Source organism: Daucus carota, chromosome 6 (assembly GCF_001625215.2).
Source record: "Daucus carota subsp. sativus chromosome 6, DH1 v3.0, whole genome shotgun sequence".
Classification (NCBI taxonomy): domain Eukaryota; kingdom Viridiplantae; phylum Streptophyta; class Magnoliopsida; order Apiales; family Apiaceae; genus Daucus; species Daucus carota.
The window spans coordinates 7,689,277-7,761,365 of NC_030386.2; the positions used below are offsets into that span (position 1 = coordinate 7,689,277).

The following is a 72,089-nucleotide window of genomic DNA, read 5'->3' on the forward strand; positions in this document are numbered from 1 at the left end:
TGAAACTGAGGATAAAAGAAGTTGAAGTTGAGCAATTCAAACAGTGGAGGATAGGCGCAAGCACGTGGGTTGGTTACGGGGAAGTGGAGTGAAAATAGGAATAGAGTAAAGGTGGGACTCTATGCTTGTGCTATATAAATAGGTTTCAGTGCTCAATAGAAAAACACACTATAAACACTTAGCTTTACCCTACTTTTACAAATTGTACGCACATCTAAGAGCTACTGTACTCAAACATTTACATAGTGAACATTTCATTTCGGCTGGGTATTAATCCCCACCCGCGGTTTTTACCCTCTTCGGGGTTTTCCGCGTCACCAAAATTGCCTGTGTTCTTGTCTCTTATTTTCTTTTCGATATTTTTTTCATTCGATCTTTTAATTATTCATACATAAAAACACATACTCCATTGTTATAGAAATTAAATAGGCTTGGCTTTTACCCCTGCAAATTTTGGTAAAAACAAGATTAACATCGTTTATACCATCAGAGAATCTGCCTTCAGATAATCATGTTTGACAACAATTAAAGATATACTTTCCTTGAAGCTTTCAAGAATGCTGGAAAAAAGCTGGGTTGAGTCCGTCAGGGCCACTAACTTTGTCCAGATGCATACTCTTGATTGCTTCTGTAAATTCCTCAAACAATAACTCCTTAGTTAACATTCATTTTGATGGTTTGTCACGTTTGCTTCACCATCTTGGTGAGGGTAATTACCTAAATTATCATCTGTAGCAAAAACGCTTGTATAATAAAGCTTTAGCAGGTCACTCATCTTGTCATGATCTGTCACCATCCTGCCATCTTTCGTTTTTAGCATTGAAAGGTGATTCTTTTTTTCCTGCTGGAAGTTGTAGCATGGAAAAATTTGGAGTTCCTGTCACCACCTTTCACCCAATTTTTTTTGCTCTTTGTTTCCGGTAAAACTCTTTGTGCAAAAACAGTTGGTTTAATTTTTCTTTCTCGTCAAAATACACCTGAATTCCATCATCATCTTCTCTATTTTAGAGAGAATTAATTCATTCTTATGATTTACGACTTTCTCACAGGACTTGTGAAAGAAATTTCTGCCCCACTTCGCCATGAATGACGATACTGAAATCAATTTAGGAAGTAAGTGACTCAGGGGAAAGATCTTTCCGGTAATTTGATACCTCTGCACGAAACTCGGCTTCTTTCAACCATGTATTTTCGAATTTAAACCGAATATTCTTTTTAGAGACAGAAGCATTTACCAACTCCAATTTAATAGCATCATGGTCTAAGGCAATAACATGAGACACTGACAACGAGTCAAGAGGAAATAAATGCCACCACGAATCAGTAGCAAAAGCTCTATCAAGCTTATCCATAACCCAATCCTGAGTCCCTTTACTTTTTTACCCAAGTGAAGCATCCACCATTCAAATTAGTTTCGACCAGTGAACAATTATCAATAGCGCTTCTAAAGCCTTCCACGAGCCTTTGAGGGTGAGGGTGCTTTTCTTTCTTGTCTGAGCTATACAGAAGATCATTATGGTCGCCAAAAACACATCATGGAAGTTGAGACTTAGAAGCAATTAAGCGAAGGAGATCCCAAGAAGTTTGATGTTTCGCCCTATGGATAGCCATATAAACAAGTTAATCACCAAGACATATTCTACCTTCAATGTGGTTTTGAGAAGAGTCCACTAAATGACATACCATATTATGCTTCCAAAAAACTGATAACCCACCACCTCTACCTTGCCTGTCAACTGAATTAAAATTAGCAAATCCTAACTTCGAAGATAAATCTTCAATTTTATTTCCTACAACAAGAGTTATAAATAAAAATAATAAATCAGCCTTTTGAGATTTAAAAATATCTTGCAGAGCACGAACTGTATGAGTATTACCCAATCCTTGACAATTCCAGCTTAAAGGATTCATTGCGACTGGCTAGCAAGCTTGGACGATAAATCATTTTCAGATGTTACCGAATCCCTAGTAGAATTGACAACTTCATTTTGTTTAAGGTGGTAACCTTGTGCTTCATTGTTTTGATTGTCCCCATCAATTTCCATAATTCTCGGATTGTTTGTGTCCCCTCTCTGTCTTATACGTTCGTCTATTTTCAAAGCATTATCCTCCTCATTTAAACCATATAACAGATTTGATGTGGTATTAAATCCTGCTAAACTTGCATTATGAGCTGATTTCAGGTCAATACTACTCTCTTGAGCTTTTTAAGCAACTGATTTCTTACAATCTCTCCCTACATGTATCTCCTTATCCTTTTTTGAATAATCTCCCCGAAATCCTAGACTCCCACATGGAATCTATTTCGCCCCTGAGCCATTTACTTTGCACATGGTTTGCCACCCTACACGGCGGAGCTCTTAGCCAACTTTCCCGGTCTTTCACAGTTTCTTCACCTCAATTATCGATATGTTTCCTGCAAAATCTCTGTGTATGAGTGACCATTCCACACAAAAGCAGAACTCTCCCAGCGTTTCATATTTGCATGTAATAGTAAACTCCTTTCCATCCTTCTTCACTATTTTCTTTTTACATTTAAGTGGCTTCCTAACATCCACTCTTTTTGATTCTCATACAATCTCTCTAGATAAAGGAGTTGTTCTTTGCATCATATTGGAGAAACTCCCCGAAAAAAAATTCCAAGTTGTTTCCCTACAGTTTCCAGCATAAAACCCAAATGAAGATCGTGAATTTGGATCCAAAAGTTCAGATGCCAGAGTTGAACTTTGAGAGGATCTTCACCCGCGACGATCGTTTCCAAGACCAACATTACATTGTCAAACATCTAAGGCCCTCCTTTTGTTACCCATTGCCGGCCCTCCTTGTGATGAAACTGAAACAAAAAAAAAACCCTGATCAATCTCTTTATGCTAATTCCAATAGAAGGCTTCCATACGTCGACAACTTTGGTTTTCATTGCTCCAATATTAATGTTCTTCTCCGTCAACAGCCTCCCAACAAGGCACAATTCATATCTACCAACCTCCTCCTCAATATCTCTGTAAAAAACAAAGCTCTCGTTCCCCTCCTCATCAATGTCGAGAACTGCCATCTATTTATTTATACCTCGATATTGCGTCATGAAAATTAATGAAATATACCACTCTTACACTATTTCTATGACCCTAGATGGATCACATATATGGACAGAACTCAAAATTTCTTACACATGATATGGAGAGAAACTCAATAAAATCCGAGTCTTCAATATTAGTAAACTTAATATCATATTTTTGGTATGTCAAATTTATTCACTAATTTAATTATAAATTTAATGTATTTAGGTGACTTTATAAAAAAATCATACCAGTATTTGTTTTGTTGTGATAAAGTTGTTGAACAATGTGTGTTAAAACCAAACAACAAAATTATTGTGTTTGTGTGTGTAATGCAAAACAATGAGTGAGACAAATCAAAAGATCAAGAGACAATAACAAGTATAACAAAACTCGAGTACAGTATAACAAAATCTGAGTACTGTGCGTGACTGTCACGATCGCTTCCCAGTATAAAACGGATTACAATGTCGTTGTAGTAGAGCGGCATCACCAGCGAGTTAGAAATCGAGTAAGAGAATTATCATCAAAGGAGAGAGAACAGAGAAAAATGTGACGATCAAGCATTTTTTTATGATTATTACACCAACAATTCATAGAAATATATATAGATGCAGAGAGACTTGTATGCTACTATTTTCTATAATTAAATATCATTAATCATGAAATGGGCGTAAAACTTGAAAGTCAGTAATAATCAGAAACACACTGAGATAATAATGCTAAAAATATGATTTGCCTAAACTTCAAACCCATATTTGTACGACAATAGTTTTCTAGCTCGTCATCTATACGTGTAGTCTCGACTGATGAAGAATTCAAATACAAAATCGGCGGCATTGAGCGCCTTAAGTCAGTGTTCAGCAACCAATCCCAACCTCACAAGCTTGTTTACGAAATACGTAGACAAAACAAGTGTTTCATCTTGGAACTCTGTCATTGCTGACTTGGCTCGCAACGGGGACTCGCTTGAAGCTCTTCGAGCTTTCTCTTCTATGCGAAAGCTTTCTCTTGTCCCAAACCGGTCCACCTTTCCATGTGCTATTAAATCTTGCTCTGCACTTTTTGATTTACACTCGGGCAGGCAAGCTCACCAACAGGCTTTCGTATTTGGCTTACAATCAGACCTTTTTGTTTCTTCTGCTCTCATTGATATGTACTCAAAATGTGGCTACTTGGTGGACGCAAGAACATTGTTTGATGAAATTCCTCAAAGAAATGTGGTTTCTTGGACTATTATGTTTACTGGGTATGTCCAAAATGGACTTTCGCATGATGCCCTAATACTTTTTAAGGACTTCTTGAAGGAAGAAAGTGAAACTGAGGGAGAAAAAGAGGCGGGTATTGATTCGGTTGCCTTGGTATCAGTTCTGTCTGCTTGTTCTCGTGTTTCGGGGAAGGGTATAACAGAAGGACTTCATGGTTTTATAGTAAAAAGGGGATTTCAAGGGGATACACGCGTTGGTAACACTTTGATGGATGCGTATGCCAAGTGCGGGGAGGTTGGTGCCTCTAGAAAAGTGTTTGATGAGATGGATGAGAAGGATGTTATATCTTGGAATTCCATGATTGCTGTGTATGCTCAAGTTGGAAAGTCAGCCGAGGCAATGGAATTGTTCTTTGCCCTTGTTAGGGATAAGAATGTTCACTATAATAGTGTAACTTTATCTGCTGTATTATTGGCTTGTGCACATTCTGGAGCTCTGCAAGTTGGAAAGTGTTTGCATAATCAGGTACCATCTTCATGTGTGGTTGTGTACTATATGTAATAGTAATAATGATTTTATGATTGATCTATTTGATTCATGATGTCGGAAATTGTTTATGCGTTATTAAGCTTATATTGTTACAACTGTGCCCTAACGTTGTGAAACCTGAAACCTGAACTTGGTAACTTTTACCTATAAAATAACTTTTAAACTATTTTTGCATGCTCTTTCAATGTAGGCCATGAAGATGGGTCTTCAGGAAACTGTATATATAGGTACTTCAGTCGTTGACATGTATTGTAAATGTGGTAGAATTGAAGCAGCAAAGAGGGCATTTAATCAAATGAAAGAAAAGAACGTGAAGTCTTGGAGTGCCATGGTTGCTGGTTATGGAGCAAATGGTCTTGCGAAAGAAGCTTTGGATGTATTTTGCTGTATGAATAGTTCTGGGGTAAAACCAAACTACATAACCTTTGTGTCAGTCCTGGCAGCTTGTAGTCATGCTGGCATGTTGGATGAAGGAAAGTATTGGTTCAGTGCCATGGAGAATAGATTTGGTATTGAACCGGGGGTGGAGCATTACGGTTGCATGATTGATCTTCTTGGTCGTGCTGGTAGACTTGGGGAGGCTTATAATCTGATAAAGAAAATGAAGGTAAAGCCTGATTTTGTGATATGGGGTTCTCTATTAGCTGCGTGCAGAATGCACAGAAATGTGGAGCTCGGGGAGATCTCTGCAAGGAAATTGTTTGAACTAGATCCAAAAAATTGTGGATATTATGTATTGCTTTCAAACATATATGCGGATGCTGGAAGGTGGGATGATGTGGAAAGAATGAGATTACTTATGAAAAATCGCGGGCTAATGAAGCCTCCGGGATTTAGTCTGGTTGAAATCAAAGGAAGGGTTCATGTGTTTTTGGTTGGAGACATGGAGCATCCTGAACATGAGAGGATTCATGCATATATGGAGAAATTATATGTGGAGCTTGAGGAAGCAGGTTACATGCCCAATATGACATCAGTTCTTCATGACGTGAATGAGGAAGAGAAGGGAATGTCAATTAGAGTTCACAGTGAAAAGTTGGCAGTGGCATTTGGTCTTATGAACTCAGTCCCTGGAGCAGCAATTCAGGTAATTAAGAATCTTCGTATTTGTGGTGATTGTCATACAATGATAAAACTCATTTCCAAGATTCGAAAACGAGAAATTGTGGTGAGAGATTCCAAAAGATTTCACCACTTTAAAGATGGCTGCTGTTCTTGTAAGGATTATTGGTGATCAGTATTGAAAACGAGAAAGGCATTTTGTTACTACATCCCTAGCACCCCCACTCTGAATTATTTGAACTAAAGAATTACATCTTCTGCAAGAATGGAAAGAGTTTGTAAGTTGATCTCTTAAATCTATGTTTTATGCTATGACTATTGTGCATGGATAGCTCTTTGTCAATTATGTCTTGAGGCTTGACTTACTAGGGAAGTTGAGTTGAATGCTGTATTTGTCTGCTGAAATATTCCACCTATATAATTACTGTACATCATTCCGTTTTGTCCACAAAGTGATTCAGTTTTAAAGTATTTCCTTAAGGCTGTATTTTTTTTTTTTTTTGAAGATGAGGATAAATCTCACAAATAAGAATCGGCAATTCACCGTGATAATTCTTTCATTCAAGAAAACTTAGTATCTAACCGTCGGACATGTAAGATGACCGGGGAAATTTAGACAATAAAACTTTAATGTCCGAAAAGAAAACCGGTCTTCTTCCAAGAATCCTGAAAATAAAACAAAGGAAACAAGAAAAATATAAGACGATATATATTAGATTACATAAATTATAAAAATATATCCAATAATTAATTATTAATAATATCACGTGTAAATGCATGTGCTCATCAAAAAATTTACACAATTATGATAACTCGTAATTGAGACAATTAAGCTCTTAATTAAGACATAATTAATAAAATATTAACGCCCTTAATTAAGACACATTAACGCCCTTTAAAAAGGCACAATTAACATCCTCAATTATGAGGCACGGTTTACGCCCTCAATTATGAGGCCCATAACGCCCTCAATTATGAGGCACAAATAGCGCCTTCAATTAAGGCACAATTAACGCTTTCCTTTCAGAAGGCGGATCTGCCGTCGCCGCAACTCTCAGCCACCGCCTCCACCACTGCTACGCTATCTCCCTCGCACACGACCGCAAAACCATAACCTCATATTGTCAACCGATTACTCAGCAGGCACAAATCAAACAAAAAGTTTAATTAAAATCAAACAAATCACTATAATCAACAGCAATTAATCATAATTTAATCAAACAAAAAAAAGTTCATTCAACTGGAAAATAATTGAACGAAAGACGCGTACGTTTTGAAAACCGTTACTTTATTCACCGGCTGATAAAAGACGGGGAGAACTCCGGCGCAGAGACGATCGTCGGAGTAGTAGACTTGTACGGAGATTTTCTTCTCGTAGTAGATTCCGATTTTGTCGTTCGGATTGTTCGCGCTGATACTGACGTCGAACTCCGGTGAGATAGGGCGAGATGAAGAGAGATTGAAGCCGGTGATTGCGTCGAATTGACGGTGTACTTCGGCGATTCCGGCTTGTAGACGAAGTGAAACACCGCGGCGGCGATTCCGAGAAGGATAAGGAGGAGAATCGCGGCGGCGAGAGTGTAGCCGAGGCACATTGATATATGTGTGTGTTTTTGTGTGTGAAAGAAGAGAAGATCGAAGAGGGAGAAGGCTGGAGGAGGTGTAGCTTTCATTCTGGTTTTCTTTGTATTAATATCAATATTCCTTAAGGCTGTATTTGTTTGTTTCTTTGAAGCATAAGACCCGGCTGGTAGTCCCATTTGAAATGTACTGCAATAATACCACATTTTTTAGTAAGGCGTGGGATATCCTTATCTATTAAGATTGCTTTGGCTTATCCTCATGGCTAGACCTGGTTATTGTGTCGTGATTAACTACCAAAGCGAAGAAAGGCTGGATCAATAACAATAAAAGGGGGTCTTTCATGTATATTTACCTAAGTACGACACGAATTTATTACATGTGCTTCACTACCCAAAATGAACACGCCATGTTCCTCTGGCTTTTTGTGCATACACGAAATTGTTCATGTACTTTAGTGTACACGTGATGAAATGACACGAACATACAAGATACACGAAAGTGTACCAAAATGACAAAAAGGTACGTAGAAACACTAATATTATACACAAAAACAAAATTTTATGCAAAAACATTAACTTTCTAAATATCGTAATATGAGGTTTAATTATGAAGTTACACTGTTTTTCGAATATAAATTTGTGTTTTAAGAAGTGTAATAAATGTATTCAAAACTATATTTTAGTAACTTAGTAACTAATTTTGTGTAGTTACGTCTTGTGTCTTACCGGAAACCCACACACCGGTAAATATATTCATGTTTTTTCATTTTTCGTGTACCAAAAGTCCAAATCCAAATTCTTAATTTTTGTGTCTAAAGTCGGGTACTCCATGACTTAAGGTTCAGGCAGATGGGACTGAACTAACTGGTCATTGTCTTAACTAATTTTCTTCTTTCAGCTTCACCCTTGCCAAATTCTGTTTATCTGAGCTTGGTAGAATCTAATTTCAGAATTACTGCTTTTAATCCATGAATGTGGGGTAGCTTGTTTAAGATTTTAATTTGGGAGTGCTATTTTATTTTATGTAATTGCCTTTAATTATAATTTTGTGAATTCTATTTTACCTGCTGATGTTCTGCTTCCCCTGTGTTATAAAACGATTTGGCAATTACTTTATCCTTTTGATTCTTATAACTACTGGTTTAGAAATCTATTTCACATTCACTATTAATTTCTTTCATATATCAAGTAGTATTTAGCTATGTGATCAATATTGTTGAAACTTGAATCCCACTGAAGTCTCTAGTGCTTAATTCATGTTTCAATTTTTTTAAGCCAATAAAAGTGTTGACCATGTTAGCTGAACAATTTTGGATTTTAGATGCAACTTTGTAGATGATGAGGTTGAACATATGTAGAGAGATGCTGAATTGCTGATCATGCTACTAATGATGCTTCTGTAAATCCTGAAGTATTTATTACCATTCTAAAATTGTTTATTATATTTGTTTCTGCAAGATATCTGTTTACTCCGTATCTTTTAGGATGGTACTTCTCCAGATTCCAGGAAACTTAAATTTTTTTTTTTTTTTTTTTGATTCTGTTTATATGTGCTATGGTGTAATTGGGCTCAGATTTCATCTTACTCAACCTTGTCGGAATTTTAATGTCTGGATTCTTCTCGCTATACGTTTCTTGCAAAAAGATCCATTCACGGGTGAACAAGATCTTGATTTACCACCATCCAGAAATTCTACTCAAACAGCTTATGAAACACCATTTAGATTTTTCAGTGTCTTTCCGTCCCCAAACAGATTAGAGGAGGTTGCTCCTTTCAAGCAGAACAAGTTCCAAACTACAGAATCCTGTTAGCATGGTTGCTCAACTATACAACAGAAATGTAGAGACAACCCAACCACTAGGGCAATCTTGGAGATACCAGAGATACCGGAAACAGCCATAACTGAGGTTTTTAAGAACAGTTCTGTAGAACCATCTTGATCTGCCTCTGTTAGTGATGCAATGAACGCTAAGTACTGACTACTGAGGTATCAAGAAATTAATATGCCTAACAATCTTCCTGGAGGAGTAAAAATAGATCAAACTTTTGTTGCTATTGCATCACATGAGATGAATTCTTTACTCTTTTCACCAGATTCAGAATTGCTTAGGTCTTCAGCAGAGATACACCGCAACACAGAACTTCTAGTATGACCTCGGAACCTCGAAACATTGGGTGTCTAAAAGGAGTAATCTCCTACAGATACAATAAAGCTTCTAGTAAATAAATTAAGGCATTGAAAACCACCAAGGAGAACTATAGCTGAAAGCAGATTTTGCTTTCTGTCATCTCCTTTAAAATCATCTTCACTCTTCAGTCATCTTAATTGTCGAGCTTCCCACCGAAGGACCAGTTATAGAATCTGTACTGTGCCATGTCAACAAAGGAACACCATTTTGACCGGGGAGTTGGAGGCCTCGAGCAACAGAGGGTCTAAGTTGTGACCATGTAATTTATGATTGTATACTATGTCTAACAGTTTTTCGGTTTAGAGAACAGAGTAGTCGACAGTACAGAGTAGAATGATGACTAATTCATGTCCTGATTTCTTTTTGTTGTAGGGTGTATAAAGTGTCAGTTTGTGCTACACGAGGTTTTCTTGCATTGCATATCTCTTAACATCGTCTGAATTTCACAATAGTTTTGTATGTTATTGGTCACTGCAAAGTGCAAAGTGCAAACTGCTTATATCGTGCATTTATTCAGTGGGAGTGAACTGGATGAAATGGTGGAGGGAGCTGGTTGTCAAAATTTCTCTCATACTCCCTGGAAAATGTGAAGCACACAATAAAAAAATCGCCGCTCTGATAGACAAGGTTAGCTCATTGAAGAAGTAATGACCTTCCATGGAGTTCCGAAAGGTGACTTTCAAAATAGGAATACCATTATATAACAAGTTCAAGTATTCAGCTTGTGCTGCATCTTGTATGCCTCATGTGGATGTAGCAAGAAACTTTTTGTTTTAAATTTGGTTGTATGTGATCTCCATTTGGAGCTAAACATGAGGTGCCGACTTAAGGATCTTCGTTGAAGATCCATGGGATGCAATGTGCAAATTTGTATAGTGGTATTGCGTTGAAAAGTACCAAATATAAACGGGATCATCTCACAACTCTGCAAGGGCGTCCAACGGTCATGTTTAGTATGGTCGAGAAGGCATTATATCAGGAATGTAGATAATTTACTGTATAAATGTGACCTTGATGGGAAGGAGTTGGTGATCCATGTATCCATGTCTTCTTCTGGTGAAATTTAACACTAGAATCGGAGCACGAAGCATATCTCACAACTCTGCAAGGGCATCCAACGGTCATGTTTAGTATGGTCGAGAAGGCATTATATCAGGAATGTAGATAATTTACTGTATAAATGTGACCTTGATGGGAAGGAGTTGGTGATCCATGTATCCATGTCTTCTTCTGGTGAAATTTAACACTAGAATCGGAGCAAGAAGCATCTATCTGCATCAATGTTTGATGGCATAGATCATGGTTCCGTCGTATTCCCTTCTGCAGTATAGAATGCTGGGACATACATGTTGCTTCTATATATATATACATGAAACCTCGCAGCATAGCTTCAAAGAGCTTAGTTACAAGATGGTTGTCAATGAGGTCATGATCTGTATTTGGGTTGATCAGAAGGCAGTCCAGTTATGCAGCAGTTCTCGGAATTATAGTTGATCATCTAGCTCGGGTTCGACTGGTCATGAACTTATAACTGTTTTACATGTTTAGCTTTACAGATGCGCAAAGCCATACTATATGAGAATCAAAAATACCTTGCATAAACAAACACAGCTATTATCACACAGATACAGCGTGTGCATATCCTTTGGGCCTTGAATATGGTCAGCCATGTATGGTGGTGGGTTTTTTTTTTTTTTTTTTTTTTTTTATAAATCTTGTGGATTATATATATTGATTCCATTTGTTTAAATTTGGCCACATAAATTTTAGTCTTTTCACACAACAGGTGTGGATCTTGATTATACTTGTTTAGTAGACATTGGACATTAGTTCTTGCAATTTGTGTAGGTTATGATGCATAACTGAGTTCAGGCATCCAGCTGAGGCATTCTCCTGTGACGATTGATGTTTAGCGAACTTTGCAAGAATCCAGACGTTTATGTTCTTGAGGTGCGTCTCATTTACATGTTTGTGAAATCGACATATTTCTCTGAAAAATCATACGTAAGAGATCTGTATTTTAGTAGATATCAGTATGCCATGGTTGTATAATCTGCAATTCTCTCATGCAAATCTGACCTGGACCTGGTATTTTGTTTCTTCCTCCTGATCATCATAAGTAGTGTCCCCCTCTCAAATTAATATAAGTATTTTTGACGAATACAAAAGAATTGATATTATTTGACACCACTTATTCAAATTATAGTATTTAGTCCTTTTTCATGATATGCAATATAATGAATCTACAGCTAGCTAGGGACACAGCTTTATCTATCATGCTCCAGAATCTCATGATTAGATTACAGACCCTGGAGTTTCTTAGATATGCAAAGGAATCAAGCTTTCTGCTGGTGCCATATTGCAGTATACTACTATTTTTACTGTGTCACTGGCTAATCAGTAGTACAAACCAGGGTGCAATGATAACTAATATAATTGCACTCATCATTTAGTCTTAAAAACCAGATAGTCAACTTGTATTTTCAGAGTAATAGCTTATAGTCTTTTGTTAATAACCGGTAACATCTTCTTCTGTGACTAACAAGAGTCGGAAAATTCGGGTTCTTGGTAAGGACCCCAGTCCTCAGGACAAAAACTCAGAATCAAAGGAAAAAATCGGGTTCTTGACAAAGATACCAGCATTAGAGCATCTTGAATGACGTTGGTCATAAAGGTTGGCTAAATTGGATATGTAATTTATTATGTAAAATTTGTTGAACAAGTAAGACATTGTCCAATGACATTGGTTATAAAGGTCGGCTGAATTGGATTTTAACTCATTAGGTAAAATTTTGCTGACATGTAAGAATATTCTGCTTTGATAATATGACTATCTTGGTTGATTATAATTTAAAAAAATATATTATTAATATTTTATATTATTATAAATAAAACATATCACTTCAATATGATAACAAATGATGTGTGATATTACTAAAGATTTCTTACATACATGTAGAGGTTGGAGTGTGATATTTTCAACAAATTATTTGTGTTTTTTATTTTTATATGTCAACTCACATTTTAACTAAAGATTTTTTTACGGACGACGTTGTTATTAGAATTTACCGTAACCATGAAAAAACTAAAAATCAAATTAACGATGCTTAAGAAACTAAGCAATCGTGAAGTTGATTAGATGTGGATGGAAAAGTGATTTGATTTTGAAGCAAGCAAGAGGAAAGAAGAGTGAGTCTATGTATAGTGGTGGTAAACATTGAAGAGACGGAATGGTCACAAATGTGCAGCATGTGTCGATTTCTATGTTTTGCTTAATTGTGCACGGGTTTTACGACGTTGAGACGTCGAGATAGATGGTAAGTTGCTGGCCCCCGAACAACCGGCATGCATGGGTCCACATAACTTATTTTGTTAGTGCTCATTTAGTGGGTGTTTGTTAAGGACTTATAAGTCCAGCTTCAGGATTATAAGTTATGAGTACTTATTCGTACCGTTTGTGTAATAAGTCAAGAAATACTTATAAAAAGCTAGGACTGTTAGCTTTTGTTTCAGAGTTTCTGCTTATTTCCCAAACCTCTTAATCTTATTTTGTTTCTGACTTCTATTTCACTTATTTATTTTAAGCAAGAAGTATTTATTTTAAGTCCACCCAAACGGCCCCTTATTTTTCCTTTGGTCAGCTCATTTTGTACGTCAATCAAAATTATTCAACTTTAATTTAGTTTTCGATCGCATTAGTTGCGGTGTCTCCCTGATCTCTCTCGTCTTGTGAGATTTATACTCCCTCCGTCTCAATTTATAGGTCCATTTTGGAATAAACACACATATTAAGAAAAAAGTTGGTTAGATAGAATCTTATCTCATGTATCATTAATTAGTGCATTGAAAAGTGAGAATATAGTTGAGTTTCAAAAAAATCACAATAAATATAGGGATTTAGTGCATTGAGAAGTGAGAATAATGTTGAGTTTCAAAAAAGTCACAATTAATATGTAGATAAATTTGTATTGGAAAAAGAGAGGGACAAGTATTTTGGGACAAATTTTTTTTCCAAAGTGGACCTATAAATTGAGACGGAGGGAGTAAATTATACCCAACAAAAGGGTATATCCATCAACAACATTACAGCTTTTTATATTATGGTATAAATATATTGTTATTCTTGTTTCGTTTGGAAGTAGAATTACTTGGATGGTTCGATTTGTATCAGAAATTTTGCTTTTTCGGACATTTTGAGTAACCAAATCACATAAAAGCGAACAATTGAAGAAAGCAAAGTAAATGATTTGTTATTTTTTCGCTAAAAATGTAAAATGTTAATTACATGGACAGTAATAAGAATGAATATATGTGAATTTGTTACATGTATATTTTGGATACTAGCTTATAATTAGAATGAATACATTTTAAGATACATCTATTAAAGCAAGTAAGGAATAAAATTTTTATATAGTTTCAGTAGTTGAATGATAAGATAAAATTGTTTGATTATATAGATTTTTAAGGTATCATCTTTATTATTTTTGCTATATTCCAGGTTATATAAGTTGTATAAGTCGGATTATGATTATGATTTAACAATTACCATAATTCAATTCCAACAAGACGGAAAGCAAAGAAAAAGTTTAATTTCAAGTTAATTTAGAAAATCAGAATATATTTTTCAGTAATAGGTTATATCTGCAAATCAGAATTAAACACTCAGTAAATATTTATTTTGGAAAATATATATCAAGTTTTTTGTAAATATAAATTTCTTGATTTGATAAAATTAAGCTTAGCGAAGTGGAGAGGATACAAGTCCTTTTCGTTTCGGTTCGTTTGTCCCCGTTTTTCTCAATATAGTGAAGACCATTTAAATAGTTTGGTAAAGTTGTTCAAACCGTAAATTTTATTAAATCACACAATTTTTGTAAAAACGACGAAAAGGATATAGAAGTAAGGAGAGAATCTGCTGTCGGGTAAAAGTCAAATAATAAATAGAACGAAAAAGAGAAGAATGATGAAAAACCGAATGTGGCCGACACGACTATTGCTGTGAATTATAAATCTCAGCGTACACTCTTTTATTTTGTGCGAACAAGAAGAAGAAAGGGTTTGTCGAGTGTGTGACTATGGGCACATGCTAAGCACCAAATTTTATAAGAATGATGGATTTTAATTGGTGTGGTTGGTGAATTTGCAGGAGGGTCCACAATTATAAAATAGTGAGAACCAATTAAAATCCATCATTTTTATAGAATTTAGTGCTTAGCATGTGCATCTCAAAATGCTCTCCCAATTCCGGGGCACACACTAGAAAAACCGAAGAAGAAAAATACTCTATGAAGCCAATGTGTGTGTAGTGGGGTGAAGTATGATTGAGTATTGGCAAAGCTGATGACTAAACTCACCGAGCTGATTAAGCCTCGGAATACACGGTCCCACCTGATTCCCACTCTTATAATATTCAATTCAATTCATCATATATAACTTCCAATCCTTAGCTTATTAGCATGCCCAACAAACTATACAACTTCTGCATGCTGTCTCTCCTTCCCATATTACTTGTCGTTTTTTCATTTCCCATACTAATTATAAATTTCGGTTTTACTTGTCGTCTCAACAATCTCCTGCTTCACACATCGGGTTTACGAGATTTTTGGTAATCAGGCACACTGGCTTTCTTCCTCTGCAGCAGCTTTGCTTTCTCTAATAGTCTCTAAGGGTACTCGATCCTTTTTTCTTTTGCCTCCGGGTGTTATATATGTATGTGTATCAGTATATGTATATATATTGGCTTGTGTGAGAACAAGTCAGGAACATGATTGCATGCATAAAAGAAAACAAATGTTGATGTTCATGCTTCCTTGTTATTTTACACTGCCGACACCAACGCATGCAAACACATATCTCCATATGAATCAAATATGAATTCGTGTCGGACAATTGATACTCGGATATGAGTATTGACACTCCGATACTTATTATTTTACATCACACTCGGATTGTCCGTATTCATGTTAGACAGTTTTAACGGAGTCCAGATAACATAGCTTTATAATCGATACTCGGACACGTATCCATGTTAGGCCTTTTGATATGAACGGGTGAGGTTCACGTTCACCCAGTGATCCTCTATCAGTTTGAGAGAGACTTAAAGACATGATTACTTTTCAGTTAGCAGTATGTACAAGGTAATGTGATGGCCACATTACAATTTCCGAATCATCAAATTTCATTGTAAGCCCGATTTGATATAGACATCTATGGTAACTATTGATCAACATGTTCTATACATACCACGCATAAATGTGGTAATGGAATGTAGCTATTGAATCCACTATCCAAAAAAGTGTGTCTGCAAGATTCTCTGCTTTCTCACTTAACATTTACATGGAAATATTGTTTCAGTTTTTCCTTTCAACAGTTGGATTCTAAAGTAGTTGATACTGTACCATATTTGGACAATACCTAAATGTCACAAACACATATGTCCATCTTTTGTAGTAGCACTGTATGAATACGTGCATAAGCTCAGTGGCGGAATCAGGATTTCAAAATAGCGGTCTGGACTCGTCTAAATATTTTAGTCAGGACTAATAATTTCCTTCTCACTAGTGTTTTTAAGTCGTGATTAAAAATTAAGGTGTTGGAGCGGGGTCAGCCCAAGCCTGGTTCCGCGAGTTCAAGGTGAACATCATTTGTTTGTGACAGGGGAATCTTACCCGCTACTGATTGGTTTCAGTTACAAGTTGTGGTCAACCAGTCAACCTAGTTAATTATATAAAGCATGTTATTTGGTGTTTTTAGTTGCTTTCTTCCTGGAAATATAATTAAGGTGTGGTTAAGGAATAATTAGGACAGTAGGTGGAGTAATTATATAAGTGGAATGTGTGTCTCAGTGTCTGTGTAATGTATTGACACTGAAAGCTCCCAAGTGCATTACAGCAGAGAAGTGGATGAGACTTGTTATAATTCATCTCCTCGGACTGATTAAAGGATAGTTTGTGTGGGGCTCCAACCATGATGAAGTTAATCTTAAGGACAAAAGTTCAAGTGCATGGTGAGTTGAAGCTCTGCTCCTACTACAGTTAACAATTTGTTCAACAATTTCTCAGTTCCATCTTCTCAGCTTTTGGTATTATATGATCTTAATTTCTTTCCTCACTCGTACCATATCGCAGACCCACCCCCAAGTCCCTGACCATACTTTCGAGTGAGATATCCTGGGATTTTTTATTTGATATGCTTCTACCACATCAGATTTCACAATATCACTTTACAAATTGTTTCCCTTTTACTCTACTTATCTCTATAAATTTTTCATTAGATGGTATCAAATTCCTATATGTATTTCATTCAAATGCATTCTAGGTTGTTTCTTTTGCCTTTCTGTAAGTTCTTCATATAAGATAAAGCTTAAAAGATCTAGCTGCAACACTATTATGCAGTTGGCTTGTGCATATTTTCTTCACACTTCACTATGCATATGATCCTATATGTGATAATTTGCACCACTAGCAATGAAAGCAGTTTTGCACATCTGTTCGCAGCTTAATGTAGTTGTTGGTGTTTCAAGAAGATCAGTAGAATAGCCTAAAACGATGAAGTTCATGAAACTGGGAACAAGACCAGATGCATTCTACACAGAAGAAGCAGCCAGGTAATTGTAGACATTGCTTACTTATGTAGGTTTCAGTAAAAAGCATCAAGTATTTAGGAAAAAAAAATCATCAAGTAATTTATGAAGACTTCTTTCTGATATGTGTGTGCAGGAAGATAACTTCAGATATACCAAGCAATCTCACAGTACTGATTGACGACATCAGTTATCATGTCCATACGGTACAGTTTATCCATTCTGGAGTATCAAATTTGCTTGGATTTAATAAGTTAAAGTGACAGAACAAATTTAGCAACATTTATTTTTTTTTTTGACAAAACAGATAAAATCCTGTCAATCATTTCTGGTCATTTGAGAGCATGCTTACTTTGTTTCTGTATATATTTAAATGCAAGTGCAATATCCCTAGAAAGAAAGTATTAAAAAAATTCAGAGAAGAGGTAAAATATGCGCAACTAATGTTATGAAATTTTTTAGTAAAAATTAAGATGGCATGTTTGATGTTAGTGGGTAAGCTAGCAGTCCTGTAGAGTTTTAATGAAAAAAGGTTCTTGGGTGTATTCCAGACTAAAATATCTTGGAATGAGAGGATAAAAACACTGTGGCAGCACAAAATCTACTGCACATGGTTGTAACAAAACTACATGCTAGATTTAAAATGAGAAACAAGAATAAAGTAATATAAAAATCTTTATTTGTTTTGATTGCTATTTTGTTTTGTTGTAAGTTAATGCATGATTTTCTATCTTCTCAGCCATGATCTTGTGTAAATCTGTTAACTATCATATATCTAGCTGCAGTTTGTGCTTCTTCCAAAGTGTGGCCTTCTACAACGACTCTGTTCATCACATGCCAGAGATTCTGACAATGTCATGGTACTGGAGCTTCATGAGATCCCTGGAGGGGTAGATGCTTTCGAGCTGTGTGCCAAGTTTTGCTATGGAATCACGACCAATTTTAGTGCACACAACATTGTTTCTGCACTTTGTGCTGCTCACTTTCTTCAAATGACTGAATCAGTTGAAAAAGGAAATTTTGCTTTAAAACTCGAGATATTTTTCAGTTCATGTATTCTTGAAGGCTGGAAAGATTCAATTGTCGTTCTGCAGACTACTGGAAGGTTGTCAGAGTGGTCAGAAAACCTTGGAATCATCAGAAGGTGCATCGATTCTATTGTGGACAAAATACTGACACCGCCATCGAAGGTGAGAGAATTAGCATTGATTTCACAATTCTTGGTTGTAATGGAAATAATGTTTATTTTGAACATGCAATTTAGTTTCTAATTGCATAGAAAATTTCTGCAGGTCACATGGCCCTATACTTATACCAGACCAGGGTATTCAGAAAAGAGGCACCAGAATGTCCCTAAGGATTGGTGGACTGAGGACATAAGTGAGGTTGACATAGATTTGTTCAGATGCATTATAACGACAGTAAGGTCAGCAAATATGCTGCCTCTACAACTAATTGGCGAGGCTTTGCATGTCTATGCCTGCTGTTGGCTACCAGATATTAAAAAAATTAATCCTACAGCAACTTCAAATTCTCAAAGTGAAGAATCTTTAGATAGAAAAAGAAGAATACTTGTAAGCATTGCGAGCATGATTCCAGAACAGAGAGGATCTGTTTCAGTTGGATTCCTGCTCAGGCTCTCAAGTATGGTAAAGTTTCTTGGAGTTTCTCCAGCAATAAAGGCAGAACTTATAAAGAGGTCAAGCCTTCAGCTCGAGGATGCAGCATTGGATGATTTGTTGCTACCATCCCACTCTCCTTCTGCAGAAGATACACACTTTTATGACATTAACTTGGTTGGAGCGGTATTAGAGAGTTACTTGAGGGAATGGAAGAGACAATGTAATGCAGGAAGTACACGATATCAAAGATCAATTACGAAGGTTGGAAAACTCATTGATTTATATCTACAGCTAATAGCAAGAGATGTAAACACACCAGTACAGAAGTTCTTGTGGCTTGCAGAAGCGCTACCTGAAATTTCAAGGCCCAACCATGATGAACTTTACAAGGCCATTAACATTTATCTAGAGGTACTCACTATATACCTTAATAGCATTACTGGCATATAATTTGCATATTCGCATGGATAGGTAAATAAATTTATTACTACAGTTCCTTCGCATTGCTTGATGTGTCTGGATGATCTGTTGTTAACATGAAAGGAGCATCCTGAGCTAAGCAAGCAGGAGAAGAAGAAATTATGTCGCATCTTAGACTGCCAGAGATTGTCACCGGAGGTATGTGCTCATGCTGTTAAAAATGAGCGGCTGCCATTAAGAACAGTTGTGCAACTTTTATTCTTTGAACAAGAGAGAGCTGGCATGGCAACAAGTAGTGACAATATCAAAAAGCAAGAGGAGGACGAGCAGGAGCTTCGTCCTCCTACTGCTGCAAGACAACAAACACCAGCCTCTGCCTCCGCAGCACATGAATTAAGCAAATTGAAATTGGGCCCCTCGAGAAAACTCAGTGAAGTGGAGAGCACTAGAAGTAGTACTCCTGGCATCAGGAAGGCAAGTGAAAAGCTCCTAGAACACAGTACTTCAGGGAAGGTCACTGCAAGAAGTAGTAAAACTCCTGGCACTGGTGAAAAAAGTGAACATCAGAAAATGAGAATCCGGGATCAGAGGTTGCCAGTTGAACTTAAAGAGAAGATGATCATAGAACAAGTCCAAGAAAGAAACGTAGAGATCGGACAAGGAACTCATGGTAATGGATTTGAACCCAAGAAGACAATGCCTAGAAGACAGAGATAACTATGTTGATCAATGCATCTGCAGTTGGATGAATGCTGACGTTCGCCAGAAGAAAGGACAAGTCATTAAGCATGCACAATAATCTGCGTAACCTTCTAAATAGCATTTCAAAAGTAGAGAAACATATATAGTAGATTTATGTTATATGCTTAAACATACATGTATCTGGAAAATATTTGTTTTACTCTCTAGGCATCCATTCATTTGTAAAATTTCATACAGCATCTTCGGGATCAAAGTTACATTACAATAATCTCTTATGGGCTTTAACGAAAATGAATAAATATATATGATATATCAATGGGCTCTAGCTCCACACCCCTCTGAACCCCTTGGCAAAAAATCTATGTGACATACTAACAATAAAATTGGACCTCTTTTATTTGTAGGCTGACTTTTCAGGCAAACAAGAATTGCTTCGCATGATGTCCATAAATTTTATCTGAATTGTCATCTAATTAAGCCCAAATAAGCTTCATTTAATCCAACTTTAAGAATATTTATTTACCTGTCATTAAACACTTAAAATCAATTAGTAATAACATGATTATATACAAAATACTAAAATTATGGGAATAAATCATATGAAAATATAAGGTGAGGTTCAAATTAGAACCCATTTTAAATTAGAACTTAGCACGCATACAGAATCATTAGATTATTGTTAAATCAATGGTTATGATCAAATATTGCGTTTAATATTAGTTATTTAACTTTTTTTACTTGATTATAGGTAATTAATGAATGCATTAAATGCTATAATTATATGTATTAAAATTTAATTATTACCTTTTAATCAAATTGCTTGTTATATTAGTTGCCTATGTTCTACAGCAGTATTGGTATAATTATTAAATCATATTAGTGTATAATATTTACGTGCTATAACAGTATTTGTATTTTCTACAAAAAATATTGCATTATAAAATTATTTTCTATTATATTATTAATATGTGTTCTGCAGAGTATGACGTAGTAATTTGCATTTTACTACAAATGTATTGCAATATAAAATCATTTTCTATTATATTAATATATGTTCCGCAGCAGTATATGCATAATTTGCATTTTCCTACAATTTGTAAAATCATTTTTAATTATATTAATATATGTTCCGCAGCAGTATGACGTATTTTCCTACAAAAATATTGTATTATAAAATCATTTTTAATTATATTATTATATGTTCCGCAGCAGTATGACGTAGTACTTTGTATTGAAGATCTTTAACAAATATTCTGCAGCAGGACAAACCTATAAATTATATGATTGAATTATATAATTTTGGAAAATTTACATTAATCATGGAATTAAATATTATCATTTAATAAAGTTTCTAAAGTTCTAAAATTAAAAGATCTATGTGGAACCTGACCCTAAAAATATATATAAATATACTCCCTCTGTCCCTCTCATTTCTTTACAGTTACTATTTTGGGATGTCCCTCTCATTTCTTTACATTACCATAAATAGTAAGTTTTTTCCATCATTACACCCACTATCTTCCCCCACTATCTCATATTTAACAATAAAAACTACTATTACACCCACTACTTTCCTCCACTATCTCAAATCTATTATTAAAAATTGATGGGTCCCACCACTTTACCCACTTTTCATCTAACTTTACTCATTTTTCATACACTGTCTTGGTCTCCGTGTCCCCCTCCAATGTAAAGAATTGAGGGGGACGGAGGGAGTATATTTTATCATTGATAACTATCTCTCTTGAGGGTTATATAGAAGTTGAAAACTGCCCGACCGTTCATGAAATTTCTTTGATTAGTCTTGCAATGGCCATTTCATAATAAAACTAGCATTATCTTTATTCAGGTCCAGTTCCTTTGTGTAGGGACGAAGTCAACAAACATCTACAGAGGAGCCCAAAATTTTTCATCAACATAGTAAAATATTCGATAAGATAAATATAAAAATACTATTAAAATATTTATAATAGAGCTTTGCATTCTTTCAAATCACGAAGTCGATATATAATTGCGTCAATACAAATATGTTTAGTTAGTTCTTTTTCAATATAAATAACCATGATCAGGAAATTTATTATAATAATTTGAAGTCATAATCTTCAATCAGCGAGTAACACATATTAAATGAAGTTGTATTTTGAATAGGCTTGAGCAACGTTTCAACAATCTCTTAAAAACTAAATATTTCATTTTTCAAGAAGATGATATAGTTTCTAAACAACAAAAAATTTGAACGGGTGATCTGAGTATTAATTAAGAATTTGATAATGCATGAGGACTAGCTATATTCAACAAAAATAAATAAGTGAGATATAGGTTTATGACCCAACCTTTCCATATATCATTCGAGTCAGATTAAGTCAGTTCAAGTTGGTCTGTTTAATGCAATGTTTCATTGCGGGGAGTTTCTTTTTCAACCCTTACTCTTAAATAAAAACTAAAAATCAATACAATTTAGTGATATTTTCTTTAGAATTTAATGATTTGTGTTGCAGAAATTTGTGAAAATTTCTAGAAATTGGTGAAAATCTCCAGATTTGTTTTCGTTGTTGATTCAGGTGGCGGCGGCGGCGGTGGAGATAGTGGAGGTGGAGATAATCTAGGTGGTGGCGGTGGAGATAGTGGAGAAATTTAATGATTTGTTTTTGGCTCTGTTCGGCAGTTTTTGGCAAAGAGACATAATCGAGCAGTGCCTTTAAAATTGGCAGTAAAACATAGGAGATGGCGAAGGTGAGGACGATGGAGGTGGAGGTGGGGGTGGATTTAGTGGTGATAGAAATGATTGAGGTGGACATGGAGGTGGTGGTTAAGGAAGGGTCGGCGGCATGGAGGTGCTGATGGTGATGACGAAGGTGATGGCGGAGGCAGGGCTAAAAGAGGCGGAGGTGTGATTGGTGAATATGGAGGTGGAGATGCAGTTGTTAGAGAAATTAGTGGTATTTGCTTTAGAATTTAGTCATATTTCAGCTGAGTTTTAATTTGTAAAATAACGGGGTTTGTAGTAAAATAAGACTCTTTGTATATACTCCGTCCGTCCAACCAGTTAGGGATGAGCAGAAACCGAACCGAAAATTAAAACCGCACCAAAAACCGCAAAAACCGCACGAAACCGCACCAAATAAAACCGCACCGAATAAAAATCGAAACGAAACCGCACCGAGGCTTTGGTTTTGGTTTTGGTTTCTAAAAATTTTAAAACCGAATACAAACCGAACCGAACCGCAATAATATTTATATTTATTTATTTTATATATTTAGATATAGTATATAAATTATATCTATTATAAAATATATAATTATATATATAGTATATACATTGTCAAGAAAGCTTTGCTTGGCAGACTGTCTACTAACTTTGACAATGCTCTAAACACGAAAGTTTCACATTGCACACTCGCACACTCGTTTATGCCGGTCCATTTTTGTTGGGTTAATCGTTTAGGCTTATGGTGCCTGTTTACAAGTGAAATTTATGTGAATAAGTGAAGCTTGACAAGATAAGATGAATAAAATAGACTAGTTTTTGGCTGTTGGTAATTTTTGCCTACTGCCTTGACATCTAAATATGCATTAGTCTATCTGGTGCATGTAACATGTTTCCGAATACATTTACTGCTTTCAGGTTAAACTCTCTTATTATTTAAATATTACTGAATTTGGCATACTTATTGTAAACTTGTTAAAGATCCTAGCATTCGAGAGTTTATCGAACTCTTCACGGTTTGAAAACCGAACCGCACCATGTAAAACCGAAACCGCTCATTTTTTAAACCGAACCGCACCAATGCTATTTGGTTCGGTTCCGATTTTGAATTTTAGAAACCGCACGTCGTGGTTCCGGTTGCGGTTTTAGGTGCAAACCGCACCAAACCGCACCACGCACGTGCCTACAACCAGTTGTATACATTTGGTTGGGACATGGAGACCAATAAAAAGTGTAGAAATGAGTGAAGTTAGATAAAAAGTGAGTATAGTGGTGGGACCCATTTATATTTTAATAATAAATTTGAGATAGTGGAGGAAAATAGTAGATGTAATAGTATTTATATTATTATATAATATAATGAAGATAGTGGAAGAAAGTAGTTGGTGTAATGGTGTTTTATATTGTTAAAAGTTACTATTTTTGGAATGTATAGAAATGATGAGATATTCCAAAAAGGAAACTATATAGAAGTGAATGAGACGGAGGGAGTATAAAAGTAGAATATATCATTCCATCCAGACGTCCACTAAATGTCGGGTTTTTAGTATATCAACCAAACTACACGTCCATTGGTTAATGTCGGGTTAGGTTGGATTGGTAAATAAATAAAAAACCGTGACCCAACACATTTATGTCGATTTTAAATCTTTTTAATCTAATTAAATTTTGTTTAATTATTATCGAGTTTGGTCAGTTAAAATAAGAGGGAGATTAGATGGATTTACTTGGTTTGATCGGTTTATGGACACTTCCATAAACAATGGGAACTGAAAATTTCAAAAAAAGGTACACATTTACTTAACTTAGAGCAAGATCAATGTGCTAAAATAGATGAAATTATTGTTATAATTTAGCATCAAAAAATGATTTTTGATGCTAAATGTTGGCACAAAATCACGCAAGCGTACGTGGTCGCAAGTAGTATAGAATCAAATTCAGTTCGTTCCCACAAAGACTGGTGTATTCAGAAATATGCACTTATGCACCAATGTATGATTATTATTCAATGCTTAGACAAATAACAATTTGGTTGGTTTTATCTAAATTAACTAAATAAAGTCGAAATATAACTAAGTGATTAACTGGATTACTATTGAGAATAAAACATGGGATTCCAACTTCATTGTATACTTCATTCAGAGTTATGCCTTATCGATATGTGATGGTTGATAACTAATCAGATAACACGAAACTGATACACGCTAACTGTCGTTATACGTGCATCATACTGCTACACATCCACAATTAAGATAGAAGGTAAACACACACCAATTATGCTTAGACCCTATACGTCTATAGAATTTGAAAACATAATGGTTGAAGAACAAGTTATCTATCAAGATTACATAGGGCGATGCAAGATGGTTAAAATCACACCACTAATCATGTATATCGAACACATAATCCTATGTTCGCATGACAAGTTCTAAATCAATATATCCACTGTAGCTTCACTAAAGATTAACAAACAATCTAAGATGTTAGCTACGCATCCAAGACGAATAAGCACAACCAATACGAAGAAATCAACATTCATCACACAAATAATTAAGGCAAATCAACTACTGAAATCCATATATAAATCCGCTAGAATCCCACGATAATGATTAGCTCATAATCGAACTTCTCATCATCATGGGAATAAGAGTAAACATGGTACTGAATAGTCTAAACAATATCAAAAGAGTAAAAAAAGAGTTTCGAAACAAATCCGAATGAGCATCCAAAGTTACGCCTACTTCGAAGAATTACAAAGGTAAAAACTATGAAATTCGATCTTGATCTTCTCCGTAGCCATCACGTGCTCCTTAGAATGTTTCTAGGTTATGTCTTTAGTTCCCCAAGCCTTTCTTTTACTTCCCCAGCGAACGGGCCTTCAAACGGATCAAAAACGGTCAAAACGGGTCAAAAATCCCGCCCAGAGTGTGAGGCGGGCGCCTCACAGCTCAGGCGGGCGCCTCACAATGGCAGAACGCGCACCCGACACTTCTTTGCCCATAACTCTCGCCTCGTGCATCCGATTGCTTCGCCGTTTTTTTTCAATGAAAGCTATGACTCTCCTCTTCGTCCTCCATCCAAGAAACCTACACAACTCAACACTAAAACATATCAAAAACATCAAAAGCTTGAGGCTATTTCATCGATTTAAGTCAAAACGAAGGCTTCCAAGTGGATATAAAATCCACTTATCACTAAACTAATAACATGTCTCCAATGATGTAATTCTATATCATATTCTGAATTTAACTTATGCTTGAGGACCCATTCTTTTTTCAACAAAATTAATTTCTTAAAACTAACTTTACACCTAAGGACCCTATTATATTTATTTTTTGGTTAACTTTTCGAGCTAAGTTTGCATCATGGACCAAACTATATTAACTTTTTTAGTGTGATGGAAATTATAAGAGCATCTTTAACGGGGTTGAGATTGTTTGATTAAATTGGAGCTGTAAGACATTATGTAAATTTGTTGAACCTGTAATTGTAAGACATCATGCTTCGATGCTATTGGCTATATTGGTTGACTATAATTTAAAAATAGTATGTTATTAATATTTTAAATTGTTATAAATATAATATATCACTTCAATATGATATTAAATGATGTGTAATCTTCCTACAAATTTGTAACAGACATGTAGAGGTTCGACAAATATAAAATATAATTATAGGCAAGGTGAGAAATGAGAATATGGTTGGAGTGTGATATTTTCAAGAAATTATCTGTATTTTTTATTTTTTGTATGTCATTTCACATTTTAACTAAATTTTTTTTCATATCATTTGGAGTTGTTCTAACACCATCTATATTTTGTTCAATATTCATAACAAAATATAGCATTATTCTGTTTTACTTAAAAATATAAATTTATGAAGGCGATTTTCAATCATCAATATACTTATATAAAGGGGAAGCGAGGGGCGTGTAGGTGGCGCCCCTCACATCGCTCCGTTCAATTTTTCTAATTTTTTGAAATTTTTGAATGAAAAATATCAAAAATTAGAACTACCTTTTTTAGTTCACTTGCTCGATTTCTAACTCGGTGGTGCCGTTGTTCTTCTCGATAAGTGAAGGTTGTTTATACGGTATTTAAAAAAAATAAAGGTTGTTGCAAGTAAAGGTAGTTATAAACCGCTATGTGGGAGTCCGACAAATCCAAACACGGGAGAAGAATATAGTCTTCGACATTATATTGATGGATGATATCAATAAATTAACTATTAGTGATGTATATTTGTTGGTTATTCTTTTATAATATTTGTTTTGTTCAACAGACATGTTTGTTGTTAATTTTTATATGATTTACTTTGTACACAGGAAAAAATTATTCATGCATTATATGTTTCCTCCGTTTAAGCAACTTTTAAGTAAAGATTGTTCATACAATATTAAAAAATAAAGGTTGTTACAAGCAAGGTAGTTATAGACCGCTATTTCACAGATTTAAGTTAGATGTTTTTTGCACAATCAATCCAAAAAAATTGGAGGAAGGTGACAATGTAAGAAGAAACAAAGCAAAGTAACCAAAAATTGTGCCAACTTTGCAAGGCACACACTCTTAGTCTTGCCCGCGGTATATAACGGAGAGTGTTAAGCGACTAGTCGATTAAGCGATCGGAGAAGACTTATCGCAATCGCAGCCAAAATCGCTCAATTAGATGATGACGAGTAATTACAGTGTAGGAATGGAGACTTTGTTACAGCAGCACCTGATTTCTCCGGCCGGCGCAAGTCCGGGAAAGGAACAACAAGCCGCCGGCGTCGGTATTCTTCTTCAGATTATGATGCTCGTTCTCTCCTTCGTCCTCGGCCACGTCCTTCGCCGTCACCGCTTCTATTATCTCCCGGAAGCTAGCGCCTCTCTTTTGATCGGTTAGCTCTAGAATTTTGTTTTTTTTTCGAGATTCGAAACACACACTCTCTGTTGTGTTGCGACTCTAATTGATTTTTGTGTGTTGTAGGTTTGATTGTTGGTGGACTAGCTAATGTTTCTAATACCGAAACTAATATTAGGTTTGTTTATTTTTTATTTTGCTTGTTTTACTGTTTATAACCCTAGTTAGTATGCTTCCATTGATTTTTTGTGTTTTTGTTTAGGGCGTGGTTCAATTTCCACGAGGAGTTCTTTTTCCTTTTCCTGCTGCCTCCTATTATATTATATCCTTTCGTAATCACTTTTGTTGTGCTGTGTATTATTACTGTCATTGCTTGCCTTTTTGCGAGGATTGATCGCTTTAGATAAAGTTTTTTGGAGGTCGTCTTTGCTATGTTTTATAATTACAGAGAAATGAACCAAGAAATTAGTTGATATGCGGTCCAATAGAAAGGATAACTTAAGAATTGAATATGATAGAAAAGTAAATGAGCTAATAGTTGCGGTTATCGATAATGAATCATTCATTATAGATACATATCATACATATTTCTGCAGAGATTTCGACTGACCATGTAATACACAAACTGGAAGACTATTCCACTAAGCTATTGTTTTTCTTGACCATGTGATCCTTGCTTACTCAGTCGGGTTTCAGTCTAGCACCCGTAAGAGCTCTCTCTTTCTCTCCCCCCCTCTCTCACGCACACACACTGAGACACATAACGCTCTTGCTATTGACCTTTGATATAATAATCTTTGTTGTCACAATTTGCAGAAACCATTTTTTTCTAATTTTGGAGCCATTGTCACTTTTGCAATTCTTGGAACTTTAATATCTTCTATTGTTACAGGCATCCTAGTGTGAGTTTTTTTTCCCCTTGTCAGATTTACTCTCTCTCATTCTTTATATACTTTAGTGGAGTTGGGGCTACTGGGCCTCCACTAATATGACTCCTGTTCACAACCACTTGCCACAGATACATTGGTGGGGTGACATATCTCATGTATAGACTCCCATTTGTTGAATGCCTTATGTTTGGCGCTCTTATATCAGCAACAGACCCCGTCACTGTTCTGTCAATATTTCAGGTGTGCAGCAGCCACTAATGCTATATTCTGTGGATAATCTGTTTTACCAACATATACTTTCATACAAATAGTTATTAAAGAAGTTGTACATGTTTGACATATTCATTAAGTCTGTTCGAACTTGACTTAGTACTAATAGTATCACATGCACAAATAGCCAAATCTGTTGAATCACTCCCATCTTCCAAAAAGGAACTGAATGAACCATTAACTTTGATGGAACAACTTAGAGCTACCTTGATTTTTCAGATTGCTTTCCTAGCTTTTCCTTCTACCATTTGATTGGAAAGTGAGCGCTACTACGTCATTAATGTCAATATATATTTGTATCTTTCCTGATTGCCTTCTTACATTTTTTCTATTGCTTTGTCCTAAGCTGTGTCTTGAGTGCCACTAAGTACTTAATGTGCATGGATTTTCATTTAATAATAAAAATGGCTTCAAAGTGCATATCAAAATGTATCACTTAATATGTGACTAAGCTACAATAACCTGAATCACTGTCATTATCTATATTTATCTTTTAACTTTCATTCTACCTTTGCATCGGGTATCAGTTGTCAGTTTGTGGTGACTGGCTATAATTCCTTTTCAATGCATCTACTTTTCTCTCTGTTTAGGCTGTTCTTGGAGTAATTTTGATATAAAATAGATGTCTTCCAGCAAGAGATCAAACAGGAATGACTAAGATGTAGATGTCGGAATATTGTAGAGGAAGGGTTGAAAGAGTCTAGAAAACATGATTAACAATAATTTCATTTCATAACCTCTCTGTGATAATGAATAGTTACGATTGCATTGTAATCCGGAAGATATGTTAAATGTTAATAAAGATGCAATTAGTTTAAATAGATACTCCTTCCATCCCACTCATATCTTTACATGTTTTATTCACAGCTCGGCACGCATTCTAAGACTCCGATTAAGTATAGTTTCATAACTTATTTTTGAAAATTTCCTTTTATGAATAAAATTTAAACAATATATTTTTATTCAGAAAAAAATAAAATAAAATAATTTATAGAACTATACTTAATCTGATTCTTAAAATGCATGTTGAGTTCCCATCCCCCAATGTAAAGAACCTGGTGGGACAGAGGGAGTATCAATTATCTAATAATTGACTAGGCACTCTTAGTTAAAATCTAGGATACAAGTATATTTACTATTACTTATGGTAGTATTTGTACATTCGGAATGTGGATAACTATTAGTAGGGTCGCAACAAACTAATTATCAAGAGATTATAAAAGTTTCTTCTTGAATTTAGTGTTTATCTTGAACCACAGTATGTTAGTAACTATCTTGAACCATAGTATTTAGTGTTGATATAATTGATCTGTAGACAGCAAAAATTATTAGATCTCAGATTTGGAGGCAATAGAAGGAAAAAGGGTAAATGTAGCATAAACTCTCACTGTTAAAGTTAAATATCAAAAATATAATATATATATATATATATATATATATATATATATATATATATATATATATTCTAAAGTTACAACAAATTGATATTATTACTATGTACTCCCTCTGTATCTAATAAGTTGTTCACTTTAAAATGATTACACATATTAAGAAAATCTATCATTGATAGGAAAGTTACATTGGTACCCGTATTTATTGCTTTGATTTAATAATAGTATGTTGAATAGAGTCAATTTTGGGAATACAAGCTAAAGGATATTCTTGAAAAGTTATATTGAAAATAGAACTTGACAACTATGTTAAAACAATATTTTTCTGAAGTGGACTAATTTTATGAAACAGAGAGTATGTAATAATTATAACAGAGATATTAATACCAAGACTGGACTGTTTTATAAGCTCATCCAAAGAAGCTAAACTGATCTTTCATGAATTTTTACAATTTTTTGTTGATAGACGATCACAGCTTAATAGTGTGTTCATGTACACTTGAAGTTATCTTTATGTGGTTTTAATTTGCTATACACGCATATGCAAATTTACTGCTTTTTGATTCCCCTTATGTCTCTGATTAGTCTGAATTTGCTTCAACTTTTTATTTTTTTAATTGCTTTTACTTGGCTACGCCTGCATATCCATAAATGCCTCAAGTGCTTTTCAACACTTGATTTTATGTTTGGAATTTGGAGGTACTTTAGTAATATTTAGTCAATAATGGGAACAATAGGTGAAGATGAAATGAAAACTGAAGTTAGTTCTGCATTACCTATGAAATGAAGTCCTTGCTTTAGTACCCATTGACGCAGGACAGGAATTCTAAAGGAAAGCAACAAATGATAAGTGTAGATCGATAAACATTAGAAACTCCACTTCCTTAAGGTCATTTAATTGCTACAGGTGTGATTTCTCAAGCAGAAGAGAATTTGTCTGGATCACTGGCAGGAACTCGGTGTTCTGACTTGGATTGTTGCAACTGTTTTTGTAATTTTCTGTATTTGAGAGATTAATTTAATGATAACAAGTAAGAAATAGTGTTTATAAGCTACTCCCTCCGTCCCTCCCATTTCTTATCGAATGGGTTGGGCACGGAGGTTAAGAAATATGAATAAAGTAGTGGAAAAGAGAAAGAAAAGTGGGTGAAGTGGTGGGACCCATTGATTTTTAATGTATAAAAAGAAGATAGTGAAGCAAAAGTAGTGTGAAAAGGAAAGAAAAGTGAAGAAGTGGTGGGATCCATTGACTATTTTTGGTAAGTTTTGAAATGTAAAGAATTGGATGGGACACCCCAAAAAGGAAAGTGTAAAGAAATGGAAGGGACAGAGGGAGTATAGAACAAGTAGAATCAGATAGAGATTGATAGATTTTCAGAGGAGATATGTAAACCAGAGAGAGGGAGAGGGAGAGTTCAGAAGAGAGTTGAAAGTTGAGAGTTGAGAAGCTTTAAAACAAGTAGAATCAGATAGAGATCGATAGATTTTCAAAGAACATAAACTAGAGTGAGGGAAAGAGGGACTCAACATCCCTCAAATTACTACTAATTATGATATTTTGTAGACACTGCTACTAATATAAGACCTCAGTACCTCTGGCTTATTATCATATACTACTGAACTACTTATACTGTTTAGACTTCTATTACTAATATTATGCATTTCTGACAATCACAACCTGTAACAAGCGAACAAGCTCAATTTTTATAATAGAAGTCTTTTAGTAGTAAAAGATCAAACCTCCCTCTATATGAGTAGTCCTACAAACTTGACAGACAAAGTAAAATCTACTTATATGGGCAAATCGAGTAAACTAAAGCAAAAATTCCCTTGATATTTTACTACCAACTACTCTGACATAGAATATTCCTAGTAATTCATTCATTTTATATAATTAATTTTGGTGATCAGGTACAATTAAATTTATCCCAAATAGTATCATAGAATATATACAAATTAATCTTTTACATACTTGCTTCATATAACCGGTTATTATTTTTAAAGTCTGCATGTAATCTCCTAAGTGTGATTTGATAAGTTGATTTGACAACCTGCAGGAGCTTGGCACAGACACTAATCTGTATGCTCTGGTCTTTGGAGAGTCTGTTTTAAATGATGCAGTAAGACTTAGTTCTAACATTTTATGTGGCTGTTATATGCTTATAAACCTTTGCTTAGATATGCGAAATAATTACTGGGTGAAATGTCAATGTGTCTCATAATGTGAAGATGGCAATTTCGCTATACAGGTAACTGAACATGCAATTTTATGTGACCATTGATATTTTGCTGAAAACTGGATCTGATTTAACAATGCTTGATCTTATGTAGGACTATGTCGCTGGTAAGAAGTCATGCATCATCTGGGCAGAATTTCTTTGTGGTCATTCTCAGATTTCTCGAGACGTTTGTTGGTTCGATGTCAGCAGGTTAGTCTTGCTTGTTATTTCAGTTAAGCATTTCCTATTTCATTTTTTGCTTATAGTAGAAGGTATGATACTATATTTTTTTTTCCTGATAATCTTGCATATGATATCCATCTTTTTTCTGGTCTGGAGTGGGTATCATTATGGTTATCTACTCTTGGACTCATAACTTGTACATGTTTGCTTAAAATTTTGACTTCTTATAACTTGAGATTTTATGCACATTTCCTAAACCATCAATCAAGTATAGATGCTGGTGAAAAAATGTGAACCATCCAGTTTATGCCTAGATGTTGAACTACAACGAGGACTAATTCGGTTCTGCCTAGATTTTGAAAAAATTTATAGTTTGACTGGGATGCAGGATAAAATATGTATAGAATATATATAACTGTATATATTCTTAAGCTATATTGGGAGGGATTTATCAGTCGTAATTATTACTTGGTTTAAGAATTTAGTCAGAGCCAAATATCATTACACAGTTTTGAAGCCTATATACTCATCACCCGTTGTTCTTATGCAACTTTAAGAGTTACTTATGTTATCATTTAAAGCATTTGGATTGAGAGAATTGTGAGTTTTTTAATTCTCTTTCCTTGGGCATGGATTACGACATTAGCTACTATCTTTTCCTTTTGCTTGGCGCATGAGGTGTAATTATTGTTCTTTTAGAAGCTTAAGTTATAACTGAAAACCCATTATTGACTGGATATCCTTTTACTCCACTTATCAAATCAAGAACCATGGGTCCTTCACTTATTGACTGAATATTCTTTGACCTAGCTTATCAAATAGAGATCCATGAGTCCTTCAATTACTAATTATCCTCTCCCCCCTCCCTATTCTTTTTATCTAAATTCTAATTTATTATCCGCAATTAAATTTCATTATATATATATATATATATATATATATATATATATATATATATGCTAGTGATCAAATACATACTAAAAACCAGTTCCGTAGTCACTATTTACACATGAATCACTAGTTCATACTGTATTAATCACTGTTTTATACAATAAAAGCAACAATTTGTATTCTTCATAATTAAGGAAATCTACTTATGTTAACAATTGGTGGTCGATTATTGATGATCAATTGTAGTTTTAGGAGATTTATGATGGTAATAAGTGACGAGAGGAGGTGTATGATGGTGGTAAGTAGTCACTAGTTTTGGTAAATTATGGTGGCAAGCAGCGGTGGTTACTAGTGATGGTAGACGATGATCGCAAGTCATAAAACGTGGTGATAAGGGTGGCCTGAGGTCCATTATTGCACTACGGGCAGTGTTGTAAAAAGCGGGAATCGGATTTAATCGGTGAAGTTACGGAACAAGGATTAATCGGGGATTAATTAAATTGATCGGGGATTAATCAGATTGATCGGTGATTAATCGGAGATTTAATCACTTCGACGAGTTACAGAACATGGATTAATCGGTGATTAATCGTGATTAATCACTGACTTTTAGAACAGAGACTACGGGTGAAGATCATATATGTTATATATATATATATATGTATATATTTATATTTGAGATATGTTATATATTAATAGTGATTTGTGTTCTACAAACTAGTGATTCCTGTAGTTAAAATAGTGATTAAAAATTGGTCATGGACTGATTTTTAGTTTGTAGGCTAATTTATATTGTATTGGAGTAAGACTCTCTATATATATATATTAGAGCTGAAAAATTTGGAGTGTTGGTCAGTCGGTATTGGGGCAGATTAATGGACCACTATATATTAAAACATTGTTTAATGGGCCTACTCTAGTTAAATAAACTTATTTGATCATTATAATTTAAAAACATCTTTTGGACCAGGTTTTAAGTATATCAAAATTCGTTTGAAATCTGTTGGATCGGGTTTGAATATTAATTTTTTTGGGTATTTTTATGGTTCGGATTGGGTTCGGGTATAGTAACAAAATTCGGGTTTGGATACGGATTTTGTCATATCCGAGCCGATCCCATTCAATTGCCATCACTACTGAAACTTTGAAGGTATTGGTTGCTGGAATGAACCTCTTTATTAAAAAAACCCTAATTTAAAGGCCTACTTTCTACTAATTAAAAATGCATTTAAATATTCTAATTTTAACAGATTTTTTGGGTGTATTTGTTTCTAAATCAATTTCAACGTGTGTTATTATTAAAATAAAATTGAATGGGCTTAATATAAATACATTAATTCTAACCCATTTATTGCGGGTGACGGCCCTATAAGTCACCTTTTCTAACCAAATGGTCCTGAATGACACGATATAAAATAATGGCCCTGAGTGTCACTTCAAAACGTTACTTAAACAAACGTTTTGCCCAAAACGCCAATGCGCTTCACGTTTTCACTGCTCAACTCCAAAACGTGACTTAGAGTCACGTTCAGGGTATGTACATAATTCTTTTTTTAATAATCTAAAACGGCACTTAAAATAACGTTTAAAGGTTAAACGCAACTTTAAGTTGTGTTTTACGGCCTAAACTCAACTTAAAGTTCTGTTTTGAATATTTTTTTTAAAAAATTTTAAAAATTAATTTAATTTCAATATAAATAAATCATTCTAAAACCCAAATATGAACCCTAAAATATTAAAAATTATTAATCAATATTTTTAAGATTAATTTTTTAATTTGGTTCCTCGGCTTTAGGGCCTGCCCTAAAGCCTCGCATTAATTAGGGTTTAGGCTCAAGGGATTAGGGCCTAAAGGCCCTAAACCCTCCATCCTAAACCCTAACCGTCAGTCGATTTAATTTAAAGTATAAGTTAATCATTCTAAAACCCAAAGGTGAACCCTAAATGTTAACGATTGTTAATTTGTTTTATTAAACTGGTTCCTCGGCTTTAGGGTCTTCGGCCCTAAAGCCTCGAATCAATTAGGGTTTAGGCTCGAGGGATTAGGGCCCCCTAAACCCTCAATCCTAAACCCTAACAGTCGGTCAATTTAATTTAAAGTATAAATTAATCATTTTAAAACCCAAAATATTAACCCTAAATGTTAACGATTGTTAATTTATTTTATTAAACCGGTTCCTCGGCTTTAGGGCCTTCGGCGGCCCTAAAGCCTCGAATTAATTAGGGTTTAGGCTTGAGGTATTAGGGCCTAAAATCCCTAAGCCCTCAATCCTAAACCCTAACCGTCAGTCGATTTAATTTCAAAGTATAAATAAATCATTCTATGCATACTATTAAATAAAAAATTATATATAGATAAAATATAAAACGCCAATTCGTTTGGCGTTTATTGTTAAATACATACTATTAGTTTAATACTAAACGCCACACGCATCTGCGTTTTATCTAATAACGGGGCTTAAGACAGCGTTTTCACCTGTAAAACGTGAGTTTAAATTACGTTTACTGCTTTTCCATGACTCTGAGCAAGCACAGGACACTACATACTGCTAAGTGCTAACTCAACAGCAAGATATTAAACATGTAGACGCAAGTTCGCTCGGCGTTTACTATATAAAATATTAAACGCTACTTGGAGTAGCGTTCTAGAGTGACAGTGAGGGCCATAAATTTGTATAGTGCCAATTGGGGCATTCCAATATATAAAAGAGCCAACCAGGGCCTTTTCTCTTTATTGCCCTACTTGTTTATATCTATTTTATGAGACTAATGATTTAACAAGTTATTTTTATCAAAAGTCACATCCTATTTGTATACAAATAAATAGCTGAAACAAAGTATTAATGTATATTATACTTTTAAATGGCAATATTAATAATTTGAACAAATATAAAAAGTTACTGTGCATTGCACTGTATTGTCGAGTATTTTGAGAGTATCGTTCGCAGGGAAGGACTGATATCAATACCAATTTCAAGTCTTTCTCTTATGATTCAGAAGTGTGGAGAAGAATTTGGTGGGTTTTAATATCAACTAATTAATATAATAAATAAATAAATATAACAAATATGAGAGAAAACAACCCAAGAATTAGAGTTCTTCAATGGCTATCATGAATGTCTAATTTGTGTCTCTTGTTTGCTAAAAACAATTCTTCTAATATTTATAAACTCCTCTCCCAAGGTATATTATAATGCCTACAATTATTCATTAAAAGCCACTCCCATGGTCAATCAAAGAACACTTGTAAACTTTAGTCAAAAAAAAAAAAAAGAACACTTGTAAACTATTAAGAACCAAGGATTTTAAGTCTCACAATTCTCATATCAATCTCCCGATCTAATATTCAAATTGTGTCCATCATATCATGTACTAGAATTATAACTCCTCTCCCAATTCATTATAACTCCTAAACATTCAATTAAAACTTAGCTACTCTTCTAATTGTATAAAGCGCTCAATGACAGATTAACAAATCAAGAGAAAACACAGCCCAACTAAACAAGCATAATAAGCCAAAGAATACTACCCAACTCTTGGATTAAGGAATTAGCTACTCATGATAAGATGAAAAATATATATATCTATACCACAAACCATGAGTGTAGAATTTAAGTACGAAGAATACAACTTGATGAAAGTGCTTGACTTCCGGATGAATCCCTTCCCTCCTTCCAATTTCTCTCACAAGTGCTTCTCTCCCTTTCCTCTCTAGCAAGGCTATCTCTATGTTATTCTATATGATACAAAGTTAGTTGTCGCTAATCTCTATCAAAACCCTAATATATATAAGAGTTTTCTTAATTTACAAGAAAATAAAATAATATCCTAAAACTAGTTGGATTCTGATGCTAAAATTCGTAGGCTGCTGTTCAGGCCTGATTCTGGGCTGATCCAGTTGGATTTTGACATCTAGACCACCTTAAACTTGTAGAAAATTCCTATATCTTCGCGTGGGCTGTTGAATCGCCCAATTCTGACGTCCGGAACTCAAGTTACCAAACAAGATTTGTTTTGCCGGCTATCCAAAAAATCCGAATTTTCATCTGATTAAGCCCAAATAAACTTGATTTAATCCAACTTTAGGAATTTATTTTCTTGCCATTAAACGCTTAAAATCAATTAGTAATAACCCGATTATTTACAAAATACTAAAATTATGGGAATAAAATCATATAAAAACATATATAAATATATGCTCTATCACACTGGTTACAAGCAGTGGCGGACGTACATAGAGGCAGGTGGGGGCACGGGACCCCACTAGGTTTTATAGTTTTTTAATACATTTATATATAATATATAGCTGGTTGAGTCTGTCAAAATGGGTTTTATTTTAGTCTTTAGAATTGAAAATACTCTCAGGACAAAAACACAACAAAACAGTGTAAGGGAGAATGGGAGATGAGAGATTCATCATCAGTGGCGCCTCATCATCCATATTTAATCTTTTTCTGGGATTAATCTTTATTCATCAATTGCTTCTTGGTTCTTCTGGACATTTTTGAGATTATAAATAATGATGCAATCATGTAGAGATTCCAAGACATGAAGAATAGGACTACAGGAGAATGCTACTGTGAATTGTAAAATATGTAAAGTATACTACTTTTAATTATAAACTATTATCTATTATGATGTCGTAAAAAAATATTCCCTTTTTAGTTGTCACATTTTTATTTAAATTGGTAAAATTCAAAAATTACAAGTCACTCTTACATTACTTTAAAAAACTGAAAATTACATATTAAAGTAGATTAAAAGTTATTTTTGGTGACATGATTTTTTTATTTTATCAATTGATGAAATATTAATAAATTTCGGTCAAACTTTTGTCAATTTGACTGATCAAAAGTCAAATGTGACAACTAAAAAGGGACTGATAAAGTATTTTGGCCCCCACTAAAACTTATGGGTGGTTCGGCCACTGGTTACAAGCTGTCATAACTAATGGGTTAGATTTTATTACATATGTGTGTTTTATCAGTGTATTTGAATATTAATAATATGACTCTAAACTTGCATAACTTGCTGACATTTATCATCATTAATATCTTTACAGATATCCTCTTTTCTTTTTAAGTTTATATATTGCTCTTTTTGTGTCATTGTTTAAGTTTTTTTAATTTGGTAACTGACATAGCATTGCATCTTTATTTTTAGGTGTTGGAGTTGGATTCATGTCTGCTTTGATATCCTTATCAATTGATTATTACAACATTAACTTGCTTAAAAACCATTTATATGATGTTCCAGAAAGTTTTTGAATCCTTGACTGCTAAAACCTTTTCAAGTATGCAGGACTGGACATTGACAAGTGAGTTATGCTTAAAAAAATTTGCGGTATTTTTATTTGAAATTTGCATTTAATTTTCCTTCGTGTCATGATATTGTTTCTTTAATTCTTACCAGTCTTCAGAACTTGGAGTGCTGTCTTTTTGTGCTATTCCCATATTTCTCGTAAGTTACTCTCACAATTTAATTGTAAAACTGTATAGAATATAGAATAATGTTAATATGTGGATTCTTCATTCTAGGTACATGCTTGCAGAAGGACTTGGTTTGTCGGGTATAGTGTCAATATTGTTCACTGGAATTGTAAGTAAGCAAATAGTGTTTTACTACATGGTTAAATTTTTCACATGTAGGGACTTGAAAGATAAATGTGATTTCTGTTGTAGGTTATGAAGCATTATACCTACTCAAATTTGTCTGACAATTCTCAACGATTTGTATCTGCATTTTTCCACCTGATATCATCATTGGCGGAAACTTTTGTGTAAGTCAGCTTTTTAATGAACCCAATTATCTTGTAACTGAGCATCTTTTTATCTTTGTGCAAGTACAACAGTTCATTGGTGGTGTTCTCTTTCTTCAGATTTATATACATGGGTTTTGATATTGCAATGGAACAACATAGTTGGTCCCACATCGGCTTCATCTTTTTCTCAGTTGTATCCTTTAGCCTTTACCGATGTAGTAATGTTATTAGTGGTAGTTAAATTGTTCTTTTAACAGGGTTTGCCAGTTATTGTTTTCCCTTAGCTTGCTTCACGGTTTTCTTAGATATCGATTGGAGTTGCCAGGTACATGCAACATCCTATCCATATATTGAGCTCTTAATTAATTTTAGATCGTCAGGGACTTTCATTTAGCCTACTCACGGTTTCATCCATATATATGTATATATATGTACACATCAGATGTGTATTCTACATCTAGTTTTTATATAAAGTTATGACTCACTACATGTCACTTACACCCTCTTCCTGGAAGTGTCGTAGTTGGCTAGTTTTTGGTCTTTTTTGTGAACATGAATTCACACGTCAAAGGTATTAGATCTTGATAATAATTGATCATTTTCTTTACATGGCATTCCTTCTATTCATAGGCTAGGACTAGGTCCAATTTAATGTCATAAACTTGGCCTAAGTTGGTAGTAGAACTTGATATATCAAGTCTTTGGAGACAAATGATCAATTATAGGGTTTACTGGCTTTTTTTCATGGCACTGCGAAAATATGTAAAATCCTGCCCTCAATTATAGATCTATTGATTCCTAACATTTTATCACAGGCTTGTTGCATCTTTACCCGTGATTAGACAAACGATCGATTATAGGGTTTACTGGCTTTTTCTCATGGGCACTGCGAAAATATATAAAATTCTGCCCTCCATTATAGATCTTTATCACGGGCTTGTTGCATCTTTACCCGTTATTATGAGCATCGATAGGCCTTGAGCACGAGTTTGGATATTATAATTGTTCTACTAACGGTGCATGCATATTGTGCACCACATTTGCCATATGACCGTATACTTTCCTTTTTTTAAATGTTGTGCTTATTCTGTTCTGAACATCAGTTCCAATTAAATATACCGGTTTTGTTTTTCCAGAGCAGCAAATGTGTTTTCGTGTGCATATTTGGTGAATATGGTTCGACCTCCTAATCGAAAGATACCTTCAAAGCATCAAAAAGCACTGTGGTACAGTGGTATGTTCAAAATCTAGGTGTTCTTGAAGCATCTGTTTTCTTGAGTTCTCAGAAAATATAACATAAAATACAATTGTAATATGCATCATTAGGACTTCGAGGAGCTATGGCCTTTGCCCTGGCCTTGCAATCAATTCATGATCTTCCAGAAGGGCATGGTCAGACAATATTCTCAGCCACTACTGCAATAGTTGTCCTTACGGTATGCAGTCCTAACTAAATTTCTGCACAGATTATAATGATTACTATTGAAGGTTACAGTTTTTTCATAACAGTCGATGCAGTTTATCTGTTTATATAGGATGGTTTTGTCTAATATTATTGTAAGGTTGTGAACTATATTACTCCGACTCTTCTGTTTAGGTATCGGTACCCGTGTCCGACATTTGAACACTCAGGTAGGACACTTATTCTGTGTCAAATCCTTGACTGAAATGTGGACACTTTGACCGAAGTTGAATATAAAATGAGACACAAAATATGAGCCAAAAGAAAGAAGCAAAAATAAAAAAAAGCACAAAAAATTCCTAATTTGCAAATTTTCTTATAAAATTGTGTTTAATCTGAATTTGATCGTTACTTTTTAGTAAAGTATCTACTTCACATTCTTCTTTATTGGTATATTATGCCGTGTCTCCTCACCGCTATCCAAAGATAGGATAGTGTCCCCATTTCCCAAATTTTCAGATTTTTCGAGTCCGGAACTCGGATATTTGTCTTGTCTGGCACTTTGCAACTTAGTCTGAGTAACATAGTTTGTGAACCAAGCACATATAGAATCACTTTATCTGGTCCAGCGAAATACATTCATGCGTACAATTCTAATATGAATTTTCATATGATACTGACATACTGTAATGGGTTTCACGAAATGCCGCAACTTAGTCTTAGTCTTGCTCAGTAAGGATAGGAGTATCATTGTTGTACAACAATGTAGTTGACAATCACATGATATACTAGTAAATATATTTTTTGCTTCAATTATTAGTGAAGCTTTTTTATATGTAATATAATTACAACTATTTGATCAAGTATTCAGATTGGGAGTGTATACATGTCGTGCACAAATATTTTTAGAATGTGAGAAGTATGTTTTATTTAGTACCCTTCATCTTTATATTCCATGTTTATTCTTTTACCTTTTTTTTTGGACTTCAAATTTTTATTTTATACGTGTGAGTTAACTGGTGAGTATAAATGTTGCACATACGCCAAAACTGAATTCAGGGACAATAAATCACTATCACATTAGTACTGGGGGGTAAACATTACGCGGGATAAGGAGCACTGCTCTTATATCTTTCAAAGTATACGTAATGATTTTTGTAATTATCAGAGAGCTTGTAGATCTGAAGTGTATTCTTAATTTGAACTTACCCCATTTCAGAAAATCTTCACGCTCTTTCAAAAAGATTACTTATGCACAAAGAGTGCCATTTTATTGGTGGTGCCACTGGCATTGAACTAGTTTCTGGTATAGTTAGTATCATTTTCGTTTGCCCAAATATCGTTGATCTCTCTCTCTCTCTCCACACACACACACACACACACACACATAAATACATATATATACTTATACTTGATGTTCATTTCTTTTCTTAATGTTCAATTTGCCTTCTAGTTATGGTTATATATGGCTATACTTTATATTCATTTCTTTTCATGAGTGTTGCTTCAGGTACTACTGATTGGAGGATCGACAGGTACCATGCTGGAAGCCTTGGAAGTTGTAGGTGATGGGCACGATGCACATGATGGGGCCTTAGTTGAAGTAAGTCTCCGTAAATATATATTTAACTTGAACTTGGGGTGCACTACAGCAAGTGCACGACATGCACAACTGCACAAGTATAATAATCTTATGCTCTATATAGAGTTTGGTACTGTGGGAGATTTATTTTGTTGTCATCCACTATGTCATGAGTTGTCGGTTAAGCCCTTCATGTTCTACTCCTCCCATGTAGAAGTGTTAGAAAATGCTTTCTTGATGATAAAAGGAAACCTATTGGCGATCTTGACTTATGGTGTAACTATATATAATTTCATAATATATGAATGACACTGATTTACTGAATAAGATTGTATATAATTAGTGAATTTATCCCAGTTATATAATTGTGCTGGTACCTGATTATATGTTGGATTAAAGTATCTGTTACGTTTTTTTAAAACTGAAAATACCGAGTTGGAGCTTGCTAGAATCTGGATCTCAGCAGATATAAGATATCGTTGGTTTTTATCTAGTTCAGTTCATCTAGATTAATTTTTTTGTTACATGTTGCTTTTCCATTTGCCATCTATGAACCTGAGTGTAAATATATTATAATTTTTTCTCTTTGTTCTTTATGCATGTCAACCTTTGAAGGTATCACTTTTGCTTTATTAGTCTTATTTTCTGCTTAAATGTGTAGTCATTTGTTTGGATTTAAACACATAGCCTCTGCAACTTTTAGATCAACAATACCCAACAGTCTTCCCCCATAACCTGCAAAGAATGAGCCATGTTCATTCCTTATCAGACACTCAAAAGAGCTTAAAGCTCTTTCCTCATTGTTGAGTCCTTTATATTTTGTGTTTAACTGACATGGTTTTCATTTCAGAGCTTTGATGAACCTAATGGCTACATAGCGCCTTCATATGGCGGCGAATCATCATCGGGGAACAAGCTGAAGATGAAGCTTAAAGAATTTCACAAAAGGTACCAACTGTACCTATGCTATGGAATCAATCTTTTTTTGGATTTACTAAATCTAACAACACTAATAATATCATTTTATTACAGTGCTGCGTCATTTACAGCATTGGATAGAAATTATCTTACTCCATTTTTTACAAGTCAAGGTGGGGAGGATGATGAAGAAGGTAAGATAAGATCTATACATGTAAAATCTTAAGCATTATGGTGTGAATAGATATAGACTCAAAACTTTTCTAGGCTTAAAATGACCTTGATGGAGTAGGCAGGTTTAGAAATTTGTAAGGGTTTGTCTATTAAGCATGTATAACTGGTCCAGTCGAAATATACAATTTCAGTTAAGAAATATTAACATTTTTAGCTCTTATTTTACGCAATTGCTCTTGGATTCTATTTTATTAAGGTTTTGTTTGCATAGACGGGTCTGCAAGATAAAACCACATTGAAGTGGAGCAGGAATGGGACTTGAAATATTAGATAGAGGGGAGCAAAAAAAAACTGAATATATGCTTGGGGAAATTACAGTAATAAAAAGCACTTCACTTATCTTTAGGTCATGAGCTTGTAAGTAAAACATGAAACATTATGTTATCTAGAATATTCAAAAAGTCTAATAGAAATGGATGCCTGGCCCGCATTATGAAAGGTCAAACAACTTAAGTATGGGGACAAACATTAGAATGTGTAGAAAATATACTAATTATATTTCTGTAATATAGATTAGTGGGGGCAATTACTCCCATAACCTCAAGTGCAGCTTTCCTTGAATCTGTGCTGTTTGATAAGTACTTAAAAATCTTTGAATTGTTTCTTTGAAAGAAGTTAAGTTTACTGAAGCTAATCTGAGCCAGTTAAGTACTTGCATGTACGTCCTGGTTCTAATAGCATTGCTTTTGTGACGAGCCCATCTTACTTCTGAACTTAGTACCTATCCTCGACTAAATCTCAGATTGATGTTATTAAGCCAAAAGTTACGGATACTAATTGATTCTTTCACTAAAGCGTGGTTCTATAATACAAAGTATAAATGAACTGAGGAAATGGTATGCCGTAAATGAACTCTACTGTTGAGGGTTCATGCTTTCATAATCATTTTTTTCCTTGTAAACTACTCTGTTTGGAACATTTTGGATACAGTCGCCAAAGGTAGTCATTTATGTTATTTTTGATTTAGCTTGGCATTTTACTAGCATGCAACTTCCTTCTAGCATTGAAATTTATGTTATATTTTGATTTAGCATGGCATTTTACTAGCATGCAACTTCTTTAAAGATGTTGGATGCAACTTTCATTCTGCTGGTAATGGGGCTATGGGTGTGACCTTGTTCATTATTTGTGACGTATGAGAATGAATTCAGATTCATTTTGAAAGTGCCTCTATTTTTTTCACGATATTATCCTGTAGTTGAAATAATCTTCTCTTTTTTGCCTGGGTGTTTGGAAGCCTGGCTCAACTACTTTGCTTTTTTAGTAATTAAAATGACAGTCTTTGTTATGATAGGACGCTATTTACTATTTTATTTTTTGATTGAGGTCGCCTATGATAACATCTTACTGAGTTTGTCATGTTTTTGTATCATTGATGTTTAGCAGAGGAGCTCATGCCCAGCCCAAGAAGGTGAGGAGGTTACCAGTACAGGAGCAAATGACTTATTCCGACATAGTGAAAGGCATTTGCACAACGTGTGCAACTAATCATGTAAAAAGGGTTTTCATAGTTTGCTGAATGCCATCTTTTTCACCTTCGGTTTATAGTTGCAGAAAAGTCGACGAGAATAGATTTTAGTTTTAGTCTACAAGGCTCAAGGCAGGATAGCCAGATATCTAGAAAGCCGGAAAATTGTCAGTCATGTACATGGTATTAAGGCTAGGGGTAAAAACTTTAAAGAAAATTTGAAAGTGATGTAAAATTGTTCCCATTATTCTATTATTACTTGTAGCATGGTCAAAAGCGAGGTTAACCACTTACAGAAGGCAAAAGATCTCACTGCAATTCCAAGAAGATGGCAACTCTGGTCCTGAATAAAAAGAACTGTATATGCTAATTTCACTTTTCTACAGATGCAATTCTTGATACACTGGTTATAATTTCAGGAATTATTATGTTTATTATATTTCTCTGGCATTTATTGTCGAAAATAACATTCAGTCATGTATTCCGGCATGAGTCATGTTTTTAGTTTGTGCTTTTGCAGATATCTCCTCCGTTCAAAAATTAGTACTCCCTCTGTCCCTCTGAGTTATATACATTGGGGGACGGGGACGCGGCACGGACTTAATGCTCTCGTAAAATATAGTTCTATAACTTAATTTTAAAATTTTTCTTTTCTAAATAAAAGTTTGAATGTTATATTTTTATTCAGAAAAAGAAAATTTTAAAAATAAGTTATATAAATATGTTTTATAAGAGTATTGAAGTGTCTGTCGAGCAGTGAAAAAGAAACGTATAGAATTAAATGGGACGGAGGGAGTATCTGCTTTAGCAGATATTTCTTCCCTTTCGAAATTTAGGTTAGCTAGATTTTTTAACACATATTTCCAAGTCTTTTGCTCGTATTGTAAAAATTATCATTTTTATATTTTTCTTGAATTGTAATATTAATCATATATTTTATTCAAAAATACAGAGAATAATAATAATGATTTTAAACAAAAAAATTAGAATTGTGTGGTAAAAAAGTCAAACAATCCATATCTTTTGAGGAAGGAGAAAACGGAGTAGTTCTTAGAGCAATGGAGCATCTCTTTTATCTATAACGAGTTTATGTGGACAAGAATATGAGTTTAAGTAAAAAAATGCTCACTCTAACCCTTCTCTCCTTACCTAAATTATTTAGGTGGGAGAAAACGAACCCCTTCTTTGAAGGAGAGAAAAGTAAGCCTATTTTTTCCATCTCATCACTCTTTCATTTTCTTTCATTTTTCATTTTCTCTCCTTTTTTTATCTCCTCATCATGGTAGAAGTACTAATAAACTATTATATTTTTTTCAAATATAGGGATGATTGATGATTATAAGGAATATCATTGGAGTAAAACAACATTTTACTTACTTATATTTTAGGTAATCATTACTCCCTCCGTCCCCCTGAGTAGTATACATTGGGGGACGGGGACGCGGCACAGACTTTAATACTCCTGCAAAATGTAGTTGTGCAATCTATTTTTAAAATTTTTCTTTTCAGAATTAAAGTTTGGATGTTAAAATTTTATACATAAAAAGAAAATCTCAAAAATAGGTTATGAAACTATATTTTATAAGAGCATTGAAATGCATGTCGGGCAGTTAAAAAGAAATGTATATAACTAAATGAGACAAAAAGAGTAATTTATTACATTTTAGAGGTTCAAAATAGGTAACACCGGGGTTGCTCTTAGCACATAGCACAGTTCTTGATAGTTGATAGGAAAGATCTCAACTGAAGCTCGTTGACTTCCAACAGGTGTCTGAAAAATGCCACGATCCCGCTTCCGGAACCATATATTTCCCCCGTCCGACTCCGAGTAAGAGAGGATCAGTTATAATTTCATAATTTTTTTTAAAGAAAATTTCCTTAAAAAAATAAACATTTCAAAGAAAAAAATTAAAAAAATTATGAAATTATATTTTATAAGAATTTTAAAATGTGTGCAATAAGACACAAGTGAATAAACAACTGCGGTGTATCTCACTAGATTAATATTGATTCATCAATTTTAATAGATTGCGGCTACGTATAACTTTTACTGGCAGAACTGATATATAGTTTTTTAAGATTTAAACACAATTTATTTATCAATATATGATTGTATCATATTTTAGTGAATTCCAAATAATTTAGATTTTGAAGTATTATTCAAAATCCTAATTGAATTCCACTTAGATTTTTATTATAAAAATTTTAATATATTATTTTAATTTAAATTGAATTTAACTTAATTTCATAAGTTCACGAATAAAAATGATTTTAGGAAAATCTATATTGAATACACCGCATGAATAGATAGCTCTGTAATCGTCATTCTTCATATTATTATCTTCTTGCGCTTCTTCATGATATTGGCCTCGTGAGAATCAGAGATGATAAATGGATCGGTCGAAACAGATTTTGTGAAAATTAAATTGGAACTTGATTTTATATTGTGTACCTGAACCTGGAAAATCCGAATTTTATAAATTCAAACCCGGATCGACATACAAATTTGAGATCCGTGATACTCTTAAAGCTATTCCTGCACTTGATCGAAAAACATGTCTAAACACAACTTAGGAATCAAAAATGATTATAGCAACTGGAAAATGAAGATTATTTCTTAATCTATTGAAAACAAGTTCACATACCTCAGAAATCTGTTCCAAAGGAAAAGAGCGAATTCAGTGAAATCGACAAAGAATACATTATTTATGACCATAATTTACAACTCATCATAGTCAAGGCAATGAACAAAACAATGTCACACGTGATACTAAACTTAAAATCTGCCAAACAAATGTGAGATACTGTTGAAGCATTGATGGACGGATCTAAAAAAGTGAAGGGGAACCGGTACGATTTGCTTATCTCCAGATATGAAGCCTTCAAGTCTTGGTGAGACAATCTCACAGATCTACGAGAGATTCATGCTGTTGTTGAATGAACCGACTCTCCACAGCAAAACATATCTTCGAAAAGAGATAAACAAAAAGTTCTCATTAGTGATGTCACCACACCTTGTAAATAAGACTAAATTCATCCGGGAAAGAAGTGACTTCAGATTTATGTCCCTAGAAAAACTATCCGGGAAACTGAAGACGTTTGAGATGTAACTCGAACAAAGAAAGATAATCTATAGTGTTGGATCACTAGAGGCCAAACATGCAGTCATGCAAAAGACTACTGTTCTTCTAGCTGATGAACCATACTTTGGTTATTAACTGAATTTAGTTCCAAGGCAAAGGAGGTTATTCATGGTCAAGTTCTGGTTCGAGAAGCAGGAGCAGTTTTAAACCAAATTTGATTGACAAAAACAAGGTGAGGTGCTACAACTATAATGACTAAGGGCACCTTGCAACTGAGTGCAAGATACCCAAAGCGGCTCCTGCCAAAGAAAAGTTCACCTCTTATGAGAAGAAGAATTCATATGAGGATCTGAAGAAAGAAAATGAGAAGTGAAAGCAAAGCTGGAAACAATGATGGACAAGCAAAAAGGAAGGGCCTACATTGATGAGGGAAAGATGTGAGATGATACTGACTCTGACGAGGAACCTATCCAGAGCAACTATGCATATGCATTGATGGCAGACACCGCAATCGAGCTTAAAGCTTATCAGATTTTCGCCTACCTCTGAAAAGAGATTCTGGATAGTCGAAAGATGGAAAAAAAAAAATTGTTATCGGCCTTGACTATAGTTCTTTAAAAAATTCTAAAGAAAGAAGAGAAAAAAAAAAATGAAAGTACATTTGTCTCACCTAGTACTGAGAAGGCACCAAAAAGAACAAATGTACCTAAAATTCTAAAGAACACCAAGAAACCTCTCTTTCAGGAAGCAGAGCGAGGATCTTTGATAGAAGAAGATCTTGTCATAAAAGAGGAACCAAGAAGGGAGGAAGTTGTTGAGCCTCAACCAATATAGGAACCTAAGATAGTATCTTCTAATCCCCTTGCAAAAGATGAATCTCATAAATCTGAATTCGGTAGTACTAGTTCTACTAAAAACTGAATACCAATGTGGCAAAAAAATTTTTTTAGCAAGAATGGTAAACTAGATGCAAAACGAACGAATGCTAAGTCGTCTAGTTCTACGATGTCTGTAACAATTGCAATTCCGTGGGTCATCTTACGCATGCATATAAAATGTCTAAAATAGATAGTCCCGTTCCTAGCATGTTTATTTCTGTTAACATGAATTTTGTTCATTTATCATGCGAGAAGGAGGTTGGGTGCATGCTTTTTGCAATAAATATGATGTATGCTTGCTTTATCATATGTATCTTTATCTGCATCACCTAACATGAATATTCATTTACTCCTATGCTAGAGACTGTTCCTTCTAAAGCTAGTAAGGAGGCTTCAGTCTCTAAGTCTAAAAACACTCCGGCCAAAACTTTTCGGATACAAATATTTTTTTTTAAATTTCGGATTCGGATCGTGTTTGGATTAGAATTCAGATCAGATAGGTAAATACTAAATCCAAATCCAACATTTTCATATTTGAAAATCAAATCCACAATCCAACAAATCAGGCTCAGCCGGAGGATAAGATCTGTTCCGGTAAGTATGTTTTCGTTATCAGTAGTTCGTGTATAGGTAAAATTGGATTCCAAAACGAAACTATACTATACACATGTAAAATTCAAATTTAATTAAAATACAAATTCAACAAAAATATGATATACATGCATCCCAAATTCCCCACGGTAAACACAAAAAACAATAACAATGATATTCTTTTACGAGAATTCATCACCTGTTCAGACCACTTCAAATAAATAATCCCCCAAGACAAACATTCATATCCCAAAGAAAACTCAACAGACACTTCAAAAACTACAACAGAAGTTATAGTTGCATAGAGAGGATTTCACAGCTTTGCGAAGATTACACCCCTTGGCACAGGCAGCACTTCGGAGATATCTGCAAATTTCCTGAACTTGGCCAACTGAATTCTAGAAGTACCATGACATATACCCTAGAACATATTGTTAGCGCCGAAATGCATTGCCCTCGCCAACTTGAGATCTTCCCTGAGAATAATGTGCCCGCCGACGTACGCTTTCACCTATCGACGAGCTACCCCCTTTTTCAGCACCATATACGCTTTTTGTAACATCGTCTAAGAAATTCCGCTTATCGTGTCCTTGAACAATTTCACGAGCATCATCTTCTTCTGCTTTTTTCAGACGTTTCCATCTCTGCTCCTCATGAAGCTCGGCATTCATTTGCATCTCCTGCAATCTGGCAGCCCTCTCTTCTTCAGAAAGTTTCACAGGTTTCCTCCGATTCCTAGAGTTTGAGTCATGCCTTGACCCATTGTCAGAGACATTACGGTTTCTTACGTCCGCCTCTCTTCTGGCATATTCAGAATGCTTCAACCCTTTTGGACTGTATTTTGCAGACTTGTCTTGTCTGTAACTTCTTTCAGTGGTGCCTCCAGCATAGTTACTAGAGGATGTTTCTTTGTATTTCGGTTCCCTATGTGATCTACGCTCTCTATGAGCATCTTTACTTAATTCATATTCTGAATCTGAAGAACCTTTATTAACACATTCATTGTACTTTCTCTCATGCTTTTTATAAACCACCTTCTCTTCCCTTTCTACCGCAGAATCTCCCGAGTGAGAATGGTGCCCCGATGACGAGGACTTTTTATGCTTCGACTTCTTCTGCTTCTTTCCATGTTCTTTCCTATCTGAAGACTTCTTATGTTTCTTTGCTTCAACCTGCAACATATATTTAGTGTATTAGCCCAAAAAATCAAAAGATTTAGGCAAACCATTCTAAGTATATCAGACTAAGTATATTAGACACCGATAATCGACTAGATTTGTAGCAGGTAAAGACTATAGCATGCTTCATCTCAACAGCTAATCAGTATATATGTAAAATATTGTAAAATTCTGAAAACAAATTAGTTAGGACAAAGTAGTCATACACTTAACCAACAATTTTAATTTTAGTAGATCATTCATCCCGAAAGAGTCATTCATGTTGACTAATCAAGTCATTAGAAGTACTGATATTCATAGTGTAGCTTAGCGGGCTTTACCTTCAAAATGATCCAGATATTGAAGCAACGACATGTGTTGCCGCCAATACTAGGGCACAATACAAAACAAATTATTGATTAAAATTGAGATTCTAGACATCTTAGGACTTTAAAATTCTTGTTTCAAGTGCCCTATACTCCTTTTGTCACAAAATGAAATTGATCGTCATTGTGTGAATCTTAGTTCTGTATTGCATCTTATGTTTATTGTTTATGTTTCATTTTAGCCTCATGCTTCTTTTTTGCTATGATCATAATTATAATATAATTGTTTGTTCTTAATTCATGCTATGTACCTTTCCCGTGACTAAAACAAGGACAGGGTCACACATCATTGTTTTCCAGAAATGAAAAGTCCCCGCACTCCTAGGAAGCACGGACACGGCAAAAAGGCTGCTGTATGCGTGTCGGACACGGCTGATACGGGGACACGGCACCGACACGGCTGAGTACGTATCCGATACGCCATGTGGCGTGTCGGAACGCAAATACAGCCGACATGCAACCAAAACTTCTGAGTTCTGCCCAACTTTAAAAAAGGCCCAGTAATGTTTATAGCCTAATACCAGTCGTCTTTTATATGTATACAAATTCTATATGTATATAAATGTTTAGCTATCTCTCTTTTTCATCTTTCAATCTCATATATATATACGCAAAAGCCTATATATACATACATTCTATATATCTATTTGCTAAAAATCACTTGATTATATAAATATATGAGTGGGACAATGAGTTCAAGTGTGAAGTTGTTTAATATTCTAACATATATAAATTATATATTTTATATTACTATTTATTTTTTGCCGTGTCCCGTATCCAGGACTCTTTGCTAATTGGCGAATCCCCGTATCCCGTGTCCTGTGTCCCGTATCGCCGTACCCGAGTCGGTGCTTCCTAGCCGCACTCATATACCCAGTCGAAGTGACATAGTTTAATACTATAAAACATTTAAGATTGGTTATAAGCCATTAGCTAAGCCCCAACTAATCTACAACAGAAAGGCAACTTCCATTTTAAAAACTCAAGGAACCCCTCATTATCACTCCTGTCTGGCTTTACAAAACTTCAATGAAAAACTTATTGTGGAGACGGATACTTCAAATGGAGGTATAAGCTCAAGTCATATCAAGGAAAGCAGGCCATTGGTTTATATTAATGACCCTGGGTCACAAAGCAGTCATGCCCAGATAAGAAAAGAGATTATAGCGGCTACTAGTATATTCAGTAAGACCCTGCCTCACAAAACACAAAGCCATGTTTACATATAAAAAGATCATACAGCAATTATAACAGCAGTTGAAAGGTGTCCCTACTTGATGAGCATGAACTTCGCAGTCAAAATATAGACTATAGAGGCCTAGTGCAAATTTACACATAGCAGAAGGCGACAAGTTTGTTTAAGCATCACATACAGATGTGGGGGGGACAGGGTATTAAAGTCTGAAAATGGGAAAAAACAGACCACAAGAACATGGACAATTCACGAAGAGTGTAAGGCCAGATAGGATTCATTCATAAGTATAGCACTAGGGATATTACCTGGTTTCAAGGGTCACTTGACAGTCCACTTAATTTATCTTGCTAATTTTCATTCATTGCATTAAATATAGAGAATGGAAGTTAATCTCCAACGTAATGGCCTGCCTAACTGCCTGACCTAAAATCCGTATGGTAACTTGTATACAGTATCATATCATGTATTTTGACGAAACTTCATCCCACATTCTTAGCTCCAACCAAACATATAAAAATCATATCAAAACACCAAGTGTTACTTTACAAGTAGTATCGGGCTTTCCTAAACATTTCCATCCCTTAAATTCCCTCTCAAATCAGTTCATTAACACTAGTACAAATTATGCAAACATATAGAACCATAATCCACGAAAGCAAGGAAGACAAGAGGCAGAAAATGGGGACGTGAACATATCAGGAGTAGTGTAAGCCTGGGAGAAACATCAGTTGGTATGAAGGGCTATTTAAGTCAATAAATGAACATTGAAAATGAGAGTCAATTTTTTAAACAAGACGCACATAAATTAATGATTATATTAAAACATAAGTTCTTTTATATGAAAATTTAGGGTGACTCCTTTTTGCATCAAACTTAGGTGCATGGACTAAGTGGTCCCAGATGAAAATTCAACTTTTTGTTTTCTTTTAACTTCAGTTCACATTCCTGATGACCTCCAAAAATACAACAATGATATTAAAGAACCAATCTTTACTTAATTAGTAGTAACTGCTTTGATTTCCATGCCAACTAAGCTTATTAACCATTAGCACAAATAAAGGCACCTACAAAATTAGAAAAAGCAAGATCAAGTCTGAGAACTTCTTACTGATTCGCGGATCATAGCCATCTTCACAGGATTATTCTTAACCCGAGCAAGTGCCTCTTGCTCCCGTTGCCTAATCAAAAGCAAAGGATCGGAATGCAACTTCCTCCACGCATCATTGGCCGACTGTGGCTTATCCTCAAACAAAGCTCCAGGAACAGCCGCCTTATTACTGGTAGACGGCCCGACATCAGGTTGAGTACTAGGCAAAGCTTCAAGTGACTTAAATCCATCCGACTCACTCGCCTTCCCAACTGCCAATCCAGAATCATAAAGAAAATCCAACCTCTCTTGTTTCCTACACAACAAAAACCCAAATTAATCAAAACCACATCTAATTAAAAAACCCCTAATAAATTAAAACCCTAACTAATAAGAAGAATGAAAAGGGCAAAATTGAATGGGGCTAATTGAGAGATTGGGCTTACGGAATAAGGCCGGCCTGTTCTTGGAGGAGACGAAACTCGGAGCGTTCACGCTCTTCGTGGATTTGTTTGCGGAGCTCTTCGAGTTTTTTGTCTTCGGCGTCGCGTTTCTGCTCGGCTTTCCAGACGTTTTCGATGTTGCGGAGGCTCCCAGTGTGCCATCCCTTCTTGTTTAGAAACTTCAACCCCATCCCTCTTTCACTTTTTCACAGATTCGCAGCGTCTTGATTTCTCTGTGGTTCACAGCTTTTTATTCACTACGTATATATTCACTATCAGCTTGCTTCTCATGCCAACGATTTGGAATTGAAACCCAGACTCGATATTTTATATTTTTGCTTCGATTAAGATCTAAATCTGATTTTCGGTGACCAAATACTTAAAAAAATAATTTTAAATAAAAATTAAATTTTATATATTTATAGAAATATAAAGATGAGTTTCAGAAGTTCTATTTAGTACAATAAACACATGAAACATGTTAGTTTAATTATTAATGATCATTCAACTTATTATTTATTATATTTAGATTTGAAATTAATAACTTTTGAAAGCTTAAGAACGAATTTAAATGGATTAAATTACTATAATTACTGAATTACAAGAGGCAAATTTGAAAAAAAAAATATAAACATTGTTCGCCCATAGCAGGATCGGCCATACATGCGTAAAACTCAATTGTAGTGTTCGCCCATGCCAGGAGCGGCCATGCATGCGTTGCATGGTTAGTTTTGAGAAGAGCCGTTTTGCGGCCTTGCCGTTGGTCGTTTTATCTTTTCACGAGAACTAATTCTGGTAAGAGCAAGTGCAGATTTTACAACCGTTAATGGAGCATCCTGCAAACAATAATATTCTCTCAGCAAAGTGCCTGATGATTTAGCCTATTTAGCCTGATGATTGATTGGAATTATTGCAGATACTTTAACCTGTACACACATTCATAGCTGATAGTTACATTAAAAAAAATAGATGCTACAACTACATATCTTGGGCTGAAGGGCAATAATGCCTCTTAGGCTTATATATGATTTAACCCTGCCGTTGCACCCCACTTACAACTAAAACCCCAACTCAGTGCATCAAAATCAGTTTGAGATCATTACCTAAATATTTCGGAGCGAGTTCGAAACCCCACCCGAGTTTTTCGGGTAAATTATATTATTTGACCCAAACCCGACTTGAAATATAAAATCAACAACTTTAATTTATATTTTTCTAAGTCGGATTTCAAGTTTTGTCGGATTTTAGCGCCCCAGTTGAATTGTAGTATGCCTACCCCATGATTGTACAACAAAGCATTACAAATCCATTATAAAGATCAGGTATGCGCATAAGGCCATATAATCTGACTCTTGCTATGGGAACCAAAATTGGTCACACATTTTTAGAGGGTATCAACAAGATAATCTATTCTATATCTGATTATTCAGCAAGAGACTCTCGTTTCTGCAATTATTATGTCAACTCTTTGATGGTGTCATCCCCAAATTGCCTGCTGTACATTGGTGCATAAATTACTGTAGTATCAAGTTGCTCTTCTTTAATTGCATCAAATGTCCTCTTAAACTACAATCTTCCACCTGAAAGTCCACACATAAACAAACAAAAATAAGTTCTATGCCTGGTAAGGAAACACGTAACAGTAAGAAATGCACCACAGGCTGATACATTTTATACAGTAATAACAACTTTTAGAAAGAATATACATTGAACATCTATATAAATTAGAAATATCGTAAAGTGTAATTACTGTAAATCAACATACTGATGGTAATGTGAAAAAGCAAAGTGAAACCAAGAAGCACTGAGCGTGTCATATCCTACCTGTGATGTATATGTCTTCAACAAAAGATCTCCACATTCGTCAATAAGAACTCTTTCTCCAGCTACTGATCTGGCCAACTCTGAGCTCAAAGTATCCATTTCACTGGCCTGCATATTAAAAAATTATTGTAAAAGTTGGACTTGAAAATTTCCTCAATGCATATTAATTTTTATCTAAAACTGTTTCACAATTTTTGCTTCTAAATATTGTTGCTAACTCCAGTTGAATTCATACTTTGCTTCTCCAAGTTGATAGACCTTGGACATAAACACTTGAAATGCTACATGTTCAGTTAATTTGGATTTCGATTTACAAATGCTGAAGTCTCGTGACCTCAGTTGCAAGAACTCTAATTTTTGATAATTTAAATGTCGCAAAAGAAGCGTTGGCATTACTGAAAGAGGAACTAATAATGGACAAATTTATCAAACCAACAATCGTATAATGCATACATGTAGTCATAGGTTTGAATGCCAAGTGATTATTATATATCTTCAACTATAGTTGCAAAGTCTTATGAATTATAAGGCCGCAAAATGAATTTGCGGAATGAATTTAGTCTTACCATTTAGTTTAAAGGATAGAAATAAATCGAGGCTAATATTTGATATTCATTCTTGTATTCATTTAAGAAGTTCAAACTAGAAGGCAGCAGTCCTAATTTACGGATTAATAGGTCATCCCTCTATTCATATCCATCATAAGCACTCTCAAGTCCTCCATCCTTTAATTTCACTGGTCGTTTTGCTTCATATTTTCTTTGAATACATCTTTCCCTTTCATTTATAAATTTTTCATCATTGTTTTCACGATTCCCACTTCCATTTCATTCCTTCCGACTTCTGATACTTTTTCTTACCTGCAGTACTTTTATATTTTCAATCTTAGTATGCTCTTCTTCCTGCACTTTCATCTCTAATTTTGTTCATATATCTTAATTCCCACCTCCATTTCTTTTTTGTTCCAGCGAAGCGAATTATTGATCATTTTACAATTGCTTACAAATTAACTCTCCACATGCTCTAACAACTAAAATTTATAATTAAACTATATTTTTGTCCCCGAAGATTTTGATAGTGATTTTTCCAAATATGTGGAGTGATTTTTACACAGAGCATAAGGAAGTACATTACTTTACAATATTCCAACAGAACATAAAGATTAAGATACACTGAATATGCATATTATTAGAATCAAAGAAATTTGCTTGCACTGCTTGTATATAATGCTTGCATAATTATTTGATAAGAGATCTCAGATACATATATACATGTCTACCAAAACAATCAAGTTTAAAAACAAGATATGTTTCAAACTTTAAATTTCTTGTATAATTTTTAATACCAGGTTTAATGAGCAGGTAGTATGTAAATTTTGTTTCTAACAATTTAGACAAAGCACAGAACGTGATGCTTAATTTTTATTAAGATATCTAAATATTACTTTTGTTGTTGTAACATTAGATCTTTCTCTGTTTCTTCTTTATGGAATGTTTCTTTTTCTGTCTTGCCTTATTTTATAATTATCAAAGGCTGGATAACAATCCACTTTTGAGCATTTACACATTCATTTGCTTCACTCTTGTAGGGTTTAATTCTTGTTTCCTTAATACTTGTGAGTCTATTCTTATCTACTAATTTATTTTATGTGTACAAGGTATCAAAAAAGTTCCCCCATCAAGATTAAAAAAGGAATATTTTGTACTATCATGCATTTGGAGTTCCTATTATAGTGATGATTTTATGTAGGACTTCGAATTTTCTATACTTCTTTCCTATAGGACTATATCATGGTTTGGTCGGACTGGAGTTTTTCTTTCCAACTCTCCTACAGGATCATGACTGTTTTTCAGTTAACATCCATATTGTTTATGCACCAACTCTCCTACAGGATCATGACTGCACATCTCTAAATTGCAGTCCTTTGTCTGAAGGAAAATCTGGTAAATTTTATTAAACAAGTGGTTCACTTGTTTAGTTCCTACTCTCTTGCTGTTGTCCCCTAGATACATATACACTAGTATACTCTATAAGCCTACAGTTGAGTCCTCGTCATGAATACACTTACTCGGTTATCTACTTTCAAAAGTTTAAACTTCCATAAACACTACTAAAAGATACACATCTATCGCTTCTTCTCACCTTGGGGAGGAATTTTTGAACTTGCACATATATCGTTTCCATAACCTTCATAGCAGAAGTTAAAGCTTCCCCTACTTCTTTCGTATCAGCCTAAAACAAAATAAAACCAGTTAGTGCACAATTCATATTGGATATGGAATGCATAAACATTAGACATTCATTGAGCTTTGAATGCTAACCTGAACATTTCCACCTAGCGGAAGACGAACCACTGAGTTGATTAGAGCTTGAGATGTCCCTGACAAAGAACTAGAGTGCTCCTCCTCCAAAGCAGACCATTCATCCAAGTACGGGATCTAGACATCAAAGCAGTGAAAAAGGACATATTAGATGAACCAGATATAATAAGTATTACTAGTTGTGCACATGTATTGCAAATGAAAGCTGCTTAGAATCTATTGCATCGTCTGCCTATATCTATGTATATACAAGTTGAGATCTGAGTAACCAAGCAACAATATTGTTACAGTATGGTTACAGTGTCACAATATTGTTGCAAATCCTTTTCGTCAACCTAATCCAAGAAACCATGAAATTATTCATGTTGATGCAGATATCAGTCATTGAAACTTGCGGGGATCATACAAAATGTCCCTTGCTATTGTAACGAGTTGATCTACACAGATAAATTTAGTAGCAACTCACCTGTCGAGCTAATTACTAAGTTGTCAAAAAGAACAGTTTCTTTAGGCTTTGTTAGTAGCAGAAGCATAGAGATGGTGACACAGGCACACCTGCTTTCAACGCTATTCCATTGTAATATGGATGGCCAGAAGTTGTAATAAGGGTAAAAGAGTTTAAATAAATAATCAAAATGCAATCATTAGATTCTCAACCTATATCTATCTAGATTTCTCGGCTTCTTATATATCCTTTTCCTCAACCTAATCCAGATACCAAGGAAATTATTCTATATTAAAATAAATATCTTTTCTTCTGCTATCTTCAGTCTAATTCTATTAATGTGTTCTTTTTAGTTTTTAACACAATGGTTGCAAGTCACGTCTCTTCTGCCTTCCTCGATCTCAATTTCTAAAATTTCTTCTCTCAATTTTCTTAAGTTTCCCTTTAACACTCAAACACTATGCTAATATAAACTTAAAAAATCTAAAAAAAAATATAAAATTGAATCAAAAGAATAGATCAAAATGCATAACTGATGAAAAGCTTATAGAACTCATTTTATTTCTAACAAAAATTTCCTCCAGCCTACAGTTACTTGATAGCTAACTGATTAATCAGGATAATAAAGAAACTAAACTTAATCTCATTCATCGATACACAAGTGGTATCAAGAAATTTCATACTATAATACAGATATCTGCTTCACCAAATTCAATTCATTTTGTAACAATTTCCATACTAAACAATGAATAATGATTTAACGAATACAGTTCATGCATGACATTCAAGAATATATGGGGAAACTTATACATACTTGTTATATTTGTATCTTCATTTTAATCTTTGTTTGTTTTTATTTATATCTAGTTCTGTAATTTACTCATTCGATATTTTACATAAGCGAATTAACTTCAAGAATCGAAATTCAACAAATTGCAACTTTATGCGGACATAGGGAAGTTACAAGCTGCAAAGTCAAGGAGAAACGAGGAACTGATGACTCTCAAGAAAAAGGTGGTAGATTATGAGATCTTTTGATGATAATTCACAGCGTCTCATCTTAGTATCTAAGAGTTTCCTCTTAAGATGGTGATGATGGTCCGAATGGATCAAGAATTGTGAGGGTTTCACGAATTATCAGTTAAAGAGGTACGAAAAGCTTGTACACCGATCATGCATAAAACTGACATAACAAGGAACAGTTCTCCAAGTCTTTAATTTTGATATAGGCCAAGGCGATACAATTTAAACTGGCAATTTGGTACATGACGCGGTAACACTATAGACATGAAAATTTAGTGTTTGGGTTTAAACTGTTGGTACGCGAAAAATGGAATTAAACGAACATGACAGCACACGCAGATTTAGTGTTGAATATGGTTTTTCACTTCAGGTAAAAAATGAAATTTATGATATAATTTATATTAAAGTATATTAATATATTTATATTAAAATCTACACGAACACAACACAGAAAGTACACGACAAATTTCGAAACAAATATGGGTTTCAAATTAGGTACACGAATCCTTAACGGGTCGGATATAAGTTTCACCTTCAAGTACACGAAACACGAAAGGACACGACCCAAAACGATTGCTAAGTCTAGATGCTATACAATTTTGAACTATTTAGAGATATTTTTAAAAAAAAACCTTTAAACAGCTACCCCACTTATCATTCTGGAGCTTTGTATTTGTATAAGAAGTTAAAAACTATGGAGCAAGGATATAGACGGTCCAAATATTGCGAGGCTCCATTTGCAAGTCTACTTTGACGTTACTCCAGGCACACAATTAAAAATGTTTTAGACTCCAAAACTAATGAGGTCTCTGTATTTGGTTGTTAACAACCTGTACTCACTTATCTTAAATTAGCTACCAGCGGTGAAATTATGAAACCTTATAACTATAAGAAGGGACTTGGCCACACAAAGGAAAAATCAAAGGTTAAAAGCTGATAACAAGCACTTTAAACTCTTAACTTCTATGGTGAAACACGTTTAGAAGAAAGCGAGTCCTTACATGATCAATATTCATATATTATACCTAAAGAATGACAAGGAGGCTATGGAACCAATTAATAAATAGTAAAAGGAGGAAGGGTTCATAAGTCATGTCATGACACAAGCACAGCAAAGGTCATAATTGTAACCTTCCTGAACTCGCCGAGTGTTACTGTTGCTATTGGTAAGTATATTTTAACCAACCACAAGCTCAGCGGAAGAATGAATAAAATATGACTTGGTGATCATATTGAGGTTCGGCCATTAGACAGTTTTACACAGGAACGGGAGAAAACTATTTGGGAAGTTTGATCAGTTCATGAATCAAGAAATATTTTAGTTTTGACTGGAAACTGGCACTTTATTGGACTTAAGGAGTTACGGACAAGAGCTATGGTGAATTGATATTTAAATTAACAAATTATAATACTACCAAAAACATTCTACACTGTTACACCATGCAGCTTATTTCTGGCAAGCTTCAGGAGTGCAAGAACCATCAAAACACTACCCGAAATTAAGCCAATTGATAGAACTCAATACTTTTCAATGAGACCATACACAAATAGATAAAATCATATGAGTTAAATATTTCAGGTGTAGAAGAAGTTTGGTACATTGTTGTCTCTGTATCAACTACCAACTAAAAAAAATCAACCTCCATTAAATTACATGTACAAATGAAATAGAAACAATTGCCTTGCAAATATATCATAAGAGATGTGATTTTCGATCATAACATACGCAGACTACCAAGAAAAGGTTCTCGATTCAACCAAGTAGATGAACTAAATGGGAGAAAGATTTAGCAAATAAAGTATGTTACCAGATTGAATGCAAAAAAAATGTTTTTATCAGGTGATTATGATGTCCCAAATCTATGAAACTTCTAAGACTGCATCTGATATTGCACTGTAATATTTGAATCTCATGTGATGGCTTTTGCCACATAACAATATCATACAATTATGTGTTTGTGCAAAAATGTTTACATCAATATGCTTTATAATATACTAGTGTATTCCAAAAGCCTAAATGACCATCTTACACACTAGAGCATATCTTTAATGTGGTTATGAGACAACCAATGCTTTATGCTTTATATGTGAGTGGCCTGGCCTTGGATCTTAGTAAGGTGGTGTCTATGCGGAATTGTTTAGACCAATTTTATTTTTGGCCAATAAAGACAAAAGTATCCCACAAATCGTTCGGAACAAAACAAAAAAAAGTATGTATCAAATTTCAGCCTTACTTGATTTTCGACTATGGTGGTTAGAGTCTTTATTCTTTTCAAGTACTCAAGTTCCATCCGTTTCCTTCTCACAACAGCGGACAAATCTGATATTTTGGCTCCAAGAGAGTAAAGCTTTCCCTGCAACATAGACAGAACAGTTTCAGCTGTGAAATAATATTCAATATGAATGGGAAATGGATTAATAGCTATGTCTATGAATGTTGAGACGAAGAAAGCAATTGAAAACTGTTACGATACAAGTAGAACGTTACACGGACCTCTGCGTCCCTTGTTTGAGCATGAAAAGAGGCTTGCGATTTAGCATTTACAAAGATCCACTGCAAGTAATGGTTATGAAGCATTTTCAAGGAATGCACTTGCTCTTCACGATTCGATAGCTTTCTCCCCTTCCTTGCAACATCTCCTTGTTTCGTGAGAGGCATAGGATGAGGAGGCGGCAAAGAGAGATTGAACCCCATGGCCTTAACAGAAGAATTCAGCAAATTGAGTGATCGAGAGCATGGGGAGGCCGAAGAGAGCTTCGAACTCAATTGAGATTCACCGCCATTAGTGGAGCCAAAACAAGTCCTCTCTGGCATCGAAGAACGCACATCTGAATTCCACTGCAAACTGTTGTTCTGAATGGGAAGCGGAGAATTAGGGCACGACTTCGAAGTACATCCATCCTCATCATCTTCAGTAGCTTTAGCATCCCCTAAATGCTCCTGAGGCGCCGATGAAAACGACAATCCACTCGATTGCAGCAACTTTGCAGCCGCAGAAGCGTGCATCAAATTGGTGTTACCACTTTGCCTAAACCGCGAAGGCACAATTCTCTGAGTAGCTGGAGTATCCGGCCTCGAAGACGACGATCTCACCATCCTCAATTGCGGAACAGCATCACAATCATCATTATCACTTCCTTCAGATCTCACTCCTTTATTCTCCTTAAACACTAATCTAGTCGAAGCACCACGAGGCCTCGGAGGCGGAACTTTATTGTAATTATGCAATGTAAAAGGTGAATCCGAGTAGCTTCTCCGAATCAGCGTCTCCTGATGGTGTGGATTATCCGTCTTCGATCGCTGCATCTTTTGCGCTGGCATTGGCGTCGAAACGCTGTGTTTCGGTGTCTTGTGAGGCTGCTGTTGTAATGCAGGATGTTCGCCGCTTGGTACAGGAGTCGCGTTCATAAATCTAGAGCTGACTTCTCGCACTCTAGGCCTTCGATTAGTCGGTGGAGCCACGGCGTCTTGTGGCGGAGGAGCGGCGGCTGGAGTAGACATCGGTTCGCTCATTTTACAAACTCTTGAAAATGATTGGGAATTTGAGGATTCAATAATAGGGTGCGTTGTAAGAATGAAAAGATATATGAGTAATTAAACAGAGACAAGACCCAAATGTAGCCGTTGTGATTTTAAAACTTCCCCACTTCTAACGGGCCGTGTATGTTTTCCCCTTTTCTATGTGTCTTATTTTCCGAACATGAACATGGACTATGCGTTTTGATATTTTTAATTCTTGTAGGAAAAAGATTTAGAGGCCTTTGGCTAAATTTTGAAAAAGTGTTTTTTGCTTCTCTACTTCTTATAAGTACTTCTGACTTTTTATACAAACGAGTCAAGAAAAGTCTTATCGGAAGAAGTCAGAAGTCATGGTTCCTAAACAGTCACTTATTATTTTTCCATCACTTATAATAATTTATATATTAAAGATATAGATTTTTTAAAAAATAAAAATATATTTGATTGGACCAAAATCAATCGTATCAAAGTATATACTGACATATTATGAAAATAAAAATAATTTACCCTTATAAATAAATAGTGTCGTGAAGAAAATAAACAAGTTGTTTAGGAGTGAGAGTATTTGATAATTATTCTACTTTTGCTGGTACAAGAAAGAAAAGATTTATTTGAGACCATTCGAAATAGGGCTTGGAATAAATTTAAGAGAAGAAAAATATCCCTTTTCTCATTTGCAGGGTGAGAGATTCACATAAAAATTTAATAAAAAATCTGCATTCCGTAGCAGTTAAATTTTGGTGGGGTTCTTTTGAAAGTAAGAAAAAGAAAATTCATTTGTGCAAGAGAGAATTTCTTTGCAAGCCTAAAGAGTAGGGATGGCAATCGGTCGGTATGGTTCGGTTTTGACGAAAAACAAACCCGAACTGAATAGTATTACCAAACCTGAACCGAAACGAATTAAAACTCGAGGTTCAAAAACCAAACCTGAACCACCGGTTTTCTGTTCGGTTTAAACCGAAAACCAAAAATTATAAAAAATTAAAAACTATATCCTAAAATATCTGTATATATCTTTTTTCAGATTCACTTAAAAATTACATGTAAATTATAAAATTGAATAAAACAATATTTTAAAATTCGAAATATAGATTTTTCATTATGTAAAAAAAACTATAATACTGAAAATACTAGCATTTAATTAATTTATTCGATGTGACTAATCTAAAATAATGCATGATGAGAAAAGATTGCAATACAATTATTCTTTCATTACACATATCTTATAATCTTAAGGATAATGACTATTTTTGTATAATATTATATGAATATTATATAATGGCATACGATATATTTATAATATCGGGTTCGGTCGGGTTTCGGTTTGATTCGGATTCGAATAGGGTTCGGTTAATCGGGTCGAGTTTTGGTTCGGTTGGCCTAAAAACCAAACCCGAACCAAATTCAATCGGTTTTTAAAAATGAAAACCAAACCCATAACCATACCATAAATATCGGGTTCAGTAAAAACCATTCGGATCGATTCGGTCAGATATCCGTCGGTTTGGAAAATTTTGCCATCCCTACTAAAGAGAGGGGGTTTAGGTTTTAGAAATTTAAAATTATTTAATTAAGCGCTATTAGCAAAGCAAGTATGGAGATTTATGAGAAATCCGCACTTACATGAAAGTTTTAAATTATTTGATCTAAAAAGTATTAGAATGACATATTGAACAATCCAAACTACATCATCTATGAAACTAGTATCATCGCAATCGACCTTCATATAAGTATCATCTGTAGCACAACGTTCAGAACTATTAATTATATGAACTGAAATTGGAGTAACAAATGTCCCCAAAATATGAACAAATTCTTGTTGTGAAAGGCGAGCTCCTGTGATATCTACAACCGTCCTAGAATCAATGCGACTCTTATAGATCACCCAAAATATTACATGAATCCTTTTTAGAGAAACTTCCGACAATCATATGAAAATACACACAAAACTCAAAACATAATATATGGACACGATTAATAAAGTGGATTGTTTTGATTGGTGTATACCAAATTTATGTTGTGCTGATAGACAGCTAAAATCGTGAAAAATTTGTTTGTCAAGAATATTTGATTAGATATATCTTACCTATGCTTTCAAATTTTATTTATAATTTCTTATTTATATTTTTAAATATTTATTGACATAATTATTAGTTATTTTCTGATGGTCCCATTATGTATCTAACCAAAGAGATCTCATTATCTCTTTGGTGTAGATTTTTTTAGTGATTTGTTTATATAAGCTTTTGATTTTAACTTTCTTATTCTTTAAAAATTATATTATATTCATATTTTTTTATGAGTTTGTTAACTCTTTTCCTCCATCATTTTAGATAGTTTTATTATTTTGCTGTATGTATGAACTTATTATGTTTTATTTGTATTGTATTTTTCAGGTATGCGAGTGGAAGAAAGAATGATAGCGGGACCTTTATGGGTGTTTTCTTATCGAACATTAAAGCTTTATTGTCTAAGTGTCCCCGGTCATCTCTGCATGTCCGAGGGTTAGATGGTAAACTTTCTTGAATGAAAGGAACTCCTTGCAACGGCTTTTGTATTCTGATACAATTCGTTATACGAGAGAGTATCTTGTGACAAAAAAAAAATAACTTGATAACAAGATACTCAACAAGATCTCACAGATCTTCAAATATTTTTTAAATCAAAGAGATCCGTAAAATTATCTAATTGATTCTTAATCCTTTTAGTATTTCCATTATAATATATCTAAGAGATTTTCAAAACTCAAAAATTATAAAGATATATTATTATATAGAGTCTTATTCTAATAGAAACCTCCTTATTCTAGAAATTAAAAACCCACCTCAAATATTACTAAATTCTATAGCACATATCACTAATACTTACACCTTCTTCTCCATCTTTCCTGCCATCTCCATATTCACCTCCACTTCCACCTTCGCCGCATCCGCCGCCGCCTCCTCCTCCTCCGCCTCCTTCAACTCCACCGTTGCCGCCTCCTCTCCGCCGCCTTTTAATTGCAACCCCGATTTTCTTCCACAGCTCCGGCGAAGCTACGCCGCCTAAAACCACAGCTTCATCCTGTTGTCTACATCCTCCGCCATCTCAGCTGCCTCATCTGCCGTCCCGCCTCCTCTGCCACCCTGTTTTTGCCTCGCCCCATCCCCTCTATGCTCCTGTTCTTCCATGTCCACGTCCTTCGTTATCTCCACCGTCATTATTACTCCCAGAATCGATAACAAGCACAGATCTAAGCACAAATCTGGAGTTTTCGCTGACTCTTGGAGATTTTCACTAATTTTTGCGCCACATATCACTAAATTATAAAGAGAATATCACTAAATTGTATTGAGAATATCACTAACTTCTATTGGTTTCTGGTTTTTATTTTAAGAGTGATTTTTATTTAATCATGAGCGTTATTATATATACTCATTTATATATGATTGTCGATATCTCAAATAATATAGTGTTCTTAATGTAAATTTTATAATTCTTTTTTTTCTTTGAAATAATATTTCTGTTTTATATTTTATTTTGAAAAGGAATAATAATAATAATCACTATTTAATGCAAGTACTTGAAAGTAATAGAATAATTTGATAAAATAGTAATCTTCCAAGCCTCCTCTCTCTGACAAACCCTAAAATTTTCTCTGCTCTTGAAGTAGTCGTCTCCATTCTTTGAGGGATTTCCATTGATTTTCACCGGTGGAAAGTCCCAAACTCTTATATTTCTTTTATTTAATCTGTTTTCTTCAATAATCTTCCTCGACGGGGAAGACTTTTTATCTTTCGATTAAGTTTGGTTTGTTTTTCTAGATCTAAATTATCGGAGCTTCTGATTTTCTTTTTTTTTTTTTCGATTCTAGCGGGGCTTATCGGATTCGAAAGTTAATCGCCAATCTTGTGGTTTCGATTATCGGATCTAATTTGGTTATTTTGATTTGTTTTCAGTTTGCTTTTATTTCTGGTTTTGACATGGATTTTCAGGTTGATTTCTCTCATTGGTGAGAGGTTTGTTTTCGCTTCTTGAATGTAAGCGATGATTTGATTTGGTGATGAAAATTCGTACGAATTGCAATTTTGATCGATAGCTCACATGATAGCTCCATCGGGGCATGATGAAGATGGTACCATTTATAATATATATTTAAAAAATTTATAAATAATTAAAAAGCTCCCGTGCCTTGCACGGGCTATAAGCTAGTACTATTAAAGCCGAAACATTAAAAATTTGGTCGGTCCGTACTTGGGCCAAATTATGGGTTTATTTATATAATCAAGTATATTTTTTACCTAAAGAGACTCAATTTCCTAAAAATAACATTAGACAATATGACAATTACCCCTTCTAACTAAACCAAAAAACTCAATTTTCTAAAATAACATTGAAAAACATGGCAATTAGTAATTACCTTTATAACTAAAACACATTAGCTTTTTGATCTTCTACAATTAACACGGGCAACACACACACACAAGAATATAATACTGTATACTATATATATAGAATCATTAATAATTAACCGGTGATATTTTCCAACCAAAATACATTACCATTATTTTTAAATACTTTAATGGTTTTAGTTTAAAAGTAGTATTATAAATATATACGATACTATATATTATTATATTATTAAAGCTTAAATATAAAAAGTTCAGTTGGTCCGAATTTGATGAGCCGGTTGATATTCGACCCAGGTCGTTATTTAGGTTTATGCGCCTCTTAACTTATAATATATTACTAGCCTTTAAACCCGTGCAAAGCACGGGCGGGTATATGATTCGAAATTTATTAATTATAATTTAATTCTTAACACCATTTTATTAGTATTTTAGTATTAATGAATTGGATTTTAGTTAAATTATATTAAGCAACTCGTTATATCTTCAAACGGAAATTTAGCTTTCACAATTTATTATCTATCTATAAATATTTTTCTGTATTAATATGTGACAGTTTATTATTCAATTTAAATCAAATTTTTTATATTTCATATATCTTCATATGTTACGTAATGGCTCGTGTTTGTAATGAAATAGAATACGTAAGTGTTAAATTTCGAGTAGAATACGTTATAATTAAAAAGTAACGTCTTTAATTATTTATATGTACTTTAGACAGAAGATATTCAAAATTGTATATTTATAATTAGTTATACGTTTATCTATAAGTAATTTTTAATATTAATATATGTTATTAACAATAGTTTCACCTTTTTGTTAACTAATTATAAATTATATTTAAAAAGATATTAATATACATAAGAACTGTTTTTAGTATATGAAACTGTTTAATAGATATCTACTTGTAGACTTTTAGTTTTAGAGGAGAGTACCAAACCAAAATTTTGTACGACTACAAATTATACGCATGTTGGCTTTTTATAGTATAGTATAGATAGTATAGATGTGCTATATTATTAATTAATAATAACGAAATATTAAAAGTTTATTGGTTGGTTTATATTTGGGTTTATACGTCTCCTTAAATTATAACATATAAAAACATATTTTAACATTCTCACTAAAATATATATATTCGACCTAATTTTTAATCAGCCATATGACAGACTTAACTACTAAGAATATATTCATATGTTTCGCATCCTATATTATAATACCTGAGTCTACCCAGGTATGCAGTTAACCAATCAGAAAAGAGGAATTATTTTAGGACCAATCAGAAGTCATTCCTAAATTTTAGACCAATCATATTGATTCTCCAACTTTCCTTCTACCACTGTATGCAGTTAACCAATCAGAAAATAGGAATTATTTTAGGACCAATCAGAAGTCATTCCTAAATTTTAGACCAATCATATTCATTCTTCAACTTTCTTTCAACCACCTTATGCAGTTAACCAATCAGAAAAAAAGAATTATTTTAGCACTAATATTATTTATTATACAATATAATTAATCAACTCCTTTTCATTATCTGATTATAACTCAACTAATTAGACTCCTTTTCATTATCTAATTAAAAATAATCTAATTAGATAATAATAGAATTTGAGATTTACTTTAAGTAATTTAATTTAATTCAATTCAATTTATGAAAAAATAAATTATTTTAGGATGTTAACCAATAAAAAAAGAGGAATTAATTTAGTACCAATATATCATTCCTTATTTTAGGCCAATAATATTTATCCGTTAACTTTAGATAATTTTAAAACAAATCAGAGTCCATCCTCAAATGCAGTTAACCAATTAAAAAGAAGAATTATTTTAGGACTGATCAGATGTCATTCCTAAATTTTAGACCAATCATATTAATTCTTCAATTTTCTTTCAACCACCTTATGCAGTTAACCAATCAGAAAAAAAGAATTATTTTAGCAGTAATATTATTCATCATCCAACTTTTCTTCTATTAAATTTTATTTAAAATATTAACCACATACAAGTTAATTATGAGTTAGTCAATACAATTTTTTATTACACAATATAATTAATCAGCTCCTTTTCATTATCTGATTATAACTAAACTAATTAGACTCCTTTTCATTATCTAATTAAAAATAATCTAATTAGATAATAATAGAATTTGAGATTTACTTTAAGTAATTTAATTCAATTCAATTCAATTTATGAAAAAATAAATTATTTAGGATGTTAACCAATAAAAAAAAGAGGAATTAATTTAGTACCAATATATCATTCCTTATTTTAGGCCAATGATATTCATTCGTTAACTTTAGATAATTTTAGAACAAATCAGAGTCCATCCTTAAATTTTTTTATATGAATAATCAATAATTATATGTTTAGATCAATTTGATAAATCTTTTTTAAAATTATACGAGTCTCCACACCCTACAGATTAGAACGAGCTTTTTATTTACTCGATGGCAAAGAAAAACAGTTTCCTTATGTTGCGGTGGATAAAATATTAACATGTTACATGACGTGCATGGTCTTTCGAGTATTATATGATATATAAAATTATATATTTACTATTTTAGAAAATTAAATTCACACTTAGCCAATATAAACATCGTTTTTATAATTATAAATATATAATTATAATGTGATTGGTTAACTGCATACTTGGGTAGACTCAGGTATTATAATATAGGATAAATACAAGTTAGCATCCAGAATGACCAGTTTTCATAAACCTCACAGTGATTTTATAATTTACTAAGACAAATTTTTTATTAAATCCATAAAATTTATTGACATAAGTGAATTTTTACAAGATATACACTTTTACGGTATACTCGATTGAATTTAATAATTTTTATTATTTCATAAATATGTTAAGTGCATACAAATTATCAGAAATATGGCTATAATGACAATTATGCAAATTAAATGAATATGCGTATAAATCAATTAAATTATATAATATAATAATAACGACTGATATTAGGCATGTTCCACCCGATCCGATCGACCTTAACCCAACATTACTTTATTCAATAGAGGAAATTAAAAAACATTATGACCTTGAAATTACTCGCCCGCTCGCGTCCCCATTCACTAACTGGCTCCCCAGTTCTCATATATATATTATAAAAAATTTATACATAAATATTACAATATTGTTAAAATTAAAATAATTTTATACGAGTCCACCCATAAATTTTTATATGACTAAACAATATTTCTAATTTATTGCGGTGGTTAAAATATTAACATGTATTACATGATATACATGGTCTTTTGAGTATTATATAATATAAAATTAAATATAAAATATTTATAATTTGTTGCGGTGGTTAAAATAATTTTATACGAGTCCACCCATAAATTTTTATATGACTAAACAATATTTCTAATTTATTGCGGTGGTTAAAATATTAACATGTATTACATGATATACATGGTCTTTTGAGTATTATATGATATAAAATTAAATATTTCATATTTTATAAAATTAAATTCATACTCATCTAATATAGTGAAAATGCCCTAAATAACTAATATTTATGTAATGCATGCCCAAAATAACAAACGTCGAGTTTGATGCCTTTTTGATGCCTCTTTTAACCAATCAGTGGCGCATTCAAAGGATGCGCGTATATGAATCAAGTGATTTAACCACTACGGGGTACTTCTGATCCAAATAAAGACAACCCATGCATATTTCTTCATATCCAAAATAGCTTTGGACTCCGTGATGCTGTATGTATGATCATATATGTGTTTTCAAAAGCGAACAAAAAAAAATGACACGCATTCTGACTATGCGTGTTTGTTGGTCACGCATACTATATATGCGTAACTTGCAAGCAGATTCAAAATTTAGTCTAATCCTCACACATGATTGATGCTCATGCACAAAATCAGCCAAAGCATGCGCATTAACTAGATCCGCACTCAGTATTCGCATTCAGAGAATGCGACTCTTTGTGGTTATTTTGGTCCATTTTAGTGTGGTTGATCATTATGGACAATATGCGCAGAAAATGAGTTATATTGGATATTCACCCTCTAATATAAACATCGTTTTTATAAGTGTAAATTTATAATTATAATGAGAAAAATAATATAAAATAAACACAAGTTAACATACAGAACGACCAATATAGAAATCTCACAATGACTTTACAATTTATTAGGACAAAATTTTCATTATGTTCGTGATTAAAATAGATATAAAAATAAAATATATTTATCTTCTTAAATTCATAAAATCTTATTTACATGAGTGATTTTGTTACAAATTTATACCTTTAAGGCATGCTCCATTGAATTTAATAATTTATATTACTTCGTAAATAAGTTAAGTGCATACAAATTTTCTAAACTATGGCAACGAAAACTAATCATGCGGATATAAATGAATTTTTGCGTACAAATTAATTAAATTATATATTATAATAATAATGACTGATATCAGGGGATGCATCCACCCGACCCGATCGACCTTAATCTGACATTACTTTATTTAATACGGAAAATTGAAAAAATTTATGGCCCTCAAATTACTCGCCCAGCTCCCTTCCCTGTTTACTAACTGCCTCCCCAATCCTCATATATACTATAAAAAAATTCATACATAAATATTACATAATTGTTGACGATAATATAATTTTATATGTACATTTTTTATTCTCGTATTAGTTTTCAATATCTCATATTATAAAAACAAATTAGTTTAGATCAACATCGGTGCAAATTCAGGATTTAGTATGAAATTGAGATAATTCAGATTTTGGATCCGAAACCGGGAGCAGGGATTGCATTCGCATTCCATGATCTCTAAACGATAGTCGATCCTTATATAATATTTGATTGAAAAGAAAATATAATTATTTCATTTCATATAATATGAGGGTGTTGAGCAGAGTATTTAAGAAATAATATTATTTTTCTTAAAAATTTATACCTATATTATGTAATAAAATTATATAAATGATAAAACAATATGTACTTGAATTTGTAAGTATACAAACTTATTTTTAT

General features: G+C 33.9%; 5 protein-coding genes across 13 annotated transcripts; 3 read left to right on the forward strand and 2 right to left on the reverse strand.

The window, feature by feature from the left end:
- Window positions 1–3,732: 3,732 nt before the first annotated feature.
- On the forward strand, window positions 3,733–11,751 carry LOC108225388 (pentatricopeptide repeat-containing protein At3g26782, mitochondrial). 3 transcript variants are annotated; one of them, XR_001807587.2, is made up of 3 exons: window positions 3,733–4,789; window positions 5,004–6,153; window positions 10,166–11,751. XR_001807587.2 is itself a non-coding variant. In XM_017400237.2 (2 exons), the coding sequence occupies exons 1-2, from the start codon at window positions 3,866–3,868 to the stop codon at window positions 6,045–6,047; spliced, it is 1,968 nt and encodes a 655-aa protein (XP_017255726.1). In that variant the 5' UTR covers window positions 3,733–3,865; the 3' UTR covers window positions 6,048–6,306. The 3 variants fall into 3 exon arrangements, 1 of the variants encoding a protein (XP_017255726.1); XR_001807586.2 differs by having other exon boundaries at window positions 11,497–11,751; XM_017400237.2 differs by lacking the exon at window positions 10,166–11,751 and having other exon boundaries at window positions 5,004–6,306.
- Window positions 11,752–15,091: 3,340 nt separating this feature from the next.
- Window positions 15,092–20,180, forward strand: LOC108224301 (BTB/POZ domain-containing protein At5g47800). Of its 6 annotated transcripts, none has more exons than XM_064079835.1 (7): window positions 15,092–15,316; window positions 16,530–16,654; window positions 17,145–17,254; window positions 17,367–17,436; window positions 18,016–18,420; window positions 18,523–19,263; window positions 19,396–20,180. In XM_064079835.1, exons 3-7 carry the CDS (start codon window positions 17,196–17,198, stop codon window positions 19,987–19,989), a joined length of 1,869 nt encoding a protein of 622 aa, XP_063935905.1. In that variant the 5' UTR covers window positions 15,092–15,316; window positions 16,530–16,654; window positions 17,145–17,195; the 3' UTR covers window positions 19,990–20,180. The 6 variants fall into 6 exon arrangements, with proteins under 6 accessions (XP_063935905.1, XP_063935903.1, XP_063935902.1 ...); XM_064079833.1 differs by having other exon boundaries at window positions 15,098–15,316; window positions 18,010–18,420; XM_064079832.1 differs by having other exon boundaries at window positions 15,098–15,316; window positions 16,540–16,654; window positions 18,010–18,420.
- A 7,024-nt stretch (window positions 20,181–27,204) lies between these two features.
- LOC108227751 (sodium/hydrogen exchanger 6) lies at window positions 27,205–45,171 on the forward strand. Of its 2 annotated transcripts, none has more exons than XM_017403072.2 (22): window positions 27,205–27,560; window positions 27,650–27,701; window positions 27,786–27,845; window positions 28,205–28,229; window positions 28,340–28,425; window positions 28,542–28,653; window positions 32,132–32,194; window positions 32,304–32,323; window positions 32,406–32,503; window positions 38,531–38,559; window positions 38,653–38,684; window positions 38,780–38,827; window positions 38,905–38,965; window positions 39,049–39,146; window positions 39,246–39,321; window positions 39,434–39,453; window positions 40,265–40,362; window positions 40,455–40,564; window positions 42,041–42,133; window positions 42,963–43,060; window positions 43,145–43,224; window positions 44,648–45,171. In XM_017403072.2, the coding sequence occupies exons 1-22, from the start codon at window positions 27,347–27,349 to the stop codon at window positions 44,677–44,679; spliced, it is 1,605 nt and encodes a 534-aa protein (XP_017258561.1). In that variant the 5' UTR covers window positions 27,205–27,346; the 3' UTR covers window positions 44,680–45,171. The 2 variants fall into 2 exon arrangements, with proteins under 2 accessions (XP_017258561.1, XP_063935351.1); XM_064079281.1 differs by having other exon boundaries at window positions 44,651–45,171.
- Window positions 45,172–49,355: 4,184 nt separating this feature from the next.
- LOC108225424 (uncharacterized) lies at window positions 49,356–53,898 on the reverse strand. The gene is made up of 3 exons (XM_017400280.2): window positions 53,556–53,898; window positions 53,131–53,425; window positions 49,356–50,456 (listed from the first exon to the last, which is right to left on the reverse strand). The coding sequence occupies exons 1-3, from the start codon at window positions 53,741–53,743 to the stop codon at window positions 49,719–49,721; spliced, it is 1,221 nt and encodes a 406-aa protein (XP_017255769.2). The 5' UTR covers window positions 53,744–53,898; the 3' UTR covers window positions 49,356–49,718.
- Window positions 53,899–54,743: 845 nt separating this feature from the next.
- Window positions 54,744–62,781, reverse strand: LOC108225456 (protein ENDOSPERM DEFECTIVE 1). The gene is made up of 6 exons (XM_017400314.2): window positions 61,660–62,781; window positions 61,400–61,519; window positions 57,698–57,814; window positions 57,519–57,608; window positions 55,377–55,484; window positions 54,744–55,132 (listed from the first exon to the last, which is right to left on the reverse strand). The coding sequence occupies exons 1-6, from the start codon at window positions 62,677–62,679 to the stop codon at window positions 55,067–55,069; spliced, it is 1,521 nt and encodes a 506-aa protein (XP_017255803.1). The 5' UTR covers window positions 62,680–62,781; the 3' UTR covers window positions 54,744–55,066.
- Between the last annotated feature and the right edge of the window lie 9,308 nt (window positions 62,782–72,089).

What these genes read in the sequence shown, in the direction of transcription:
- LOC108225388 (XM_017400237.2), top strand. Translation starts at nt 3,866, where the DNA reads ATGAAGAATTCAAATACAAAATCGGCGGCATTGAGCGCCTTAAGTCAG. An exon ending in GAAAGTGTTTGCATAATCAG is followed by an intron (nt 4,790 to 5,003) that starts GTACCATCTTCA and finishes CTTTCAATGTAG; the next exon opens with GCCATGAAGATGGGTCTTCA.
- LOC108224301 (XM_064079833.1), top strand. Translation starts at nt 17,196, where the DNA reads ATGAAGTTCATGAAACTGGGAACAAGACCAGATGCATTCTACACAGAA. An exon ending in TACACAGAAGAAGCAGCCAG is followed by an intron (nt 17,255 to 17,366) that starts GTAATTGTAGAC and finishes ATGTGTGTGCAG; the next exon opens with GAAGATAACTTCAGATATAC. An exon ending in CCATTAACATTTATCTAGAG is followed by an intron (nt 19,264 to 19,395) that starts GTACTCACTATA and finishes TTAACATGAAAG; the next exon opens with GAGCATCCTGAGCTAAGCAA.
- LOC108227751 (XM_017403072.2), top strand. Translation starts at nt 27,347, where the DNA reads ATGATGACGAGTAATTACAGTGTAGGAATGGAGACTTTGTTACAGCAG. An exon ending in ATGGCAATTTCGCTATACAG is followed by an intron (nt 32,324 to 32,405) that starts GTAACTGAACAT and finishes GATCTTATGTAG; the next exon opens with GACTATGTCGCTGGTAAGAA. An exon ending in AAAAGCACTGTGGTACAGTG is followed by an intron (nt 40,363 to 40,454) that starts GTATGTTCAAAA and finishes ATGCATCATTAG; the next exon opens with GACTTCGAGGAGCTATGGCC.
- LOC108225424 (XM_017400280.2), bottom strand. Translation starts at nt 53,743, where the DNA reads ATGGGGTTGAAGTTTCTAAACAAGAAGGGATGGCACACTGGGAGCCTC. An exon ending in GAACAGGCCGGCCTTATTCC is followed by an intron (nt 53,426 to 53,555) that starts GTAAGCCCAATC and finishes TTTGTTGTGTAG; the next exon opens with GAAACAAGAGAGGTTGGATT. An exon ending in TGGCTATGATCCGCGAATCA is followed by an intron (nt 50,457 to 53,130) that starts GTAAGAAGTTCT and finishes TATATGTTGCAG; the next exon opens with GTTGAAGCAAAGAAACATAA.
- LOC108225456 (XM_017400314.2), bottom strand. Translation starts at nt 62,679, where the DNA reads ATGAGCGAACCGATGTCTACTCCAGCCGCCGCTCCTCCGCCACAAGAC. An exon ending in CCACCATAGTCGAAAATCAA is followed by an intron (nt 57,815 to 61,399) that starts GTAAGGCTGAAA and finishes TTTGATGTCTAG; the next exon opens with ATCCCGTACTTGGATGAATG. An exon ending in CGCTAGGTGGAAATGTTCAG is followed by an intron (nt 57,609 to 57,697) that starts GTTAGCATTCAA and finishes ATTTTGTTTTAG; the next exon opens with GCTGATACGAAAGAAGTAGG.